The 72089-nt window shown below is 40.3% G+C and overlaps 1 protein-coding gene across 1 annotated transcript; it reads right to left on the reverse strand.

The window, feature by feature from the left end:
- Window positions 1-2742: 2742 nt before the first annotated feature.
- TFAP2D (transcription factor AP-2 delta) lies at window positions 2743-55243 on the reverse strand. The gene is made up of 8 exons (XM_036870136.1): window positions 54692-55243; window positions 53221-53718; window positions 49684-49744; window positions 39859-40024; window positions 39563-39681; window positions 24208-24349; window positions 18199-18312; window positions 2743-3130 (listed from the first exon to the last, which is right to left on the reverse strand). The coding sequence occupies exons 1-8, from the start codon at window positions 54728-54730 to the stop codon at window positions 2911-2913; spliced, it is 1359 nt and encodes a 452-aa protein (XP_036726031.1). The 5' UTR covers window positions 54731-55243; the 3' UTR covers window positions 2743-2910.
- Between the last annotated feature and the right edge of the window lie 16846 nt (window positions 55244-72089).

The following is a 72089-nucleotide window of genomic DNA, read 5'->3' on the forward strand; positions in this document are numbered from 1 at the left end:
TATTAATTTTGAGTAAGTATGAGAGGTTTGGACAAATTGTCTTGGCCAGTGATAGTTAATCTGGAAAGCTTTTTCATTGCTTTATTATTGACTGTAACACTGAAAATCAGATTTTGGTGACCTACCTTCCTTAACTATAAACTATGATACTGATAACAATTATAACTTTACTTTTGTTGAAATTCTGATACTCACCTAGTTGTTTTTATTGTTTTATATTAAATGCATCTAGTTGCAACTAATGTGATAGAGTGGAAATATTTCCCTATTCATTAAAATGTGTTATCCATAAATTACCATGGAAGAAGCCAGCCAGATTGAAGCAATGGGTATCAAAGAAAAAAAAAAAATCAAAAGTAAAAAGTCCTTTGGCCCATTTTGGACAAAGAACACACACACATTCATTTACTCATTTATTTAAAAAGTGTTGAGTACCTTATATACAAGGCAAAAGTAGGTATGTTAACAATGTCTATTAAATATGATAATAAATAATTACTCTAAACATGACCAGTCCATTAATTCACTTATGTCCTAATGGCTGGTTAAGTTAAATGATGGGTGCTGTCCATTTAAGGCTCTGAAGACACCCAAAATCCTGGTAAATAATATGCACTGTAGTTATACTTCTGTTTCCAAGGCTAATAAATAATAACACCCCATTGAGATGTTAAGAACCCCAACTAGTCACAACTGTGGGTTGAGAAGTAAGCTGGTACTATAAGCCAGATCTAATTTTTTCTCTGATTATGGGTGAACATTTGACATGGTATATAACTACATTAAGTACGTAGCAGATATGCATACGAAAATGCCATATTAAATACATATGTATTGCTAATAATAAAAGGAATAAAAGTCAATGTGGAAATTTCATTAAGGAAATATTAGTAGCCCACATTATGTGTATATAGCTTTCCTACTACTTATTAAACTGAAATATTCATCATTTTTGTTTCACGTGTATATTTTACAGTATGAGAATTTTCATGTAAATGGAAACAATTTATTTTGTGATGAAATTTGGAACTGCAGCAGAATCTCAGCTTTATTCTATTTTATTTCAAAAATATTTAAAGCCATGAATAATGGTAAAATTTAAAAAATGGAACTAGATAAACTCATGAAGTCACAATTCATTACTTTTAGATTTTCTTTATTTTAAATTCTTCTACTGTGTAACTATAAAACCCCTTTATTATAGAATTCCTTACTAGTGTCTTTTGTTAACTGAATTTAGTCTAGAAAATTTAGATATTCATTGATTATGTTCCTCTTTTCTGTATAAGATTGAAGATAAAAGTCGAATGATGTTAAGAATTATTGTTAGGTAAAAACATTTTTTGTGATCTCTTGATGAAAACTCTTAAGCAATTTTCTCTCAATTAAAAAAAAAAATTCCCCATGGGGTTATAATGTGGCAGAGACATTCTGAAAGTAATTGATATATGTTAACGAGAGGAGAATATTTTCATGCTAAACAATGTCAGGAGTCCACATATTTTTTAAATGATTTTTTTCATAGACGATGACCTACATCTTTATTTGCTTAGAACTTTGAAAACTGTTAACAGTAGAAAGGTTAGTACTATGTGGTACCAATCAGGTTTCTTGACACATTCAGGTTTTAATGGTCTGAACTTTCATTCAATTAGCCCTTGGCCTTGGCAGCCAGGAACCTCTTGTTTTCAGTATTTTAACTACAGGACAATAAAGCTTAAGAACAAACTATGAAAAAAGGAAGCATCTTAAAAGCAAAAGCCTTCTCTGATCATTCTGTTTTTGTTTTCTTTATTGAACACAGACCTGAATGCTTCTGTGCCTCTAAAGGTTTAAAACACAGCTATCGGGCAGGTAGCAGAATCACAAAAGTAGAAAAAGAATAACGGCTGTCATTTTAACCATACAATCATTGGCCGCTGACACTTTTGAGGGGCCTCCACTAGTTCCCTGGGCTCCTCTTCTGTCTCTGAGGGGCAGGGCTTCCTGGAAAGATCGCTGTTCCTATTCCCTTGCTTTTCCAGGCAAGACAATACCACAGCTTTCCGTCAGGACCCCAAGTGGCAAAGCTACCCTTTCCTATATCCAGCCTGCCCTGACCCACTATATGCAGTCTGTTTCCTTGAACTGTTAGGTTGGGGAAGTGAGGAGAATGGATAGGAGAGGTCATCTCTTTTCTCTTCAATATTCTGCTGAGTCTCTTCTTTAAAACATGGACCTAGGGTGGGGTGGGAATAGTCACACAAAGAGGGGACAGAGTTTTCTGGAATTTTTAAATACCACCAAGGCACTGGTAGTTAAGTGGGCTAGCGGTGACCAAAATTTTTAAATTGCTGTCAATTCACAGGACAAAGATTCATGACTGCCCTTTTCAGTTCCCAAAGCATTTATTGATGGATTGATTTTCAGATTGGTCTATTTAATGGAAAGAGGCACTGTTTTGTTATAGGGAATTAAGTCAAGAAAGACTGGTGCTGTATGCGCTGGTGGTGGAGTCCAGTTTGGTCATGCTTTCTGATCCCTAACTACAGAGTTGGGTAAGAAAGTGCATCAGTTAGATGTGAAAAAGCATGTGCTGCCTCTCCAAAGTCCAGAAGTGCTTAAAGACTGTGATGTATATAATTCAGAACAATAAAGTACGTGCACAAAAGGAGTTTATCATAACATAAAATTAAAAAGTGACAATTTCATCACACAGTTACACTGCTCTTTTCCTTTTTTTTTTTGTCTTTTTTTCTTTTTTGGTTTTGTCCTTTTTTGTTTCATTTTTCATTTCCATTTTTGTTTTTTATGGAGGGTTGGGGGAGGGCAGAGATTTGGTCCACTGAAGATTAATCACCCTCAATGATATATGTATTAGAAAAAATATCAGCAGCAAGACTCTCTGGAAATAGATTCTGTTTGATGTAGCTAGTCTGTCTTTTCTGTTTTGCCCTCTTTCACAGCAGCCTCTGAAGTTTTCCGCAGGGGGGCTTTCTCCGAGGTGCCATGTCCTTGGCCAGAATCCGCCGCTCCGCCATTTTTGTGAGTAGTGTGCTTTTCCAAGTAGTTCAGCATTTCACTGAGGACTGTTTGGAAAGTGCTTAGGGCTGCGCATATTGCTGGGGTCCCAAAGCCATGAGTGATCAAACTGGAAATGAGAAGCGGTAGGAAAAAGAGATGAGCAGTTTGCAGTATGATATGGGGCAACAAATCCCCCCATTTAATCCAGAACATTCCATTAAACAGGCATTTATTGTGATCCTAAACGGCGCCAAGCATTGTGGAAGGTAGATGCAAGTCAATGTATTTCTCTGAACAATAAGAAATTCAGGGACTATCTGGAAGAAAACGTCACTGATAGACTTGATAGGCACTAATTATTAGCAGGTCGGAGTGTTTCACACACGACTTGACTCTGAGTCTCATCTCGTTAAGAAAGCCAGAAAATACAACTTTCTATTGTGGGTATCATCTCGTTTTTAAGAATGGCACATATGCTTATATAAGCGTATATCACACAAGAAGAGATCAAAACTGGCTGAGTGTGCCTGATGTTTAGATGCTCCTCTAACTTCATTCTTCTCTTCTTCACGGTTATGGAGTTTTATCTGGGCACAAGGCCATCCCGCTGGAGACAACATTCCCAAGCTTCCCTTGCCGCTAAGTTTAGACACGGAACTAATCCTTCCACTATAGACCACAAGAGGAAGTGATGTTTGCAATTCCCACCTGCTTAAAAGGAAAGGGTGTGCCTTCTATTTCCTCTCAAAATAGCTATGGGGCTGTGCATCTAATGGAAGCCACTCTTTTTGGGGGGTTTCAGCAGCTAACTAATTCATTAATAATCATAACTAGTGAGCCAGCATAGGGAGCGTTGTAGCAACCTCAGCATCGGTAGCCCTTCCAACCACAACAAATATCATCTCCAGCTGAACAAATACATAAGTGTAGATTCCCTCTTCCTGTGAACAAAACCCACCCAGATGGTTCATTTGCGTCCATTGTTTCTGAAGTGACACTGCCAGGTTCTCCCCATAACTCATATCTTGTAAAATATAGAAAAACATGACTGACATATATCATGCATATATTATTATATCTATCTATCTATAAATAACATGGCATATATATTGTATATTCAATATATGAAGCCATTAATTGCTTACAAGCCCTAGGTTGTTACAGTTATTGTGATATTAGCAGTTTTAAAAATTAATTAATTAATTAATTTGTATTTATTTATTTTGGCTGCGTTGAGTCTTTGTTGCTGTGTGTGGGCTTTCTCTAGCTGTGGCGAGCGGGGGCTACTCTTTGTTGCAGTGCATGGGCTTCTCATTGTGGTGGCTTCTCTTGTTGTGGATCACAGGCTCTAGGCAAGCAGGCTTCAGCAGTTGTGGCACTTGGGTTCTAGGAGGAGTGGGCTCAGTAGTTGTGGCGCACAGGCTTAGTTGCTCCACGGCACGTGGGATCTTCCCGGACCAGGGATCAAACCCGTGTCCCCTGAATTGGCAGGCAGATTCTTGACCACTGTGCCACCAGGGAAGTCCCATTAGCAGTTTTAAAATCAGATAGTACCATCCTTCACAATCTGTTAACTAGCTAGTTATCCTTCTTAGGGTATGTAATTTTTAGGGGCAAAAATTACAAGATCTTAAAATATTGCAGATGAGGGATTTAGGATCTCAGGCAGCCACTGATATGCCTCAGTAGTGATAATAATAAAATTAGCACATGGAGTTGTTGCTCTGTTAATACACACATAAGACTCAGGATGATGCCAAACTTTTAGGAAGTGCTCCAATAAATGGTAGCTATTGTTGGCTGTGGGATGTTCATGGTGAGAGTAAATTTTTCTGCATGTCCTTTATACTTTATAGGTTGCCACCATCTTTCATCCAGACATTTTACAAAGCCTGCCCTATGCCTAAGTCATAATTAACATATGTTAAAAAGAAAAAAAGATTTCAATCTCCAATTATTTAGAAAACAAGACTGGTCAATGTTTTGCCAACTAGGTATACCAAAGTTTGTAATATAAGGCATCATCATAGTTCAAGCATATGCATATGCTGCATTGCTGAGCAAGAAACCTGACTTCAGCTCTATTTCTACAATGATATAAGTAGAGGGGAATCCAAATGTTTTAGGACTTAATCAGGGAGGAAGGACATAAATGGAATTAACTGAAGTGGTAGAAGAACTAATCATGGCGGCACCCGCAAAAAAGAACCAAATGAAGCCATCTATTAGTGTCTAGATGCTTGGCCCTGGCCACAAACTGTCTCTTTTCTCTTGCTTTATTGCCTCTTTTCTCTTGTTTTATTCCTGTTCAGGGCTCCTTGTACCATTAGATAATTTTTTTTCCTCTCTATTGCTATGTTCTCTCAGTTGTGACTCCCCTTTTCATCTAGGCTGAATATACAGAATTTAGTTCCACTTGGGTAAATATTAAGGTTAATAGCCAATATTTGAGTCCTGACCATATGCCAGGCCCTGGCATATGCTTTATTCTAAAATAAAGTTCTAAATGCTTTATTCTGTACCCCCTCACATAATCCTGGCAACAACTCTAAGAAGTACGTATTATTATTTCCATTTTACAGGTGAAGAAACTGATACCCAGAAATGTTAAATAATCTGCCTGAGAAATTCCGTATTGCCTCTGTGCTTATTTATGTTCCTCTCAGGCTGTGGGTGCGTTTTACACCTTCACCGTGAGAAATCACATTCTGTTGGCAGTTTTAGCTCAGCTTCTCTAACTTAACTTTGTTCTATGGGCAGACTTGTAGACCTGGAAGATCATTCTTACTCACTTTCCTGTCTAAGACCAGGGTTCTAAAAGGCCAGATACAAAGTAGATGGGTCTGTATAAATGTTTTACTTTTCCATGTTGAGAAGAGTGGTTGCCATAATGAAAAATTCTCAGCCTGGCATCCCTTCTTGACTGATGGCCTTCCTTACTTCTAAAATATGTACTTGGTCTTTAGTAAACTGCACTGTCACCTTTGCCCTGGATTGAGACCTCCTTGCACAGAGTCTTCACACTGCCTTCAACCTTGGACACTGTGTGATTTGTGGGAAGTTATGTAGCCTTGTAAGACGACAACAGTCTGATGAAAACATGTGCAAGTTTCTTTCTAGCACTAAGCTTCAATTCACTGGTATAATGCTTATGGCGCACTTCTTAAAACCAAGGACATGACAGAAAGTTATAGATGTTGAAAAACCACTTATCTCAACAGATAAGTCTAAAACTGTGAAATAGTCAACATAAGAAAAGTAAGGACTCGAAGTGTTATCATTCAGCATAAAAAACATTATGTAAATGTTGTTAATGTCCTTGATCTCACATTACCTGCACATCAAAATTATGCATGGAACACTACATAGGATGATGTTAAATGCAAGGTATAGCCTCTGTTCTAGCAGTTTTCAGTAAGGTTTATGAATCTAAATAATTAATCTAATATTATATGAGAACAACACAGAACAAAGTGTGAAATCACAGAATGATTAAAAGAATTTCTGGGAACGTCATGTTTTTCTTTTAGCCCCAGCCATTCCGGAAAAATAGGTATATATCTCATTCACAGTGACATACAAAAAGGAGAAAAGGGATAATGTAGAGTCTACAGAAAAATATGAGAAAAACAGAAAGAAGAGGCTGATTTTCAGTCCTAGACAGAAAATAAACTAAGGTCATCTATCTGTAAGGTAACACACTATAGTCAAATCTCTAAAATCTTTGATAAGGTCATTTTTTTGCCCTTAGAAAATATTATTTTTTAGCCACAGATTTAATCTTTAAGTTATATTTGGCATTTGCATCTATTTTCATCAGATTAATATCAGAGAGCATTTCACAAGTAAATATTACATGGGCTAAATAGCAGCCATGATGGTTTGAAGTAGGTTGTCAAAATATAGTCCTTCTACATTTAAATTCATCTAAAAGTTTGTCCTCAAGTAGACAAGTTAGAGAGACAATCAGCATTGTTCTAGGTGTATCATCTTCATTCCATGTTTAAAACATTTTGCTGAACAGTGGCAGACAATACAAATGTTGTATCAGATTTCTTAGTGTATTTGCATTTTCCAGCTCTCCTTCCTTCACCCTTTATAATCATATGTTCTATTATTTTATTTTTGAAAGGCTTATCTCTTCTCTATCCTCAAACCTATGATGGTCATTCCTGCTTGTGTACCTTTGTTTGTCCTCCCGCTTTTTTTTCAGCCAATCTAAAAACCACTCAACCTTCAAAGTTCCTTGGATGATATTGCAAAAAAAGGAGTTAGTTTCCTGTTCCCTTGATTAAGATATTGAAAAAGATGTGCTCCTGCCAAAGGATAGAAACTTGCCAAAGTGATGAGAAAACTTAAATAGAATTCTGAGGAGAAAGGAGTAACATTCCCCACCAAAAATGTAAAACTAGAGCCCAGAGAAGACAATGGGAAGAAAATAAGTGAGGGCAAGATCTCATCATCAAAGTGGGAGCCATATGCAGCCATATCACTTAGAGCATAAGTGATCATTGAAGTATCCTAGATTTTAATATAAGTGGCAAATAAGATGTTATATGTATCTCCAACAATCTGTGGCTTGAGTTCTTACCATAAACTGGTAATCAAAAGTTAGAGTCTTGAACTTCCCTGGTGGTGCAATGGTTAAGAATCCTCCTGCCAATGCGGGGGACACGGGTTTGATCCCTGGTCTGGGAAGATCCCACATGCCACAGAGCAACTAAGCCCATGCACCACAACTACTGAGCCTGCGCGCCCTAGAGCCCAAGTGCCACAACTACTGAGCCTGCGTGCTACAACTACTGAAGCCCGCGTGCTACAACTACTGAAGCCCGCGTGCCTGGAGCCCATGATCCACAACAAGAGAAGCCACCGCAGTGAGAAGCTGGCACACCGCATCAAAGAGCAGCCTCCACTCGCCGCAACTAGAGAAAAGCCCACGTGCAGCAACAAAGACCCAACACAGGCAAAAATAAAATATAAATAAATGAAATTAAATTTTTTTAAAAAGTTAGAGTCTAATCTTAAGAAAAGAAAAATATGAAGGGTTGTTACAAAATAAAACCAAACCACCAGGCAACAGCAACAACTAAAACAAACAGGACTGAGGTAGAGCAGTACTGTCGTCAACCTACACTCTACCTGACATTGTCTGCTGCCAGAATCTGGGCATTTATCACTTCCAGGAGGCAGCAGCCTTGAGGAAGAAGAGGTGGGACTCCCGTGTATGGAATAATTGAGTTAGCAAAGACTAAAGTTTCCTCAGTTTCATTCAGGAGTCTCTGTTGCCCAGGCCTATAGGATTTAGTTTGAAGTTCTGTTCCAAGAATGAGGAAGAGGAACAATGCAGAGAGAGGCCTGGGGGAGAGAGTGCTACGTTAGCAAGTGAAAGATTAAATGGTAATTAAGAAACTTCACTTTCTTTTCGAAGAGTTTAATGTTTAAAACTGGCAATGGTATTAATGGAACTGCAACTTTTTTTTCAAGTATAGGAAACTCCTATTTCAGGATAAAGAAAACATAGGCATGTGTTTCTGAGACACTTGAGTGGTTAGGTAACTTTTGAAAAATCATGGAAAATGGGGAGGAAGTAGTGAAATGGAACAGAGTAACGTGCCTTAATACTTAAAGCAGGAGAAAAGAGACAGATATTAGAAATTCTAGGTTATTAAATTATATTTAATTAGTCCTTAACGAATTTCTTAAAATGGGATATATTAAAAAATCAGGTATACCGACTTTAAGTTTACATACAATAATATTACCCCTTTTAGGTATATAGTTCATTGAATTTTGACAAACCCATACAGTTGTGTAATGACCACCATTACCCAAAACATTTTCTCGTGATCCCTTTCGGTCAATGCACTTTCCCCACCCCCAGATCTTGGGAATCAGTGTTCTAATTTCTATCTCTATAGTTTTTACTCTTTCCCCCGAATGTGGTATAAATTGAATCACGAAGTCTATAGATTTTTACGACTGTCTGTTTTCACTTTGCCTAATAATTTTGAGATTCATCCATGTTTTGGTGTTTATCAATAGATTATTTCTTTTTATTGCTGGTAGGTATTCCATTGAATGGGATTATTGCAATTTGTTCATGTAATGGGTTATTACTAATTTAAGGGCTAATTTTAAGAAATAGAAGTGATCGCTGAAGTGCTGCATGGCTTCAGAAGTAATTGAGTTAACAAGGGCTAAAGGTGCCTCAGTTTCCAGTGGAGTGCTGCAAGACTTTCCCACTAATCCCACTCTGCTCCACATCTTAATTGACAATGTGATTGACAGCGTCATGGATTTGTAACTTAATGGCTAGTGTTAAAACAGAGAGAAAAATTCCTGCACTGGTTAGCAGAACCAAAGTGCTGAAATACCTTCATGTGGTAAAAAGCTTAGTTGGTGGGCTAAATCAATGATGGGAAATTTAGGAAAGATTAAGGAAAACATATCTGTTTGCAGTATATTGAGAGAGGGAGAGAGTTGACTCAAGCAATTCTTAGGGAAAAGGCACACCAAATCAGTAAGTCTAAACCATAAAGGGAGGATCAAAATGTGAGCTTAGGATCATAGCTAGTCAGGCTTACAACTCCATTTACCTTGAACTATTCCCTCTCTGTCTAAGCAGATTCCAGCTCATTGATTTAATTTTCCTATTACTAACTTCACCCTGAGGAGCAGGAAGATTCTGACAGACACCTGTTGAGAAAATCCAGACTGTTGAAGTTTACGCACCTGATGTTCTAGAAAATGTAACTTATATTTAACAGTCATCTTCTTAATTTTATTCATGGTTTTAAAAACTCCTATTTTGCTAGACTTCCTTATTAACATTCTTTAGAGCATCTTTCTTCCACATAAACCATCTCTTCAAATTGGCTGTTTGCTGGATCCAGAGGTGAAGCTCTACTTTTGACTTTCCCCCTAAGTGTTAAAGTGTGTTCACATCTCAGCAACTGGAGAGATACCACAGGGTAGAACCACCCTTTCTAGGGAGACGGTGTTTGTTTGAGTGTGTGCGCACATGTACATGCTGTTGACTTACACTGTTTTTATTAACCTGAATACGTCCTATAGATATAGATTTTAACTTTTTAAAGGAAAATATATTGCAACAGTTCAAAATGTATTCTCTATCAGTGGGATTAAAAATGAAGAAATTGAGACAGAAATGAAAGAGGAAATAGAGGATGGTAGAAAAGAGATTGCTATTTGAAAAAGAATAAATTATAATCCTTTCTCCTTTTTCCCTGTGTAATTTTGCTAATAAGGTGTTATTAACAACCCATCTTTAACTCCAACAGTATTTATACTTACAAACTAGTTGACGTTAATGATGAGGAGTTATCAGGAGGCTTCCATATAATAGAAATTTCACAAACTCCCTGTGATCTCTGGCTAAATGAATTTTGTTTGCTTGTGGACAAGGCCTTACGTATTTATCTTTAGACTCTCCAAAGCTTCAGTGCTTACTTGGAATATAGGTTAATATAGGATTCTGAATGAACATATACCAGAGGAACAAGAGCTGCTTAACTTTCCTTAATCTAAGTAAATATGGTTTACATTTCACCAGCTTTGTTGTCTGCTGGAGACATGGTACAAAGCTGTTTCCATATTGCTCTAATTGTCCTTCAGAAATGTTTTATCATTACTTTAACTGATTTGTCTAAATGAATTTAAATTAAACCACTAAGGCAATTTTCTAAAACATAGCCTAAAGCAAATTCCTATGGAATCTTCCCCTGAATTCTTCCTATCTTGGCAAGAGTTGGGCCTGGCACATGAAAAGATGCTCAACATTGCTAATTATTAGAGCAATTCAAATCAAAACAACAATGAGACATCACCTCCCACCTGTCAGAATGGCTATCATCAAAAAGTCTGCAAATAACAAATGCTGGTGAGGATGTGGAGAAAATAAAACCCTTATACACTATCGATGGGAATGTAAATTGGTGGAAAACCCTATGGAGGGTTCTCAAAAAACTAAAAATAGAGCTATCAATACGATCCAGCAATTCCACTCCTGGGTATAGACCCAGAAAAAAAACGAAAGCACTAATGCAAAAAGATACATGTACCCCAATGTTCATAGCATCGTTATTTATAATTGCCAACATATGGAAGCAACCCAACTGCCCATCAGCAGATAAATGGACAAAGAAGATGGGGTATGTATTAGCCACACGCACAAAATTAAAGCCTGCCATTTGCAGCAATGTGGATGAACCTAGAGAATATCAAGCTTAGCGAGATAAGTCAGACAGAGAAAGACAAATACTGTATGAAGTCACTTATATGTGGAATCTAAAAAATAATACAAACGAATGACTATAGCAAAACAGAAACAGACTCACAGATATAGAAAACAAACTAGTGGTTACCAGAGGGTACAGGGAAGGGGGGAGGGGCAGGTTAGGGTTATAGGATTAAGAGATAAAACTACTTTGTATAAAATAGATAAGCAACAAGGATATACTGTATAGCACAGGGAATTACAGTCATTATCTTATAATAACATTTAATAAAGTATAATCTGTAAAAATACTGAATCACTGTGCTGTACACCTGAAACTAATACAATATTGTGTCAACTATACTTGAATTTTAAAAAAAAGAGTTGGGCCTGGGCTCAGACACATCCTTTCCACCTACTAAGGGAACACTGATTTAACAGGATTAAAAGGAAAATAAAAGGCTCATTCCTATTTGCCACTGAGGACTGCCTCACTCAGTTGTGTCTGACAACCAAGGACAGATTCTTCTAGCTTTCTTTTGGGATACAAAAAGCTGGAAGTAGTAGATACTTTTGTGCTACAAGCTAGAAGACTGAAAATCAAGAGAAAATACTCTACCATCAGCATTTAGATAATTAGAGCAAAAGCTGATTTTTTTTGGTCAAATTTCAACTTTCTATCTGGAAAAGTTTTTGGTGTGTGTAAAGGTTGAAATAGTTTGGGCTATTGTTCCTATTATTTTGTTATGTTGCATCATTCCAATGGGTGTTTGGTCTCATGTATCTTTGATTTTCCGAATAGCATAGAGATGCCACTGTCATCAACCTCAGTTCTGCTTTCCGGCCTCCGGGAGGCATGCAGGCAGCAAGATTTAAAGGGAAGACAAGCCTCCTTTTCCTTCTCTCCTGGATTATTCAGAGACTGCAGGTTTAGGTCCAACTGTAGCCTGGGGCTCAGTCTGTACTCCTCACTGCTCTTTTAGGTGGCAGATGGAAAAGTGCCTTCTTCCACTCATGAGAACAGCCACGAGGGCAGGAGGCTGGGAGACAGACCCTGGAGAACACGAGCAAAGGATTGTGGGGCTTCTCTGCAAAACCTTAGTTCTTTTCAGAACCATGAGGGGAAGATGCTTCGTCTCTCTGGAGTGGCACAACTCCTGAATATAGGTCATGGGAAGAGACCTCAGCCTGAGGAAAGCAGCTGGGGCTTATGCACCCAGAACTTGATGATGGCATCTATCCTTTGTAGCCAAACTGGTTGAGGAAGCAGAGAAAAAGGAAACTGACTGATTGTGCTTATTTTCTACATAGATTATATTATCCCCTAGCCCCCAGGGCTTTTTTTTTTTTTTTTTTTTGGCTGTGTTTTAGGTCTTCGTTTCTGTGCAAGGGCTTTCTCTAGTTGTGGCGAGCGGGGGCCACTCTTCATCGCGGTGCACGGGCCTCTCACTATCGCGGCCTCTCTTGTTGCGGAGCACAGGCTCCAGACGCGCAGGCTCAGTAATTGTGGCTCACGGGCCCAGCCGCTCCGCGGCATGTGGGATCTTCCCAGACCAGGGCTCGAACCCGTGTCCCCTGCATTGGCAGGCAGATTCTCAACCACTGCGCCACCAGGGAAGCCCCCCCACCAGGGCTTTTAAAATGGAGTTTTAACTGAGGTGCATAATTAAGGTATATGGTTCTCTGGTAGTGAGAAGCAACCCACTTGTTAGCAAGGCATTGTCAGCACCCACAAATGTTCTATGGTTTCTTTAGCTGGTGGTTCTCAACCCTAGATACATGCAAGAATCACCCAGGGAGTTTATTTTAAAAAATGCCAACGTGCGGGTCCCACCCCAGAGATCCTGATTTAATTGGTTCGGGATGGGTCCAAAACATCAGTATTTTAGAAACAGTACTGAATAGTTTAAATGTAGCTAGGGAGTTAGGCGTGTTCCCTTAGAGCCAAGAAATGACACCTAAATACCGGGTTGGCTCTCTTCCCTGGGTAAAAGAGGAAGATGAACTTTTCCAGCATTTCCCCCAAGAACTTCTGCAGAACCTTAGTTCCATGGAATGTTAATAGGTATTCTGAGAAAAAAACAGTTTCTGTGACCAAGTTTTGGAGACAGGAAGCTAAGCATTCCTTCCATTCAAAAACAGTTTTGGGAGCTTATAATATGCCAATTGCACTGGCGTACCTCTAGAGGAGTATGGTAGTCAGGGTTTCTTGAGCCAAAAAAACACTTGACCATGACACACTTTCAGCTCATGGGACTATGAAACTCACTTTGGAGAAGTGCATTTATGACTGTCCTGAACCTCTGCCAGGTTGGGAGACGTGATTGCCTACCCACCCCTCTAAGGTCACATTTCTCCTGTTTTTCTCAGCCACTTACTCTGAGGTCCCAAAGGGATTGAGTCCCTGTGATTCCATTTTACTTCCCTCCATCTCATTAGCAAAGGAAGCTAAGGGTATAATCATTGCACACACATTAGGAGAGACCAACGTCAATCACATCCAAGTCAATTTTTTGAAGGTAAAGACATTTTTTTGGATATCTCCACCCTATTTTTTACATATGGAAATAGAGCTTTTGGGGATAAATTAACCATGTCCTTATATTTCTCCCTATCAGACAATTCATATTTTCTTTGTAGAATAGGGGAAGAAAAATGCTAAGCCGAGGACTCGTGCTCTCTTAGATGAATTTTAGTTAACTGTTGACTTTTGGGGACATTTTTTTATTGAAGTAACCTTGGTTTATACCATTATGTAAGTTTCATGTGCACATTGTATTTCTACTTCTGTATACACTACAGTGTGCTCGCCACCAAACATATAGTTTCCGTCAACTGTTGACTTTTTTAAATGAACAAGCTGCTAAAACATAAGGAGAGGAAATGAGATCACATGGAAACACAGCATAAGTGATTGATTGAGCAGTAAATGGAGAATGGAGTAAAGAAGCTTAGAAGGAGCCTTCAAGATCATCCAGCTTAACTGTTGTCAATTTACAGATGAACCTGCAGAGGCCAGAATGGTAAATGTCTGCTCTAAATCCACACTTCCAGCTGGAAACCGAGAGGAGACTGAGCTAGACGCCCTGACATCCATTCTGAGTATTTCCCACGATTTCGTGCTGTCTCTCCCCCAACCCACAGATCAACAAAGATAGAAATTATTTAAATACAAATTTACCAAATTATTCACATGTAATTTTTAGGGGACAATGTTTGCAAATTTTGATTAGAAACAGCTGCCTCTGGTTTCTCTTGTTTGAATTACTAGTCTCCTTTGTGCTGAACCTAAAAATCCATTAAAATGTCATCAAATGACCTGCAGTAGATGTTTTTATGTTCATATCTCCTGCAGCATTTGGTTTGGGGCCACGCGCTTTGTGAAGTACAATAAATACTGGCAACTGATTTACACTTTAATTTCCCGCTTAACGTTAAATAAAGGTAAGTAATTTAATGTAGATTCATGCAAGAAGGGCATCATGGTTCCACTTATCTGCTAAGGAAGTGAAAACTGTTGCCTGTTTTATTTTATAGTCTACATTTTTTTCTATTGAAAGTTTTAGTTCAAGGGAAAGAGGTTTTTTTCTCTTATGTTAATACAGGCTGTCCTTTTTTATTTAAGTAGTGAATAAGACCACTTACAGGTTTGTTTTTCTTTGCAGTTGAGAATGTAAGTGCACTTTTGGAGTCTAGGTTAAAGTTTTAAAGTTCAATTTCAGCCTTACATAAAGGAGCTTAAGTTTGGAAAACATAGGATTTTTTTTCCTTCACAGTTCAGGCCTATTATTTCCAACATTCTTAAATAAAATGGTCTTCGAAGTCCCCTTGCACTGGCAGAACATCCTGAAGGAGTCAATAATTCTCTAAGCCTAGTCATGTAATTTATTTTATGATGTTTTCTTTTGGGATTAGAGATTTAATTGAAATTTCTTTATTTCTCTTCTGACACTAAAAATGCTTTCACAAGATTAATAAAATCATCCACTCCTGATTACCTTCCCCACCATTTTCCCATCCCGAGAAAATGAAAAAATAAAAACAAAAACCAAAAACTATACACATCTTAGGCTCCTTGGAGAAGACGTGCTCACATTTAAGTAGAGACACACATCCTATCTTCAGTGTGTTGCCAAGCACATAGCACTCAGAAGATTCTAGTTGAGTTGACTGGAATGCATGTCATACGTAGAACACAAAGAGAAGGGGGATGAATAGCCCAGGAAGAGAAAATTCAAAGAGACATGAGCGCTACCTCTAGAAACTGGGAGGGAAACAGGATTAAACTGACTCTACAGGGACCCCCAAGGAGTGGGACGTTAGGGAGACAGATCTTGCCTCAACGGAGGGAAGGCATTTCTAATAGAGTTGTCAGAGATAGAAGGGATGCCGAGGCACGAAAAGAGCAGCCTATCATTGGAAGTTATCGAGCCTGGGATGGGTGACAACTTGACAGGGATATTGGAAGGAAGATCCAAATGTTGGAGGAGAGTGGGAAACTTAAGGGGTCTTCCAACACTGAGAATCAATGATGAAAATTTAATCACCAGCAAACACAGACATCTGGGACAGCCTATGCATTTCTTATTTCCAAAGTGTTATGGGAGTTGTAGGAGGGTCTATTTCTAAGAAGATGTGATGTCAGTATACTTTGTGACTCAAATAGAAGAATTTAAGCACATTGAACATTTCACTTCCCCAGCCCATGGTCCAATTAAAACACCAAGGCCCTGGGAATGAACCAGAGGAGAATATATCCAAGACATAACAGAGTTAGTATCGTATTCTACATTTAGTAACATATATATTTTGGACACATACTATGTGCTAAGTGCTGTGGATAGACAGAGGAAATCCTACAAGGACCTACTGTATAACACAGGGAACTATACTCAATATTTTGCAATAATCTATAAGGGAAAAGAATCTGAAAAAAAAGATACATATGTATGTAAAACTGAATCACTGTGCTGTACACCTGAAACTGACACGGTATTGTAAATCAACTATACTTCAATAAAAAAATATTTACAGTAAAAAAAAAAAAGGAGGAAATCCTTTCCCAATTATCCCAGGTAATTACCTGCACTCTACTTAACACTCTTATAAACTCTCTGTGTTATATTTTAAGTCTTTGTATGTAACTGTCTTCCACTTCGGAAGTACTTAAAGATGGGACAATCCTTTAGCCATCTTTGCACCACCTGCCATTAGCACAGTAAAATACAAGAAACAGTAAAATATCAGGCTCCCAAGGTGGGTGTTGAGACAGAAAACATCCTCAATTTTCCAACAGGTTGTTTTCTCTGAACTGAGCATTAAAAATAGTCTAGCTTCCTCCCCTTATTTATGTTGTTCAACGTGCTTTTGCTTGACTTTAGATTCAAGGATATTATGAGAACATAAGACACAAAGAAGGGCAAAGTTATTAAGATTTCTTGAGATCTCAAAGAAGGGAATTCCTAACATTTCAGGAAATTAGGGCTCTGGTTTCATCTGAGCTAAGTCTGTTCTGTCCATGAAGCCCCACGCCACCTTGGTCTAATTGCCATCACCATTCTGGGGAACTGTGTCTGTGGGGACTTCCGCAGATTTCAATCAATCGTCTTCCCCTTTCCAGTAGACGCCGTGGTGTCTGCTCTGTTCTCTAAAGCAATATACACTTTGGATGGTACTCAGTAAATTATAAATAACGGATAAACCTGCCTCCTGTCATTTTCATAGAAACAAGCAGCTTTCCAGGCTGTGAGTCAATCACGAGAAGGGTCACTACTCTCCCCACAGTTTCCCAGAGCACCCTGATATGTCAGCTACCACAGAAAACTGGAAGTAGTTGTCTGGGCTTTACAAGGCCAGATCATTCCCTAGCTCTACCTAGACATATTCAATCTGCTGAAAGTAAGCCATGGTTCTCCAGGTACCAAATCAGCCACCCTGGAAGATGGAACTCAAGTGGTATGAACTGGGAAGGAGATTCTGACGAAATAAAATAGTAGCACAAGTTGATGCTACTAATTAGAGTTGTCTCTACGCTTATCCAGTCACACTCTCTCCTTACTTCTTTCCCAGCCAGCACTCAGCAAAAACAATGCAAAATCAGACTCTGCTAATGGACTGTTTTCAACGTCAGATGTGATATGTTTCCTTTCTAACACATTTTTCTCTTGAGCTGATGCTTCTATCAAATTAAAGTTACCACCGTCAGTAGGAAATTATGAAAGAGACACCTTCCATGCTAACACATTGTTACCCAGATTATTATCAGGATAATAGATGTAGAATCTCTTTAATTCGTTACAGTATAAGACAGAACTTTACATAATTCTCAATGTCACTTTAAAAATGAATTAGAAATGGTTTTCTTCCAAGGGAAAAGAAGCTAATAGTCTAGGAATATCCTAGGACTGTGGTTCTTAAAGCTGTCTAATTATCAGAATCAACTTCAGATTTTGTAAATTATACAGATGCCTGAGTCCAATCCTAGACTTGAACTATTGAATCAGATCTTTAAAAGTGTACTTCAGGCCTCAAGATTTTTTTCTTTTGGCAACGCCATGCAGCTTGCAGGATCTTAGTTCCCCAACCAGGGATTGAACCTGTGCCCTCGGCAGTGAAAGCACAGAATCCTAGCCACTGGACCACCAGGGAATTCCCTTTTGTCTTCTTTTTTTGGCTTTTTTTTTTTTTTTGGCCTCAAGACTTTTATAAAGCTCTAAGGGAAATTCCACTATGAAGCCAGGTTTATACATTTTCTGATCCAAAGTGCTTCATGCTTTAGTTATTTTTACAATTTGATCTTAGGTGCTTGGAATTTCAAAAAATTCAGGCAGTCACCATATAAATATATGTTTTATCTCTAAATGGAACTGTGATAGGACTACAAACATGTCTGGGTTAATAAAGACGGTTTTAACAATTTAAAAGAGAGTCTGAACAAACTGAAAAACCAGTCTTACCTGAAATGTGTTAAGTGTCTCTGGATGTCAAGGTCTAGAATTGGAGTGGGTCTGGAGGATCCCAGCGGTGATCTATCTTGGCTCAAGAGGTCTTGAAATTCTTTACAAATTTGTCTAAAATAAAAGATTCAAAATTAAAGTTGAACTCTTGAAACGGGGCTTTACTTTCATCCCATGATATTTTTCCAAAGGCTTGTTTTCTCTTTTAAAAGAGGACTAGATAAATATCATAAAGCAACCTCTGAAGTTCCATCTACAACATACAGATGAGGTTACAATGAGTTACAATAGCAACTATGCTCTCAAGTTGGTCATGCTCTCAAGTTGGTCATGCTCTCAAGATGATCATGAAACCTTTCAAGTGAGTAACAGTCCATGACATTGACAAAACCAATGTTCATTTTTAAGGTGAATATTCACAGATTAACCTCAGTATAAGGCAAAAATCTATACAACAGGATCACAATTAATAATTCCTTTTAAAAAAATTAAAATGTGATTCTGGGGGTGGGGTATCATGTCTGTAAACAAGTTTAAATCAAGCTATAGGCTTATTTCAGAGCCATGATTCAAGTAGACTTTGGGAAATCCCTTTCCCCAATATTTCATTATAATTCAGACTCTTGTGGACTTAAATTTGTATTTTTAATATTTGAAGTAGACAATCACCCAAATTTAGTCTACTAGCCTCATTTTGTCTCACAAAAATGATTACATTATGCTCCATGTAAGATAGTTTCTTGCAAAAAAGTAGCAGCAAGGGCATTTTTCTGCTGCTTTTCTTAATATAGATGATTATGATTTCTGATCATTGGTTTCAGTTTTAATTACCATATTACCATGATTGTTGGCTAACAGTAAAGCCCTTGTGATACATAGTCCAAAAGATATAATTCTGAAGAAGGAAACATATGAAGGAACTGTGTGTGTGTGTGTGTGTGTGTTTTAACAACAAAACACTAGATTAATGCGGAAACTGAAGAGTGAAGTAAAAGACTGCCGAGGAATTGCTCAAAAGAATCCATCAACTAAGTGAAACCACTCCATATTCAAGGCATAATACGATAGTGATTAGTTTTTTGTCTGGATTTACAATGGGCAGTCACAAAATGTTAATTATGTAGCCCTGACTATAATTACCTATGGAGCCAAAATCAAGGACAGAAGGGTCAAATTATTCCAAGTGAAAGTCACTCCACGGGCCCAGCCACTAAGTCCTCTCCAAAGCATTTGTGTCATTAAGCAAAAAACTACTACAAAGTGACAAAATGTCTTGAAGCCCAAATAATGTACCATTGAGTTAAAATCAGAGGAGCCTTGTTTATTATAAGGTACCCCATATTTATTGAATTCTTCTAGAGAGCATTTGAGACTTCTTTCTTTTTTTTTACAAGCAATTAGTCTCAGTTTTAATGCCAGTGTTCAAATATTGTCATTTCACAGAATTTGCCTTACTCGTTTTGAACACAGGTGAAAGTAAAAGAGGGTCATAGGGAAAGGAAAAGCCAAACAACAAACAAATAAACAGATAAGTCTTTACCTGCTCTAAATCAAACAGGATCCTCCATACCCCCCCTGCTAATGTTTGGTTGAGTCCCAGATGTAGCATCTAAACGCATGTTTTAACAGTGCATGTGTGTACTTCCACTGAGAATATTTGATCTGAACTTCTCACTTTTTCTGTTCTGAGTTAGACTCAGTTGGCTGACTTTCAGGTGTATTGCCTATTTCTAATTAACGAGTAGCAACTTATTAAATGTTGATGTTATTTGTTGGCATCAAATGATGACATTTGGTGGGGCATCATTATCTGTTGTGCTTTATGTTATTTAATAGAGTTAGATATATTGTTATCTTTGTTTTTAGAAAATGTCTTACTAAATTTTAAAATACAGGCTCTTGCTATCATTTTTCAGACTAGCAATGTGAATTACTACGTGGTAGGGCATCAGTATGATGCATTATTACAAAGGAATATTGGAGTTGCTTAAAGACTGGTCTCTTAATTTTCTATCAGATTAAAATGTATTAAAAATTTAAATGGAGGTTAAGATATTGCTTTAGTTCGTGTGTTATATGGGAATTTCTCGGATAATTGAATAAACTAATTTATAAGTTGGCAAATCAACTTCTTTACTGTTTAAACAACAGAGCAAGTTACAATAAACTTAAAGTTGAGGAAGAAATGAGGAAAAGGCAAGTGTGGAAAAATTTAACTTATGCTAAGCAATTCAACTACTCCACACATGAAGCTGTATCAGGAGAAGTTTCAGAATTTTCAACCTTGATATTTGATTCTTCTGCTTAACTCAGTGACTTCGGACAGCCTCCAGACTTAAAAACAGATGACAATTTTGTAGATTTCCTTTAGGCAATTATCATCATCACATTATGACAGTTACAGAGTTATTATTTTTATGCTTAGTTTCATTCTTATTTAAATTTTTATTTATGAAGCTACAGTAAGAAATACCCTTATTTCTCCAAACAGAATGTCACATTATGAATTATGTAACACAAGATGATCTTCGATGAATCATAAATTCTAACTTTATCACTTACGTCATTGTCCTTAAGGATATAATTTTTTAGCTGATGTCTGAATTTAAAGTTCTGTTTCTCCTTTTGACTATTAATGTTATGGTAAAAATTAAAACTCACTAACTATTCCGCTTTACCCTAATGCAGATCAAGTGTTAATCATATTTAGTTCTAAATTCAGTGAAGAGGTTTAAGTGTGTTTTTCATAAATCAAATAAATGTTTTGTCCAGTACATTTTTAGATTTCAAAAACTGTCTAACTCAGTTTCTGTTCCTCCCCTTAAATAATTATCTTATTGCACGAAAATATTTGGTTAATCAACAAAGCACTGGGAATAAAGAGGAATTAGGAGGGTAGCGGCACTTAATCAATGAGCCTTTCTTACAATTGTATACTCAGCAATATAATTAAATACAACAGAATCTGTTATTCATAGAGGTAAAAAAGAAATATGTAAGCCATTGTGCAAATGCGGATCAGCAATTGGATCTCTCATCTAAAGAATTTTGAATTTTGTATATATTTTTTGATACAATTGTCACAGTCTTGTGAACAAAGGTGAACTGATCAGAATGTAATGAATATCCATGTAGATTACTTAATTTCAACACTGAGCATTTTAATCGAAAATAGCCAATGCTTTACCATTGGAAAATTTAGAAACTACTCAGAACACATGTTGGATCCATTAATATGTTGCAGAAAGGCATTTATTCCCACACACCTCTTAATTTATCTACTTATATTGATGACTACTTGTATTGAGTATGTTTGCTATGACTGCATAGTCTCCGATTCTTCAATTCTTGTTTCACATGATCTAATAAGAAGATGGAATGGATATAAATAACCACAAAAACAAAACGTTTAGTCTGTCTCCTAATTTCTAGATGTTTATAGCCTATTTACTCTTACATAAAATAAGGTAATTGGAATTAGTGAATTCAATTCTTGCTTGGCATTTAATGGTCTGCAAATGTCCAGCTATGGGCAGGGGGATCAAAGAGAATTACATGTTCTTGAAATATTTTATGAAATCAAAGTTCAAAATATCACCTAAAATAATATACATTACTTAGATCCCATGTAAAAGGGAAATACTACTCCCTAGTTGAATCCACTACTATAAAATAGATGTCTCCATATAACTTTGACAAATATGAAAGTACTTCTCTTACTTCTCCCAAGTTCTTCTAACATTTACTTCTGTGAAAACAAAATCTCAACATCAGTTTGAATGCACTGACTTCCAAACCCTTAAACAGAGTGATGGGAATTCCCAAGAAAATGGGAACTTATGTTTGGAAATTTAATGGTGGCCTTGCTGTGGGTGGTGGGAGTGAACAGTTCGAAAACCTGGAGGAAGGAAGACAAGAAGGATTTCTCTGGATCAGGGGATGAAAGTCTTAGAAAATGCATGATAAAACCACAACCGAGTAATTTTGAGGTAGAAAACATGAAGGTGTTTTCTCTTGGATAATTCGTATTTGGGGATAATAGTATCATTCAGAGGTATCACATGGGTATGCATGTTGGGAAATTTGTAAAATCCTACCAGCTAGAATGATATGCTTTGGGAACACCTAGGAGATACTACCTAACTTCTAGCACTGTATATTTCTCCTGATCTGTAACAACTTGTTATAGTCTCCTGAGATTACATTAAGGATACAAACTAACGAACTACATGTACTTTCAGTTCCTTCTGGAAAAACTGAAATACAGTGGATGAAGACCCCTCTGGGTCAAAGACTGTTTGGAAGAGGGAAAAAGTAGAAGCAAAGCAGAAGTGAAGACCACCCCCACCCCGCCCCCCACCCCCCCAGGGAGATAAACTGCACAAAAAATCTAGGTTTAGGTCTTTCCACTAGCAAGTGTTCAGCAGCTTCCCTAGCACAAAGCTCCTCTCAAAATTTAAAATCCAAGTGTTATATCCCTTATAATGTTCTTTCTCTAACTCTTGGCCTTACTTCTATCTTTCTGCTATTCCTTTCCCCTTTATCTCCTTGTTTTGTCTTTTCTCTTCTTTTGCCACCACCTTTCATTTCCCTTCTGTTTGGGGCAAGATGAGAGAATGTATCTAGTACTCTCAGAAGAGCAATGAATAAATATATCTGAAACCCAAACAGTAACAGCCACAAGCAGCACAAACCCCAAATAAGGGACTTTACGTTTCTTGGGCAAGCCTGTTGGGTGGTAGGTATCCCATACAAAACCTTAAATTTGTAAGAAGATCTATGTTACTTTAGATGTAGTAGAAGGAGAAATATTTATTTTTGGTTTTGTGCATTCTGAGACATTTACATTTTAGCCAACATATCGTAAAGTCATTTAAAAAAATCAGTTTCTAAGAAGCAATGTTTCTAACACTATCTACCACATACTTTCTCTTTAAAAGTTTTCCCCAAATAAGAAACTAACTTATAAACGATAATTTAACCACCTGGGACTATTAGTTCTAAAATCTGAATATAGAGTTAGGAAATTAAATAAGATTATTCATGGTTTATCTGTAGCAATAACTTGTTTTAGTAAAGAGAAGAGAGCAAGAATTAGCTACCACTTGAAAGATTTTCATCTAAAGTTTTTTTTTTTGTCCATGTAGCGCAGCATGCAGGATCTTAGTTCCCCGACCAGGGATCGAACCCGCAACCCCTGCAGTGGAAGCATGGAGTCCCAACATGCACTGGACCGCCAGGGAAGTCCTCTTCTAAAAATTTGAATGTGATTTGAGTAGTACTTAAGGTTCTGCTGGGTTTTCACACAGTAAATGGTAGTTCTTTCATTAATTATCAAAGAACTTTCAAGTTTGAGGGAGTTTGAAGTTATCTTATGAAAGCTTCCCCTTTTCCACATCATTTCCCTCATTATTTTAATTCACATTTTAATTGAACTTTTTACAATTTTCAGAAGCTTTCTCACACATTCTATCTTTTCTTTTTGACACTATCACTACAGGGGCTGGGGCAGTACAGGGATTATTTGCTTAATTATATACAAGAAAAAATGGGGGCACTGAAGCCAATCCTTGATCCCAGAGGTCTCTCTGTTACCTCTCATGCATCTGGGTCGTCAATTTTTCACATTCTCCGAGCACTTATAGTGTTTTAAGATCTTTCTCCTCATTTATTAAGGCACAGTGATTGGCTTACACCGAATTGCATAGCAACCAACCAGCATATTTGCCTGGAATCTACATCTCCTAAACATGTTAGGCATTCCTACTATTCTGAAGAGGTTTTCTAAGAACTTTTGTCAGTGTCAGTGGTAGCGCCATCACTATACAGTTTGCAAATCTTGCTATGGGTGCAATGTTGGGGAAGTCCTTGTTTAATACATCTAGCTGCTGGTGTGTGAGACCCCCCTTAGAGACCAGGTGCTTTCTAGACTGTTTCCCTCATTCAAAGAAAATGAAAAAAAAAAAAAAACAGGATGAACGCACACAGAGTCTTCCCCATTCTGCTTACTTGGTCGCTAGGATCATCTTTTTTCTTGCTGTCTGTTCTTTCTGTTCCATATGTTGTCTGGCAAGATGTTCTCCTACTGCTTTGGCTGGAAACTCTGTTTCACAAGTGTAGCCAAAATCTCGAGCCAAGTGTAACGCCTCCCCTGTTGGCAGACAATAAAAGTCAGTTTCTCACTAATTTCGTTGGCAGACAATAAAAGTCAGTTTCTCACTAATGTCCAAATTCAACAAGAGGAACACCTTCTCTTTCCTCAAGCCTCATTCCTGGTTGTGGTCATGTGGATCATTTTTCCTATTCATTCTAAATAATCCAAGGGAAAGGAGCTTTGGGGTTGGGGGTGGGGTTAAGAAACATGGAGAAACAGAAGCTACTTACCCGGCAGGGGTATGTGGGAAATTGAGGGGGAAAATCAGAAGCACAGTCTAGGAGTTTTGATTCCCCTGGAGGCTCTGACCATTAGACCAGCTGGACGTCTGAGGTCTTACACATGAATGCCTTGGGGGAAAAGCTCTAGGGGCATGTCATTTTGTTGCTGCCCAACCTACAACTTATTCTCAATGTATCCGAAATATTCAGATATCTTTTCCACGAGACCTATCAAAACACTGGCAAAAGGTCCACATAATTTTTCAAAGAAGTTGGAACACTTTGGAAAGGTAAATAATTGAATTATATCAATTTCATAACATTATGTTGCTAAAGAGATTATACTGCCTAATTATAGTACTAGCGTTATCAGGCTTTATGGTGAGCCTCAGTACCTTTTAGTACTATGTATAGTACTTCTTCAGTACCTTATAAAACTACAGTGCTTCTTAAGTACAGTATAATGATAAATAACTTTTGTTCTTTCACAAAATCTGAAAGAAATGGGGTAAAAATGACTTATTGGCAAGGTAAGATTTGGCCATGGACTCCAGTTTGGAAAACAACCATATTTTTAAAGCTCAATCAAGCCAATACTTACTTGACCATTAAAACTTTAAAAAAGCAAGCTCGCACTACATATGTATTGAGCACCTACTTCATTCAAGGCAAAGTGCTAGGGAGGAGTAAAGGCGGATATAAAAGGGCACCAAAGATTGTCCCTGTTTCTAGGAAGATGACAATCATATCAATGATAATAGTCACAACAACAACAAATCCAGAAACACCTTAGTAGCACTTTATAAGTTATATTGCATCTACATAAGCATTATCTATAGTCTGCACATGTTCATTGACATTATATTGATATTATATATAAGACAAGCTATTGTATTACAAGTATCAAATAAATGTTAGAGATAAAATGTTTGACACAAGTTCAAAAGAGGAGAAGGTGGTACTCATGGAGAGGTGATCCAACAGCTACATAGTCAATCAAATTTTGCCATGAAGAAATTAAAAAATTGTCAGGTTTGATGACCAAACCTCATGACACTTGTTTGGTGACTGGCCAAAGTAATGGATTTGATCCTGCTTTATGTTCATAGAATAACAAAGTAGTCAATGAATTAATATTAGTAAGAAGTAAAAATGATTAATATTACTATAGAAAAGGAGGAAAAGTTTATAGGTATACACAATAGGCTAGTTAATATCAATGAAACATTCCTTAGTAAAGATACTATTTTTTCTCTAAAAAAAAAAGAAATATTAATCTTTCAGATTGGGAAACTCATATTTATAAAAATGACCAAAAAATTACCTACAATGGAAAACAGGAAAACATTTTAGGACAGTATAGAGCTGAAAAAATATAATCCTAAGAGTGTTTTTCCCTTAAATTTTTCTTGGATATATGTTTTTCCCTTAGGATTTTTAGTTGTAAAAAATGTAAATAATGACGTTCAGTATTTGTTTGTGAGTTTTTCTTTTTCCCTAAAAGCTTCTATCTCATAATGTTTCCCTTATATGTATTAAGGAGAAGAAGGAACAAGACTAAGGGCTCTTTAATGATGGTTTATTTATGTGATTTATGCCCACAGAGCTAATAGGTGGGGTTCTCACCCTTGTTTGTTTGACAGGAAGGCACATTTAGGCTATGGAAATCTCCACTGTGACTATGCAGATATTAGTTAATACCCTGATTTGAAGTTTCAGTGTGTACAAATATTAACCACACATTAAAATTAGACTCGAGTTTATACAAGTGTGTTTAATTTTTATTTATGTTACCATGAGACACGAACATTGTAATTAATCCTTTTCATGCATTCCCTGAGTCTTTAACAACGTTTTTTCACTCACAAAATGTGAGAAGCCCTGTTCTAAGCCTTGGAAGAGTCCAATTTAATATAAAAATATGACAATGTGGTAAACGTATTAGATCAGATAATGTTTTGTGAACTATGCAATCATGATTTTCCCCTCAGTCTGTTTCAAAGCAGCAGCAGGTCTTTAGTTAAGATTTTTATATTCCTGTGTTAGAAAACATCGTTTTTCCTCCATTTTAAACAGAAAGATGACAAAACTGGATGAAAAGGGTCTCTATATTGACTAGTCTAGGTAGTGCTAATTATTGGGGGGGGGGTCACATTTTTGGATAAACTGCAATGTACAAGCAATATTTTTTTTTTTTTTTTATACATTTATTTATTTATTTATGGCTGTGTTGGGTCTTCGTTTCTGTGCGAGGGCTGTCTCCAGTTGCAGCAAGCGGGGACCACTCTTTACCGCGGTGCGCGGGCCTCTCACCATCACGGCCTCTCTTGTTGCGGAGCACAGGCTCCAGACGCGCAGGCTCAGTAATTGTGGCTCACGGGCCCAGCCGCTCCGTGGCATGTGGGATCCTCCCAGACCAGGGCTCGAACCCATGTCCCCTGCATTGGCAGGCAGATTCTCAACCACTGCGCCACCAGGGAAGCCCAAGCAATATTTTTAAAGTGCTTATTAGCAGCAGTTTATCACCCTAACCAAAGAGGAAAGGAAATGTGTGCTTATTTGGCAGAAGAAAAGGCACGAAGATTTTTTTTAAAGAGACATTGTAATGCCATGTAGGATGGTTACTTTTGCTAAGAAAATGACAGAAGGGAGATAATTCAATAGATTTCAAATTTGAGGTAAAAAGTCTTAAAGCTTGACCCATCAAAGAATGGCTACAGCACCTGACCAGAAGATAAACTCATGTGACCTTAGGACTCAGAAGAATTTTGCACCTAACCCAATAGCACTGTTCATAATGTCATCCTTGTACAGCAAATCGAGTTATGTAAACTGATATATCTTCATATTGCAATATTGACACAGAAATAGATATTTAAATAAAAACTTAAGAGATTATTTTACATATATACAATATATACAAGTCTCTCTCTATATATACAATATATACAAGTCTCTATATATAGAGACTATTTTATATATATATATATTTAAGAGACTATTTTATATGTGTATATATATATATATACACACACATATGCATATATGTGTGTATATATAGATATATATTTTTCCCCTTTACTGTTTGTGCAATAGTAGGAGAAGTGAAACAGTGCAAACAGGAGGATGGCAGCATGCCTCTTAAATTTTGTGTTAAAACCTGATTCTTGAGGATCTGGCCCATTTTATGCAAACCTCTCACCGCGTGGTAGTTTTAAAAACAGTTTGAATGGAACAGCTGCTATTTACATTTACACTGACAGCCAGATCCTTCCTTCCCTTAGCTCTGTTTACTGCTTTCTCCTGCTTGCGACGTAACATTGTTACTGGATGTATAGCGATGCTACATCAAAAGAAGTGGCAAGTGAAGACACTCTGATGTGTAGTTAAAATGTGCAGACCATGCCACAAAAGCTTTGTGTGTGAGGACCCAAGAATGAATTAATTAATGGATCCATGAATTAAAAGACACATGATATTCAGGAACAATGACAAATCTACAGTTCAATCCTGTACCACAGATATCTTAGAGTCAACAGGTTTAAGGAAAATAGAAATTTTTGGAGCAGAAAAGCATGTGAATAAGACTCTAGGGGATTTGACTGATTTGTGAAAATAAAGAACTACGAGCTTCTCTGTCTCTGTGGGGGGACGAAGTACCCACGTGAACAAGTAGGTGCAATAACCTGGGGCGACAGAGTGATCCCTGAAGGGCTAGATCCCATATAGCAAACATGGCGGCTGTTGTCTCATTTCTGTGCACGATAATGTGGGATGCCCTGTGGTCGCTGTTTTCCAGAGAGTATTTAAGCTCTTCCTTTATTTCAATGCACTGTGCCACCTGACAAACCAGTACCGCCCCACCCCTGCTTTTTCACACCACTGAAGCAACACAGTAACTTTGGCAAATACGTCCATTGTATTTCATGTCATTCCAAAAATTACTGTTTTAGAAGTAGGATACATGGGGGATAGTTTGAGAGCTTGGACAGAATATTCTAAGTGCAAGGCTTTAGGCTCTCTATGCCAAGTGGTGACACCCCCCCTTCCAAAAAAGGGGAAACCACTAAGCAGTTTTCAATAGTAACAGCAGCAGTTAATGACTCATGTTGAGAACCTCTCTCAAAAAACCAACACAAGCAAAGTTACAGAATACGGGAAGAGCATAAAAAGAGAATTTGCTCTTTTTCAGGGCATTCATTTTTCACACTCAAAAGCAAAAAGTAAAAAACTAAGGGTAAGTATTAGGGAACACTTTTATGGCAATTATTGTTGAAGCCCAGAAATGGAAAGTTAATGGAAAAAATGTTTTCTGAGGAAAGTGGATTGATCATTTTACTGAGATTCTGGGTTCCCACATTATTTTACCTGAAGCAGGTCTAAATGCATTTTTAAAATAGAAATGAACACACCTAATTTCAACATTTTATCTGGTCATTAAGGATTTTTTCTCCTTTTAGAATTGTATTTTAGAAGAAAATGTACTTTAGACAACTGTAAATCAATATCTAAAACTAATTTGTACTAAAGGATACTTCTACATTGTTATTCACTAGACAATTCTCACCAACTGTCACTAAATTCATTGCCTTAGAAAGAATTTAGGTTTAACTTCTTATTGTTATACCCAATATTATTAAATGAAAGCAACAATTCATATGGGTTAAATTCCAGTCACATATCTGTGATTTCAATTTTAATTACATGTATGGAAAATAGCACATTCAAATCTATCTCTGGGATTATTCTGAGAAGCACCTATTAGATAGAAAATTTGAGAATATTTTCAAATCTGGATAAGATATTTAAAAAGTTATAAAAAAATATCAAGCTTCAGTAAACCCTAGAGCTGAAGGACAGGTTTAATGTATCTGTTACAGGCTTCCAGAACGATTCTAAAAGGAGTGCACTCTGTAACACTATATATCATATAATCTACACTATAGGTAAGTGCCTTATAATGTGGTAGTTTCCCTATTTAACGAGGATTTTGTTTAAATACCAACACTTTGTTCTTCAAAGTGGTAGTTTTGTTCCCCATTCCATACTCTGTGCTTAGTACAGCACCCGATTCATAATAGGTACTTAGTAAACATCTGTTAAATAGAAAAGCTTTCAAATATTTTATTGGTTAATTATAACAATAATCTTGCAAGGCACCCCTTCCAAAGAATATAAGTGAAAAACTAGAGCAAAAGAGAATTGCTAGAAAGAATGAAATATATAAAAAACCCATTGAGTATATCATTGTATCAGTGGAGCCATTTAATAAAATAGATTATGCTTGAAGACAGTGTTTTTCAATCCTTGCTATTCCCATAACCTGGGAGTTTGTTTAATATGTGTGTATACATGCATGTGTGCATACACACACACACACTCACACACACACACACACCAGGGTTTCACCCCCCATCATTCAATATCTGGAGCCAGAGCATCTGCATTTTTTGAAAGCTCTTGACCTCATCTCAAGCCAGGGTTGTCCTAAGGTGAAGGGAAAGCATTATGTGGGGTTGAAATATACACTTTCCTCCAAAACAAGGATTCTGTGGCTTATATCAATAAAAAAGAAAACAGTTACTATGGAGTTAATATTAAACTGTAAAGACCTCTGTGTATCTGGGTTCTTGCATATTGAGTTCTGCCTTATTTGGCTGATATAATACACACTCTAGAAACAAAAATGGCTATGTGGTGGGGTAAAGGAGAGACATTGTTAGGGGAACAAAGTCATCAGTCAATTAAAAAAGTATATTTGTTTCAGGAGATTTAGTGTAAGATGAAACTTGCTTTTCATAACAGTAGGGGAAAATGGATTATCAATAAAAGGTGTTGGGACAACTGGTTGGCCATCTGGGAAAAAAAACAAGTAAAATTAGATCTATATCATACATCCAACAACAACAAAAAGTCCAGATGGATCAAAGATTTAAACATAAAATATAGATCCACAAAGTAATTAGAAGGTAACATGGGAGAAATATTTTATAATCTTGGGATAAAAAAGGACTTTCAAAATATTATAATAAAAATGAAAGGCCATGGAATAAAATATATGAGAAATATGATTATATCAATATAAAAAAGTTCTGCATGACATAGATCTGAACAAATAAGCAACCAAACAAAAAACTCATAATAGCAAACAGACAAACCAGAGCCAGGGGTGGAGAGGCTTTGCAACTCATATCAGAGGCACACAGCCCATTTTCCTTATATACAATGAGCACTTACAAATGAATGAGAAAAATGTAAAAAATTACCCTATTGGTACAAAGTAAGTGAACAGACAAAAAAGCTCATAAAATTCTCCTAAGAATATACTCAACCTCCTTCATAATAGAGGTAGTCTATTTTTTTTTCCACTCAAATTAGCAGAGATAAAAAAATTGATAGCACCCTGCTTGGGCTAGAGTATAGGGAAGTACTAGCATATCAATGCTTCTTACCCCCATCACTGATAGAATTATAAATTTACAACCACTATAAAGAGCAATCTTCCAATAATCTTTTAAAATTACAAATGCAAATATCTTTTGACCCTGCAACACATTCTTAGGAATTTATTGAATAGATATACTTGCATATCTGAAGAATTATTTATGTAAGTGTGAGGTTGCTCATTGTAGCACTATTAGTAATAGCCAAAGATTAAAAACACCTATATGATATTTAGTAGGTCACTGGTTAAATAAATTATGATGCACTCAAAAAACGGAATACTGTGCATGTTTAAAAGAATGAACAACTTGTAAAAACTGAAAATAAAAAGAACATTAAGATAATGTGTGAAAAAATGTGTAGAACAGTGTGTATAGAATGCTATAATTTTAAAAATAAAAACCAAAACTATGCATACACATATATATCCTTGGAAGGAAATAGAGAAACCAGTAACATTTGTTTCTTCCAGGAGGGGATCTAAATGGGGAATAGAGTGAAAAGGAGACATTTCACTATATACCTTTTGTAACTTTTGAATTTTTACCATCTAACAAATTACCTACTTAAAATTATATTAATTAAAAAGCAAAACTACTCTCTGACTCAGTTCTTAGAAAGATTTCATCTAAACTCAAATATTTGTTGTAAATTAAAACCTAAGCGATTCCAAAACTTTCATTATTATTCAGTAGGAGTTAGACATCATTAGGAATTACAGTCTACAATTTTATTAGAATACCTATGAATTTTGACAAATGTAAACAATAGAAAAAAGCAGAAACTGAGTTTTGAAAAGCACATTAGTTGGCATGAACTTTGAAAGAGAGAATAGTAGAAAAAAGAAAAAACCTAGGAAAGTAATGCAGAGACGTGCTTCTAAGGAAGCTTCGTGATTTGCAAGAGTGAGTAGTATGCTGGATCAAAGGGGCAAAGGCAGGACTGAGCCAAACAGGCTTGGATACATTTGTGTTTTTGTGCCAGAATAGGAGTAGGAATCGAAGCACACCACAAGCACACAGTCAGACACACGGGCATATGTGTAATAGTCTATTTCCTCTACCCCCTACATGTAAACACCTTTCTCCCTGAAAATGAATGAAACCATAAGATGCAGGTCAGGGGAGTACTATTAGGAAGGAAGCAAATGATTTAAGAAGATTCCTCTGAGATGATGTCTATTTATCCATAATATTGTAGGATACTGAGATCAATTATTGAAAATTCTGATAGATATTAGTTCTCAGATATTAGACAACAATATCAAATTGTTACCTAATGATCAATTATCAAAGCAGGGTCTCTCGATAGAAACTATTCCATGACTTAGAATAAGAAATTTACAGATAATACCTATAAGTCTGAAAAAAAAAAAGCCATTTTCCAAGAAAGACCTTAAAATGACTGACTAACATAGACTGCACTAGCATTTACTTATTGAGTCCAATTACACTGGCAGCTCTGAAATGCAAAGCTGTGCCCGAGAAGACATTGTCAATGCTAGAGTGTTTGTGTGCAAAAGGGGACACCAGGGTCCCCTAGTGATTAGGCTCTTCCAGGTCATCGTGTGACTAAAGTGAGCACCAGTTAGAACTATTATAACAAGGGGTCAATGTATGACCCTTTTAATATCACATACAGCTTTAGAAGAAAGCTGGAAACCTTTATCCCAGAGGAGGGACTGAGGTGGAAATGTGATGTCTGGAATGGCTGGTGAAGGAGTTATGTTGGGATGATGGTCCTTTCAGACCTACAGCCATGCTGTGCATCCTTGGAGATTAGCCCTAAGCTCCACACACCCAGAGAGACCCACTCTGGTACCTGTGTGAAGACAAGGGGAATAGCACCTTTGTCCTAAATTCCGTGAGAAGAGCAAATAATGCTGAGTGTGCCCTGTGCGAGTATTATCACTGATACTTGGCAAAAGGATTTTGGTGTTTGAATCCTACAAGCCTCAAGTAGTGAACAATACCTCTTCCTAAATTAAAAAGCCATGGACTAATCGTATGAAGAAAACTTGCTCCCTAATATCTCGTTTATAGGAAAGTGTTCATTGTCAAGTTGATCGTTCTTTTCCCTGGTTTCTTGGAAATGCAATCATATAGGCTCAGGATTAAAGACAAAGGTGAAATAGCACCAAGTGATTGCATTCCTGTCTCCTACCTTAGGTTGATTTGGCTGAAGTGGAAGGAAAAGGTTTTGTAGGATAGTCTCCTAACTAACTAACTAACTAGATTGGCACCCTTTTGAAAGTACAAGAGACACTATTGATAATTATTCCAGAAAAACAGAAAGAACCAAGATTTAATGTCATCCTAACTTTGGGGGATTAAGTGGCAGCAAATGGTGCATCAGGATGTTAAAAATAGCTTGTACTATTGGATGCAAAAAAGCCCAACAAGCTTGCCCAGGATTCCTAGCAGCACGGATGTCCAATCCATGGTGAAAAACAGGCTCAGGAACTGATAACTTCTTTCTATTCCTTAGTTATATCGTTATAACGGTTGTAACTCTAACTATAAATATATAGCCAAATTCAGAAGTAGTTCAGCAATGCAACTGTTCAGAATCCACGCCACTAACATAAATCCGAGTGGAAAACACATGGTGATGCCGCAAACCAGAAGACCTGGGTTCTCCTCCCTGCTGCTCCCATGATCCTGTGCAAAATGGTTAATCTCACTGTGCCTTAGTTTTCTCATCTGAGAATAAAGATAACTAAAAGTTATTGACACCAACTTTTTGCCGGGCACCCTGTGAACTGCTTTACAAACATTCTGATTTCACTCCGACAACAACCTTATGAGGAGGGTACTATTATTAACACCCCTTTATAGGTAAGGACACATAATCAGAGAGGTTGTGAGTCTTTCCCTATAGCACACAGCTAGTAAGTGGTAGAAGTGGGTTCAAACAAGGTTATTTGGCTCCAGAAGCACACTCTTTAACCATGTGTGCTATGTCCCACTGCCTTAGACTACTCAATCTTCCGTTTCCCTCCAGGGTTAAAGTTTTATGATCCTGAGTAAATTCTGCTATTAAGTAACACTATTGTTTAGGGAGAAAGAGACAAGAGAACAGGTTCTAATTTTTATTAAGTGCCTCTCTGCCCCACGGTGTCAAGTGTTTAATGTAGCGAATGTATTTAATTCTACAAAAGACACACAAGGCAGATGTGGCAGAAATGGGAGCTGGACCATCCAAGATTTGTCCTTTCTTTTATACTATAGAGTTGTTGCTGAGAAGATTCTGCCCAGCTAGACACTACATTTTCTGGTATATCTAATGCCTCTGGAATTAGGCATAGCCATGGGACTAGTTGTCATGGAATGTAGATGGTAGCAACGTGGGCCAATTCCTGGCCAAGTGGGTTGGAAGCTGTGTCCTTTCACCATCGCGTCTTTCTTTATTGTGAGCTGAATGCATAGGGCTCCCAGGACCTAGAGGAGGGCATGGCTAGAGGCGGAAGCACTCTGGTCCCTGAATGAGACTAAGAGGAAGGAAGGGCCCGGGGGAGGAACACCCACGTCATCTGTGAAGAGTGAGAAATAAGCTTCTATTGTGTTAAGCCACTGAAAATTTGGAAATTAACTGTTATAACAGCTAGCATTACCCTAAACATCACAGATAGTGTGATCCTTATCTGTAAATTAGGAAAATGAAGCTCAGTCAGGTTAAGCAACCTGCCCAAAGTCAGCCAAATGTCAGAAGTGTTATTACTGGGGGCAGAGGTGGAGGTACTAGGCCAAGGGATGAGGTGAGATGTGCAGGACAGGGGCTGGGAGCTTACTTTAAAAAGAAAGGAAAGAAAGAAGGAAGGAAGGAAGGAAGGAAAGAAAGAAAGAAAGAAAGAAAGAAAGAAAGAAAGAAAGAAAGAAAGAAAGAAAGAAAGAAAGGAAGGAAGGAAGGAAGGAAGGAAGGAAGGAAGGAAGGAAGGAAGGAAGGAAGGAAGAAGGGAGGGTGGGAGGGAGGCAAGAAAGGAGGGAAGGAAGGAAGGAGGGAGGGAAAACTAAAGAAGGAGGCAAAAGGGACAAAAGGTTTAGATTTGAAAAGAGTGAATAGATATCACACACAATATTTGTAAATGGTCCCCTTTCTTTTGCTGATGCATATTTATACCCTTCACTGTCCCATACTGTTTTTTAAATATATATATAAACAGAATTTGATATCTGGTCATGACAAACTGAAAGCCAAGGCATTTATGTTTAAGGACTTAACTATGCTTTTGGAACTCCTGGTGTTGCCTGAGAATGCTATATGAGCTTTTGCAAATTGAGCAGAACTGTCCCAGGAAAGCACCCCACTCAAGTGAACAAAACTTCCCTCCAGCAACGCTCTGTAACTTTGGCCATCTTGGAAAACCTCAAGTGAGGTGGGAGTGATAGACAGGAATGACTCCTCATTCCTGCCATAATTGACTCCTTATACTTGTTTTAACAACCACCAACGCTGCAAAGATTGTTCTGGAATAAAATATAGAGGAAGCAGCTAATTGGTGATTCATAAATAATAAATATATAGCAAGAGTATTAGAACTAGAACAATAATATTGGCCAAACTCTTTGAATGTTTTCCAGATATAGAATTTCTCCCACTCTGGAAGAGTCTGGGATTATCCCAAGATCTCAGGAAGATCAACGAATCAGGTTAAGCAATTCTAATCTACTAAATTTTCCAGAAAATGACAACTCTCTAATGTTATAGATACCAGAGTGGACAAAGGAGAAGTCATGGCAATGTGATTAACAAGGGAAAATAAAAAGAACTCCAGGCTTATGATAAAGTGGGTACAAGAAGTTGTACCAACCATTAGTTATATATTTAAACCCCATTAAATGAAGACATATGGGTCAAAAAGGAATATGATCTAGTATTACATTCAGTGGACTCTGAATTCAAATACTCATATCTCATTGTAGGTCAAATATATCTGTGCTATGTGAACCAAAAAAAAAATCCCCACTCTAAGTATGTGCCTTACTAAAATGTTCACTTTTCAAACAACTTTATCTGGTGAAAAAAGTTAGTCAGTCTTGAGTTCTTCATCCCACTGGTTATTAGGTGCAACGCTATTTGTAACAGAAATGTTGTGAATAATTTAAATATTATAAATTTGCATGAAATAGCCCTCTCATAAATTCTTAAAATAGTCCCTAAAATAATGACTCTAATATGTTGATTTGACAACGATGCTAGAATGGCACTATTAGTAGAGTGACTCCATTTAAAAGAAATACAGGAGGAAATGATTACAAAATAATTAAAAACAAAATGATTGAAAACCCAAGGCAAACGTGGAAACCTAGGAATATCATGATGAAACCACTGTTAGGTTAGTGACAAGGGTAGTTTTTGAAAACCGTACCTTCATTTGCTAATTTCAATCCCTGTTATAAGGTACCTTACTGTTCACTGATTGAATCTTGACAAAGGGTAAATCATGTCTGCATGGAGAGTCTAGCAGCGTCCCCATACACTACTCTTTCTTTGGGATTTTTATCAAAATAGCATCAATGGCAAGGCTGTATTCCAAGCATCCCCAGAAAGGGGCAGAGACAAGTACTAAAAAGTCGCAGAAGGGTGACCTTAAGGAGCTGTATTTCTAAGTGTGGTCAATGAGGAATAAAGCCAATCAGAAGTATCTTGTTCTCAAGTGCTGTACCAAAATGGGGAAGGACTGAATCATTGCTGGACTGAACCCCAGCAATGTCTTGGGCCATCAGGAAGATAAAAATTTTCTAAATGATGAAAAAAATTAGTATTCTTTCCTACAGAACCTTAGGTTTATAAGAAAGCTGATGGACCATTTTTGACAATTAGAAATCTCATTTTAGAATTTCTGGAAAAAATTAATCTAAAACGTCACTGGCTCCCACAAAAATGTTTGATTGAGGGGCAAAAATATTACCAAAGACATGGTCAATTCAAGGTCTATGAATACCAACCAGTAACCATGGTAAAGTTTTAATTTACCAGCTAAAATGGTATAAGCAAAACAAACTTGAAATAACTGAATCAAATCCATGTTAGCACAAAGAGGACGAAGGTCACAAAATATTAGGTTCTCCTCTTGTCCTAAGACCACTTGTAGTTTTTTAAACCGTGGGTCATGACCCATGACTCAACAGTGAGTCTTGAAATAAATTTAGTGGACTTACATTCAGCATTTAAAAGTAGTGGGTTTACAATCAGCATTTTAAAAGAATACAAAAATATGGAATAGAATAAAAATACCATAGAACATAGTACATAGTAGTGAAACTTAAGCGTGTGAGAGAGAGAGAGAATGCACACATCTGAGGGTCATAATGTAACATGCGGGGAGTTGAGGAATACAAAAGGTCCCTTTGCCCCTAAATCTCATTTCCTCAGTTCTATCAGAATGCCTGGAATTCGACCATAAAATATTTATTTCTCTACACCATGAATATTTGGGGGATTTCAAAAGCATCCAGTTAAAGTGGGATGTATCTGAGAAGGATAAAATCTTAAGTTCCATCAGCCAAGGCTGAAGTGACATGACACGTCTGTGACCAGAGGTGAACACAAGCCAAGCACCTTTGTGATAGGAGAGTTTTGCTGGAAGAGTAGATGGCAAGACCACGAGATTGTCCTGGGATTTCACGTTTTAACCTGTATCCTTTCTCTTAGCATCCGTCAATGATTCCCACACAGGGTGCTCTGGTGTTTTGGGCTAACATAAAAATCAATAAGAAGAATTTTGAATATACCCTTTTAGGGTTCTTCAGGTTTTACTGGACGGACATTCACAGACACCTTGGATAAAGGTCTCTCTTAGGGCCTTTACTTTTCACACCAGTTACATGAAAAGTATCTCAAGGAACATTTAAGTCAATGATCCCTAAACCTCATTATACATCAGGGGGTGTTTTTAAAAATGTAGATACCTGTGCCATACCCCCGGAGATTGCATTTCAAGTGGTTTGGGAATGGGGCCCAGGACCATGATTTTACTGTGGAATTGGGTTTGAGAACCAATCATGTTCTATGATTCATATGATTCTTGAATCCACTCTTATATTTTGAACATATCTTGTTCTTTTGTTAGATAGCTATAATTTTCATGATGTTTTCACTTAAATTAAGCAGGAATCTGTCTCTCTTTAGGATCAATCCATTAGTCATTTTTTTCTACTTTGCTCTTCTTTTAGTACGCCCAACCCCCATGGATGGATTATGGGTCAACTCCCTTTACCATATGCCAGCTCTTAGTATTAGCACACACAGGCAAACAGCACAAGACATATAACATAGTAACAGTTAACACTTATTAAGTGTTCATGACCAATAATATTATTGTGGTTGTTATCATTATTACAATTAGGGAGTAAAGCAAAGATAACTGTTAATAGCAAAATCAGGGACTTCCCTGGTGGCCCAGTGGGTAAGACTCCATGCTCCCAATGCAGAGGGCCCGGGTTTGATCCTTGGTCAGGGAACTAGGTCCCACATACATGCTGCAACTAAAGATCCCATGTGTCACAACTAAGACCTGGTGCAGCCTAAATAAATAAAGTTTAAAAAAAAAAAAAAACCAAAATCACCAAAGCAATTTTGCCAAGACCAAGGTCAAGAACACACTACTTCACAGAGTTGTTCAGTAAATAGTGTGTGTTGATAATCTGGAAAAAGGCAAGATGTTTGTTTGTATGTTTCACTTACCTTTTACTTCCTACAGTGTCTTATGGTCAAGTGGGAAACCAATGCAAGAAAAGTGTCATAGGTGTGTTCAGGTAAGGCTTGGCAAAAAGGCTTCTTCGTTCATATTTAAAACAATAGCATTCTAGGTTATGGAAGAACTCTCCTTTGAATTCAAAAGCTCCTCCACAAAGTTTAAAAGGTCTCCAATAATACCTCTTCTTAGAAGATTGAATGAGAATATGTAAAGTTTAGTTCTTACAGAAGAACCACATGGGAAAAGGTAAATTGGAAAAAAAAAAAACAAACTTCTGGGAGTATGCTTCCACGTCTGCGTCTACCCCACTGGCTAACCTTAACCTTTCTGTGAGTCAGCTTACCCACACATAAAGCCGTGGAACTTCACTGTACTTTAAGAGATGTCTATCGGATTAATACAATGTGCTCTCAGGCTTGGTGCCATGCCTTGACTCCTGTGAACTCTCTATAAAGGATTATTATTATCCTGTAGATCATGTTGCACTGAATAACAATGAGTTAAACCAGATTTATCTGAACGCTAAAATAAACAATAATAAAAATGACAATTGCAGAGTTTTGTTGTTGCTGCTATGTGGGGAATACTAGTCTAAGTACCTAAATCTTCTATTGTTATCTTCTTTCCTATTACTGCCAAGATGAGTAAATCGGATGATAGTTTATGAATCAATACCTAAGCCTTATATTAAGTCTAATTTAATCATCATTATCATGATTAGTTGGGAAATTCACGTGTAACTATCTTAACAGTATAGACAAAAATGAAACAGCATAATCAAACAAACCTGAATTTCAAAGAATTGCTAACCTTCCATCATTACCTTGCGGAGCTAAAAAGTCATACCTTCAACTAAGGAAGTCAGGAGGGTGACGTTGGCTGCTTTCCGTCTTCCGGCTGGCAAGTTCAGGCCAAGCCTATCCAGTTTCTCCCTCAGGCAGCGACCCCCATTCTTGGATTTTGCTCTGTCCGAAAACAAACAAAAGCTAGGTTTTGAAAGTTGACATTCGGAGTAAAATGATGAGAAGACTTGACCACATGGGGTATTCAACATGGGACAGGAAACGTAAGGGCTGAGGGTTGAGGAGCGTGGTACCAGTACAGTTAGAAGACCACAGTGCCAGAAAACACCTTTTTCTTACCTTCTCAAAATGCCTCCCAAGAGTGAAGCGTTGAGGCATTCAGGTGGTGAGAGGCGTCTCTTCACCTCAGCAATGGTCACCTTGTATTTGGAAGTAGAACTGAGAAGGGACAAACGACCGGGGACAGAGCAAAACAAGTCTGTGGGGTTGACCACACAGGTGCCACCTTTGGAGGGAAAAGTATATTATATATTAGTGACTGTGTGAGCAGATAACAACATAAAACACATGAGATAAACTTACTGTCACAGCACTACATAGGATTTGGAAACACATGGCACAATTTTCCTGTACATATATCACCTGGATCATCTCAGAAAGCTGCTCTGAAGATGTCCTTTCAAATAACACTCAAGGTTTGTCTTTCAAATATCACACAGAAAATATTGTGAGGGTATAAAAATTAAAATATTTTAGCCAAAATTAGCATCCTATGGAGTGTTGGCTGGCCCACCAAAGTTAATTTTGACATCATCCACATCAAGAAACACTTCAATTAGGTAAATACCTCAAACTCTACCAGTTAACCCACAAAGGGTAGGTATTATATATCCATGGCTCTGTGTGTGTGTGTTTTTGTATGTGCACGCATATACACAATGGATAGATTTTTTTTTTAATCCGTGACTTACTATATAGACAAAAGTTTTGAAGCTCTTTTCTAAAATGTTTGAGAAGTGCCATCTCTCTCCCCTCGTCCATCTAACAACTATAGGCACCAGAGTCGTTCAATCCCCAGGTACCACTAAAAATCATGTGCCCATTGCCAGAAACTCCCAACCCATGTGAGTGGATAATTGGTTAAATTTCTCTACATATGTCAGCCATCAGGATCAGCACACACAATCAAACACAGCACCAGACTTAGAACATAGTAACAGTAACACATTAAATGTTAATGGCCAATAATATTATTGTATTTGTTATTATCATTATTACTAGTAGAGAACAAAGCAAAGTTAACTGCTGTTAGCAAAATCACTAAAGCAATTTCGCCCTGCTGGGGCTCCTGGAGCAGAAGCCTTCTGTCTCCAAGGTCCAGAAAGCCCCCTGGAGCTTTTCTTTACTCCAGGAATAACAGAGAACATCCCCTAACCTCAGGCAGCTGAAGTAGACTTGAGGACCCAAAGCGATCATCAGTGGGGAGAGTTTCCTACTGCCGGATCCTCCCTTAACGCAAAAATCCTGAGCCAGTGTCCACGCTGCTAATACAGTGGCTGTACAGCCTCAGGATCCAAGGCTCCTCCCTGTGCACTGAACAATCTGAGGGCAGAGCTTTGGAGGTTCAGTGGCAAGTTCAAATTCAAAGGTTGCTTTTCTGAGCATACATTGTATTTCTTCAGTTATGGGTAATCTTAAGACCCATCTCCAGAAAACGGTCAAGTTCTATGAGGGAAATGAGAAAAAAGTAGGTGGAGGAAGAAAAATGGGCAGGAGAGTGTTGTCCAATATTTTTACTCAAAGGGTGGTTCTCAACTGGCAGCACTGGCATCTCCTTGGCAGCTTGTTAGAAATGCAGAATCTCAGGCCCAACCGCAGACCTTCTGAGTCAGAATCTGCATTTGAACGAGTCCCTCGGGTGATTCATGTGCTCATTACATTTTGAGAAGCACTGGTCTAGGACTCACCACCTGCCTTCCCTTCCTTGACTAAGCAGTTCAGATGGAATGTTATGTCGATCAGGTCTGTGGCATTCAGATTCAGGTGTGTTTTCTAGGCACAAGGGCTAAGGAATCTGGGAGGATGTTTAAAAGAGCAAAGGGGCCCTGGACCTGGGTGCAGAGAACAGGCTAACTTTGCCCCACTCTTAAAGTGTTTCTACCCCTGTGCTTTCTGGAATTCCTCCTGCTGTCCTACAGTTATCCAAGATTCCCCTGAAAGTGCTAGGACCCAGGTCTTTCTCCCTAAGCATTCCGAGGCTGGAGATCACCCTGAATGCCCCCTACCCCAAAACACAGGACAGGATCCAAGCAGCCAGCTCTCTACAGGCTGGAAGACAAGTCCTGTACACTTGGCTGAACTCCCAATGCGAGTGTCTGGAAACCTGCCCTCAGTTTGAAGCCCGAAAGGTCATAGTCTCAATGATTGAATTGAAATCTTCTTCTTGGCAGTTAAACTTGTGGCCAACACAGTGAAAAAACATACAAATGCCTGCCTCAGGAGCTGGAAAAACAAATTCAACTGTGCTTCCCCACCTCACATTCTCAGAGAGAATTTTAAAACAAATAATAATAATAATAATAATAATAATAATAATAATAATAATTTCTGCAGATTTCTGGTCTAGAAACTACCACTATACTTTCACTGATACTCTCACTTTCTACCTCTAGACGCAAAATGTATTTTAAAAGTAAACTCAAGTGACCTGTCAAAAGTTGAGATGAACAGGAAAGTAAGCTAGATATCAGTGAATCTGGGTTTTATTATCATGTTGTAAGAATCATAACCCTGTTAGCTTTAGGACTTAGGCAATAGTGAGGTCATCCGAAGCAAAAATATTAAGAAAATAAGGGAGTTCCCTGGTGGTCCAGTGGTTAGGACTCTGAGCATCCACTGCTGGGGGCCCGGCTTCAACTCCTGGTCAGGGAACTAAGTTCCCACAAGCCACACGCATGGGTCAAAAAAAAAAGAAAGGAAATAAATAATAATGTTTTTACTCAAAATTCACACATTTTCTCCTGAAAATGGGCTTTCAACCACGGTCACTATGAATCAGCAGCAAATTTATATTCTTACATAAATCTTCCTCTCTTGCATGCTAGCCAGTACACAATGGAGAACACAAGAATCTCACCCAACCGGTCTCAAGTTTATTATGAGTGTATGTGTTGTTTTCCAGGAAAGGAAAGGGCACAATTTTAGAACTTTCCTATCTTTGTTAATCTGCGGTAGGTTAAAAATCAAATTTAGGGAGTTGCAGCAGATTATAATTTTTGTAAAAGAAGGAGTTATATTGGGGTTTCTCCAACTGGAAAACTGCCCGCTTTGGGCAAAGTGAACCCCCTGTGCTGAAAGCCAGCTGCTCTCAGGGAAGTCACTGAGTCTGCCAGCTAGCCAAGGGCTCTCTGGGCCCTGGGTCTTCTCTCCTGCATCCAGGTTAGCCTTCTGGCTTATGCTCAAATAAGCATTTATTAGGTAAGTCACACAGGCTGCATATTAAGAATATGCTTTATGCACACACAAATTGCCTGGAGGATTTATTTTGTATTCAGGATTAGCCGTCAACTCTAGAGTCTTTTATTTTTTATGATGTCACAGCATCTTTAAAGGGAATTTCTGTTACTTTGATACTTGGCATTGCTGCAGCCTTGGGGAACTCTCTTGTCCTGGTTAAAGATTTGGCAACTTGTAGAGTTTACAGCAGCATGTGGGGAACCTGATATCTTTCTTCCCAGTGGTTTATTTTGTAAGGAGAAAGAAAAGAGTAATAGGTCAACATAACCAGAGTTTTGCATTTGGAATGAAGGTGGGACATCTCTAAGGGGCTCCAGACTACAGATGGCAATGATGAGATTTCAAAGAAGGAAAGTCAATGAAAGGGTCACCTACGTCAAGCCATTTAGAGTGTTCTTCCCCAGTGTCACTAGTTGAAGTTCCTCTTGGTGCCTGTGTTGCATGTCAGCTCTTATTGAAATCATGCAATATTCCTTCTAGACCCAGCACTCCAGTTAGGGGTGTCTCTGATGCCATAGCTAGGGTCCTCATGCCGAACTTCTCTAGAGTACATCCCTTTTCCATTCGTAGTGCACAGACGCAATACTTCCATGGGATTTACTATTTTAAAAATCGACATTTGGAGATAGAGTTTCCTACTTCCAGTGATGCTGCAAACTCAGATGGGTAGCTATAGTAACAGCATAAGAAATCATCTACTCAAGGTCACTTGTTAGGACGTGGCTATCATAAAAGGGATAACTTTGCCACAATTACAGTGAAAAGTCAACCAAAGCCTGTGTGGGGAACAAAACCAGCACAAAATACAGAGATGCAGATCCTCCAGCGGCCAGACTTTGTCAGATCCCGTGAGGCCAAAAAAGCACGGGGATGGGGCTGCACCCTCCTTGGCGTGCTGGGGACGATGCGGGGGAGAGAAAGAGGTAAAAGGTTGGCCAACTAGTGACCCATGCGACCTTAGGCGAGTAATTCTGGGCCTCAGTCTGCCCATCTCAAAAATGGGGACGCTCACACCTGCTCCATTTATTTCCCTTATTTATTGTGAGGAGGTACAACGGAAAACGGACGCACACGTGCTCGGTAACCCGAGTTAAGGCCACTCAACCTTACCATTGTGTCGAGCAACTGCCGCGGCGCTGGGCGCAAGCTGCGGAGCGCGACGAGACCCGCCCACTTTTTGCGCAGCTACGGAATAGGAAAGCCAGGCGCCTATACCTGGATCCGCTTTTCCTCTTCTCCTTCCAGGCAATTAGGGCAGAGGAAAGAGTCCGGGCCCTCTCCCAGGAACTGCGGCTCCCCTGGAACCCCTAAAGCTGCCTCTAAGCTACTCTTCCCCTCTGGGTGCCTTCCTGCCTCGGAGCAGAGCTGAGGACGGCTAGAGGCCCCGCGCGCTCCGCAGGTGCGATCAATACTTCCCGGCGGGCTTCCGGGCGCGGGCCCGTGCGCGCAGCCTCTCCAAAGCCGCAGCGCCGCCCCACTCGCCGCCGCCTCGGTGTTGACATAATTAGACCAAGTCTGGAGAGCAAAATAAATGTTCTGTTCGCCTTACAGCCAAACAGATGTTTACAATTCAAATGAAAGAAATACAAATGGCAGGGATTTTTTTTTTTCTCCCCTTCTTCATCTCCAGTCATCGCTCGTTTTTTTGACACATTAAAAAATGTGTAAGTGATTACAGGGGTTTCCTGTCCCTGTTTGTTCTGCGGCTGCATTTCTGAGAGGTGCGCGTTTAAATGGGGTGGGGTAGGAGCATTCTCGGCTGCTTTCTCTCTAGCCTCTCGCCCTTCTCAGTCCCAATTACCACCACCACCCCGCCTCGCCCCACGTAATCCCCTCCCTCCACGCAAAGCAGATGTTAATTGTAATCAAACAGTAAAGGGATAAGGGGCCTAACTGCAATCAAATAGGCCTCGGATGCCGTATCCGCAGAGAGTTGCACTGTTTGGGGGAAGGATATGTCGTTACAGGTATTACTGGGTTACCAAGTCTGAATGCGCTTATCCAGGTTGAGATTCCACGCAGAACAAAAGAAAGGGAGGTCTGCACGGAGAGACCTACTGGTTTAAGGTAGTGGTGGGTGTGTAACGTGTGTGCAGAGAGTTATCTGGCTTTTGGTGATGTTCAAAGCAATAAAGAAATTAGAGAGACAGCAGTAGGCTATGGAAAAGTAGCTCCCCCTCCCCCTAAAATAGATTTCCAACAAACCATGCCTCTAGATCCTTTGGTACATGCATTTTATACTTCATATAAAGGAGACTGAATTCTGCATCTGCAGTATCTGTGTTTGGGGACTAAGACGGCAGGCGAAGCCCCAGGTGTATTTCTGACAATATTTTCACAGTGGATGAGCCACAGAGATGAGTTTTGGTGATTTGAGTAAAAAGAGATTCCAGGGGCTCTGACAAAAGAAGAGGAACAGGGCTTCTCACCCCTCCCCCCCCCCCTTTAATCTTACTCCTTCCAGGAGCTGCTGAAAGAGTCAAAGTCTCTCTCTAACTCCAGTTCCAAAGCCCAGGGCCCTCGCGAAACCCGAAAAAACAAAGGAAATCTCATGCTTCTGCTCAAGCCGCCTGTGGGCAGCCGTGAAGGCTGCAGACGGGAAGAGTGGTCGGGTCCATCCACCCGGTTAATGGAAGACTGGGCGACTGATGGTAAGCCCCCTTTCACGGAAGCATTCTTTTTTTTTTTTTTGAAATTAAATCAGATCTGACAGTGTTTGCACCGCAGCGTAAATGCCTCCGCTGGCGTGCCAGTCACCTCTAAGCGATCTGACGCACTCCAGCTCTCTTAAAACGTGCAGAGTTCAGATCATATTAATTCCCCCAAAATGTTTTGATTCAAAGTAGTTTGTATTTTGTGTAGCCACGGGCAATCCAGTAAGCGCTCCTGCCTGCCCGTGGCCGGGTCCGCTCCCTCTCCGCGTGGCCCAGAGGCTATGGCGGTATTTAAGCTTCTGAAATTAGCCTGGGGCTGCAAGGCAGAGTGATCACAAAGCGAAACAAGGGCGCTTCCCCTCTTCACTTTTTTCTTTTTTTTCTTCCTTTCTTTTTTTTTTTTTTTGAGTTTGCCATCCCGATTTCACAAAAAAAGACCAGGGCCAAAATGTCACTTTCCACCCAAATATGAAAAAGCTGGGTCTTCTCATCTCATCTCCAGCCTCTTCTGAAAGCCATGGGCCAACTGAACCCCTACTCCTGCATTTCCAACCTGGATCCTCTCATTATTAGTTTCATCATCATCATCGTCGTCATCAACATTGTTCTCCTACTGTTAAATTCTCAGAGCGAGAAATGAAAGGGACGAGCATCTGACAAAGGGGAAGGGGCCATAAGGGAGCCTCAGAAGATTCAAGGGGGAAAGAAGAGTGGGTTTTCCTTTCTTTTTCTTCTTCTTCTCCTTTTTTTTTTTTTTAATGATTAAAAACACAGACGACTCCTGTAAATAGAAGCCTCATTTCTTCAAGAGATGCCTTTTGAAACCCAGTATCTGAATATTCAACGAAGGCAAAGCTCCACTCTGTACGTACAACATTAATATGATCTCTGCAGAATTTGCTACTCAGAAATATTAACATATCAAAGCCAGTGCCGGAGGCGAGAGAAGCTATCGATACGCGAGCACAGGGTAAAGTAAAGATTATTGGTTCTGATGGTTGGAGTGGCGGAGCTGCGGGCAAAATCGCGCACACCATTAACCGAGAGTGAGCGCTCGGGGAGCTGCACCTCCGACGCGGTGGCAAATATTTTATCTAGGTGGTAATTACCTCGCCGCTGCCCCTCTTCCGCGTTCTTTGGCTATAGGGCTTCATTATAGGCAAAAACAGTGTAACTGCCACTTACCAGAGTGAGTCAGGGAAATGGTATTTTGTTCTTTGCAAACAGAAGTGGCCAAATTTAAAGAACTGAGACACACACCTCCCCCCGACAAGCACACATACCACACTGCAAACAGGACAGCCTCTCCCTGGTGAATTCGTGTAGGGCATTTAGGGCACTGTCTTTTTTTCTAAAAGAGCATCCAGGGGTCTTGAGAAGTGAAATCTATTTTTTTCCTCCCACAGTAAATTCTGGAAATCATTAGAAATGTAAGTTCATCCGAGAGCTCAGCAGGAGAGGAAAAATGGCAAAAAGTTTTGCTTTTCAAGAAATCATGTTTCATATGGTGAGTCACCTGTAAAGCATGGATTAGAAGAGAAACAGACTTTTCCATCTGAGCTATTGCACAATATGGCGACATAGCAGAGCGCTTGAGTTAAAGCCCTCCCGATTTTTGATGAACAAAGGTGACTCGAGCTCTTGATGTTAGAATCCTGTGTGCTACCAGTGACAATAGAGAGAAGGGACTTCCTTAGCGTTTCTTCAAAAACGGGGAGTCCTGAGATGAAGGAGCTGGGCAGGCGGCAGGACAAACATCACCTTTTAATGCAAGACTTCCTTGCTATCCATTTGCAAATTGTCATGAACATTGATCCTTTCAGAGTAAACGGACACACAGAGACACACACCCAGGTCTCCGAGGCTCAACTAAATTAATTGGCCTTTCTCTAAGACACGTGGAAATGGAATAAACTCAGCAGCTAAATTCTGAATTCCTTTGCATGGAGGGGGGAAGGATTAGGCTTTAGTCAAACAATACAGACGTAAACCCCAAGTTACCTCCCCTCTCTCCTTGGAGCCACGCTGTTCTTCTAAAAGATCAATGTTTGGTTTAAAATAAATTTGGCTCCTATTTTTAGGTGAATGACACCGAATTCTACAAGAGCAATCAAACGTCACCTAAGAAAGACCATTTCCATGGCCCTGAGAGGATAGGAACGCAGTTCCCATCGTGTAGTGACTGGAGAGCGTTGGCCTTTCTTGGGCGGGTGGTGAGGGCTATCCCCTAAATCTCTTTCCGAAAATTCAACTGATTGCACAGCCGCCTCCCTTCCAGCTCTCCGCCTCTGCCTCAAATAATTCTCACCCCCTGCCAGCTATTGTACGATCGGAGGTAATTGCCAAGCCTTTGAGAAGGTGATGTTGGAGCAAGTGCGGAACTGAACGCAGAAACGCAGTAGCGCGAGCCGGGCTCTGGGAGTAGGCGGCTCCGGCCTCTAATTAGTGGCGCTGTCCTTCAGCACCACGGACATCTCCGCGCGCCCTGAGTGCTTGGCCTCACCTTTAGTGTGACCACCCCAACGGACCCAGATCAGCACGTCACCTGGTCCCTCTTTCATTGTGTATTTTAATCCCTCTCTCCAATAATATGTATATTTTATTTCAATTTTCACTAGTCTGGGCCTATTTCATGTCATTTCAAAATGGCTGAGTATTGGCCTGGCTGACAAGCTTAATATGGCTCATTTAAAAAAATATCTGTGGAACAACACTAGCAGTTTAAAAAATAATAATTTTCAAATCGCCATAGGGTGAAACAACAGATTTAAATAGCCATTTCCCATTTAATGGAAGTTCCAAATATCCACTCTGACAATAGTCAGTCTCCCAAAGGAAAACACTCTGCTTTCTTCCCACCTCAATTTAAATGGAGTTTCACATTGGACACTGGGTTGTAAAACCTGCAGTTTAAACATGAAATAATCCATTGCTTCCTATAGATGCCTTTCTTTCTTTGGAAAAGCACTGGAGTCTTTTAACAAGCTTTGAAAGGTATGGAGAGGGACAGAAGGACATTTATTTGGTGCCATCAGAAGTGACTCAGTTTTTAGTGGTTCGGTTACTAGAGACAACTGCGGCCCTGGAGCTGGAATTAGTCCTAGTGAATAGGCCACATCTTATTAATTCGTATGAAGTTGGGATAACAGCTGGTCCGCCTTGCCTTGTGTGCTCCTCGGGTTACTCAGCTTGCTAGGAAAATAAGCTTCAGAGGCTCTGGGTACAGTGAAGTGGGGAAGCCAGCAAAATTGGCACTGCCTTGAGGCCCTTAGAATGTCATAGTTCAAAACCTTTTGTCAAAATGGAATATTTGAGATGCAGCCCCCCATCAGTGTCTGAGCCAAAATCAACAGCTCTCCACTCTTGCCTTCCCCCCACCTTCCAATTCCATGGGTAACTCTGGATTCAGATGTTTCCCTCAACAGATGGGAACAAGAAAGCTTTATCCGGTACAGTTAACACCACCTCCTCCCCTCACCCTCCCTTAAAGAAAGAAATGTTCTGGACACTTAGAAAAATGAGGGCAGCTACAGTATTGGTGTTTCATTAGCCTTCCCTGAAGCCCAATGAATTTAACCTTTCAAAGCCTCAAGCTAACACCATCACCTCAAACACCCAGGCTGTGGCTGGCACATTTAGGGCTAAAAGAGACCAGAAATTCTGCTCGAGGATGTGGTGATGGGGAAAGGGAGTGTGAGAAGGATTTTTCCCCCTTTTTTTTTTTTTTGCCTCTAACTTTGGTTCTGTCACTGCTCCATTGAGGAAGAGCAAATCTCTTCTATCACGGTCTTTTGGACACAGGCTGGTTCAAGCCTCAGTGGAGGAAGGGAAGCTTTTTAATGTGGTATGCCTGTGTGGGACAAGAGTAATTGACCAAGAGTCATTGTTTTCTTTATCATCAGATGGGGCTCTGATGTTTAAAAGCATCACTGGACTTTCAAGACAAAGTAACAGATGAGAGAAGAATGTTTAGTTTTAATATGTTGTTACTTACCTCTTCTTATCACTCCACCTTGGCCATTGAGAACGAGCCCACACTGGGCTTCCACAGAGCCCTTGATAAAACAAAAAGAAAGAAAATCACTCATATAGATACTAATAGATACATTAGTTAAGTCTTTCAACCTGTCCCACCCCGAACCCCATCTCCCCATAACCCCATAGTAGACATTTAAATGCAACCATTGAGCTGAAGCAAGTTTGGTAGCACACACAATTTTAAGGGGGAAAAGTGCCAGAAAAACCACAATCTAAAAGTTGTATAAATTTTAAGGTATGCATTTTACAGCACCATACAATATTACACTTCAAAGCACAGGAGTGCCTTTTATCTTGGCATAAGAGAATGAGAAACCCTTTGAGTCCCCATCAAGGCACATAGCATATATATAGACAGTTTCCACGGCACTTTCTGCGCGGAGCAAATTACACCAGAAGTGTCAAGTCTGGCACTGTGGGTTTCTTGGGACCTCATAGGAGCTATTTCAAGTGCAGGATGCAAGATATCTTAGGAGGGTTCTCTTTTACCCCAGATGTAGCAGCATCCTATCATGCTACCCAAAGCGTGTCTTATGGAGGAAACACCTTCAGGGTCACTCACTGTAGATCTTCAGCCTCCTAATGGATTGAGGGATCATTTGAGCTGGGAAGGAGGAAAAGGTCTGCTGATTTTTGATTAAGAAAAAGAAAAATTTCTCTCTCTCTGTCTTCTTTCTTTTTCCTGAGTCGAAATGTGTTAAAGGCTCATTTTCCTTTACAAACAAACGAGGTATTGGACTTGAAAGAGGCCTTGAAGGGTGTTAACCTACCCAACAGCCCGTGAAGAGTTAAGTAAATGCGGAGAGAGTCGGTGCATAATAAAAACCCACTTTACAAAACAACCTTTACAGCCCTGGCTCCCTTTCGCTTCCCCATTTTCACCATATTGAGGCAGGCCTGTAAGACCCCCCTTTTCAACCTACTCACGAGTTCTTTCTTATTTTAACTGTTCTGCCTTAAAGTGATTATCAAATCAATATGAAAAAAAAAAAAGTTGGAGACTGAGCATAAATTAAAGCGGTGATGGGAAAAGGTGTGACAGTTTCCTTTGTTGGCCATAGCAAATCTTTTTAGGGGACTCAAAGATGGAACTGAAGCCACAAGACTGTTTGCATCTGTTAGGCAGACTTAGACCGCCCTCCAAACCATTGGACTTTCACTTAAAATTCTGTGCAGGGAAAAGTATATTTACATTTGTTGCATTTGAAATGAGGCATATGCTGATGAATGTTTTAAAAAGGAAGAAATAAAAGGAGAGAGACGGGTTTCTCCCACACACCCCCTCCCCATTTCTCTTTTTAAAAGTAGCTATGACTCTTTTTCTTTTTCTTTTTCATTCTGACAACTAAGTCCAGGAGGAGTGGAAGAAAATAACTTGCCAGACTTACAACTTGCTTCTATATCTATATCAAAAATGTATATACACACTTCTGTAGACAGAGATACATAAATATATCATATACCATTCTCCTCTATTTCTTCTAGTGTCTTGGAGTGTTTCTCTCATGATGAATTTTCCCTCAGTATGAGCAAAAAATGGCAAAAAGGAGGTTAAGAATGTTAAAAGACATAGGACGAAAGTAAAGTTTTCAAAATATCTGAAATGGAAAAGGTAGAGGCCGGAAGTTCTCCAAGGAAGTGAATCACTTTCCCTCCCGGTCTCTGGCGCACCGTTAAGATGTTTATTTTCTTAGAGGAAATGAATCTTTGTCTCTTCACTTAACAAACTTTTCCCCCTCATAAGTAAAACATGTTGTTTGGTCGGATGACATTGCATAAATGACCAGTTGAATGGCACTAAGTCGAAAATTGGATAAACTACGGTGTTCTTTTGCACGGGATTCGCTCTTTGTCTCGTGCTTGCAAATGTTCTAATCCCCTCTTTTGAAAAATGCCCGGCTTTGTGCCTAGCACAGAAAAAAAATTTGTACAGATACAAAAAAATCAGCGGCAGACGTGGCTATTAAAAGGAGTAAATAGGTTTTAGTTGAGCTAAGCATTGAATGGCAGATTTTTTTCCTCTTGAGACATAAGGAGATCCTTGTGAAAAATGTAAAAATGCCCTGAGCGTATAAAATCATTTTGTGAATGTAAATGTAGAAAGTCAAGGTTTATGGAGCCAAATCTTTTTTCTCGTACACCGATTTTGTGGCTTGGGCTCTTTGTTGGGACTGTAAGGGCTTTCACTTTAATTTTAAAATAATCCCTTGCTCAGAGGTAAGTGAGGGGGAAAGATTTTCTGTGCGCAACGGGGGATCTCTTATGTCTCCAACTTGTGCTCTTCCAGTATCTCTCCTTTCATTTTGGGGACCTTGGAGAAAGTGGCCAGCTTCGTGTGGACTCGCAGGCAGAGCTGTACTTTCAGCCAAAAGAATCCACAAATTCGTGTCTTCTGGGTTCTGTTTGGGACATGTGTGGACTTATTTGTTTGAAATGTGGCTGTGACAGTATGTCTGCATAATCATATATTCTATTGTTGGCAAACAATGTGCAAAAATACATTAGGAGAGAAAGTGGGAGAGATCATTTGATTGAGTCATGGCCTTCACCATATCTGAATCCCTTCCTTCCTTCCTTCTTTCCTTCCTTCCTTCCTTCCTTCCTCTCTTTCTCCCTTTATTACTTTCTCCCTCCCTACCTTTTCTCCTTTCTTCCTCCCTTCCTATTCATTTTCTCTCCCCCCCTCTCTTCCCTTGTTTCCTTTCCTTCTTTTTAAGGAGTTGCATCTTTTGTAAAAATTAATGGCCTGGAGAGTAAAAACAAAGTTGTGAATCGTTCAGCCAGATGACGGGATTGGGTGCTCCTCAGGCAGCGGGAATCAGGCTCAAGCCCACACCCCGGCCAAGTGCGTTGTGCAGAGCCTTTCTTTGGGGTAAATTTTTGAGGCTTACATTTGCGATTCTTCACTCTCCACAACAATCTAGGATATTTGGTGAAATTTTCGCTGGCGCTCAGGGTCCCCCAAATGTTCTGAGAACAAACCAGCCCCCCCAATTCATAGTAAGCGCCCCACAAGCTCAGTCTGGGACAAATGCCTGGAACACGCGGGTAGACGCAGCAAAGCGCCGAGACTGAGGGTGCGATGGGTCATCAACTTATCGAGTCTTACTCTGAGTCCAGTTGGCTCAACCCCAGCCTACGTGATCTCCCCCATCCCGTGCCTCCGGGACAGAAACGTGGATTCACAAAAGACCTCAGCGCAGACCGCCGGGAAAGTGGGGAGGGTGGGGGGGCCCGCAGCTAGCTGGACTCCCGAGCGTCCAGGTGAAATGCCTGCTCCAATGAGAGGGACAGAGTGGCACGCGCCTCCTTTAATTGTTTTGATAACTTTCCCTAAGTGGTGTGTGCGTGTGCGTGTGCGTGTGCGTGTGTGTGTGTGTGAGAGAGAGAGAGAGGTGGTGGCGCGGGGAGACGGCGTACAGTCGGATTATTAGCGGCGCGGGAGGGGGAGGGAGAGGAGGGGAGGGCGCAGATCCGCCGCATGCTTATTTACCTGCAAGTCGTCGGCTCCCGCGGCGGCCAGCCCCAGGCTGGGCCCGGGCAGGAGTCTTTGATCTGGGTGCATTCCATACTGAGAGCCATGGCTCATGAGAGACAGGTCGTGGCGGCGGTAGGCGTCGAGGCAGCCCAGCTCCCGCCTCTGTTCATCCAGGCAGGACGACTTGAGCGCCCGCGCATTGTGCAGGTTAATAAAGTCGGTGGGCTCCCCGTGGTGGATCTGCTGGTAGTACTGCTGCGAGTGGTGGAGCGAGTTCAGAGAGTAGGCGTCGGGAGTGACGGCCGGGTGGCTGTGCTGAAACTCGTAATGGAAGGACTGGTGGTGGAGCGGGGTGTACTGGTGGTTAGTGGAGAAGTAGGGGGACGCAAACTCGGTGCCGGTGGTGGAGTAAGTTAGAGGGGAGGAGGAGGAATAGGCGACAGTGGAATTGGCTACGGACTCCAGACAGCCAAGCTGCATCAAACGGTAGCTGTTTGATCCGTCGTGACGTATCTGGAAGGAAGAGGGGGAAAAGGGAGAGCAGAAAAACTTGAGGTTTGTCATTTTGCAACCGAGGGCGCGGCTCTCTCGGAGCCGGGAGCTTTCTCTGGCTCTCCGAGGGGCGCGGGCGCGCAGGGCTCGTGCCGAGCCGCAGCCGGGCTGCGCGCCTTCGCCAGGGAGCCTGGGCGAGCAGGCGGACTGGGGGTGGGCGGCCTCGTCCTCACAGTCGAGAGCTCGGAAAAAACATCCCCCACCCTATATAGGTGCGGGTGACACACACACACGCGCGCGCACACACACACACACACACACACGCACACAGCCCCTGCCCAACTTGCGCAGGGAGCCGGGCCCCGGGAGCCAGGTTTGCCACTGACTCCGGGGCGGCGGGGAGCAGACCGAGGGCGTCCAGACGCGCAGCGCCTCGACACTCCAGCCCGCTGCCAACGACTAGATGCCGCGGCTGTCCACGCTGGGATGTTCTGCCAGAGCTGCCCAAAATCTTTATCTACATATTTTTAAAAAATCCAGTCTGTGCAAATCGCCCAACTTGCTCATTTTCTTAACCATCTGGGGCAGGGAATCCGACCCCCCCCCTTTCTGCTTTAGTCTCCTAGAATAAGCCCATTCCAAAAGGGGTGCGTGTTCCCCACCCCATCAATCTCTTTGCGTTTCCGAGTATCTTTTTTCCCATCTCTATCTCTTTCTCCTCACCCCCTCCTCCCTTTCTTTATTATTAGGATTATGTTTTTCCCCCTCATTATGCCAAATGTTTCTTAACGTGGCAGAGAGTTGCCCTTCCTGGCGACAGATGTCATAACGAACTTTCTCCCTTTTCCTTCCTTAACTTCCCCCGAAAGCCAGATTATAATTAAACGTAACGGTCCGATATAAATTAGAGACAGGGGAAGCTGCCACCGCCGCCGCCACGCCGCCGCCGCCACACACACGCGCGCTCAAAAAAAAAAAAAAAAAGTAATAATACCTCGGCATCGTGGACTAGTCCCGGAAAGGTAGTTGACATGTTGGGTTTCTCCGAAAGCTTACGATGCAGTTTCCCCCTCCAAAAAAAGAATCGGGAAAAAAAAATCCAAACTTCTTGTATTTTCCAATTTTTTTTAAAGGAAAAAAAATGTTCTATAGATAGAGATCTAAATTGTAATGGCTTTGCCCGGATCAGATAGCTCCTTGCCTCGTACCCACTTAAAAACCTGTAGGAACAAAATTTTCCCTCTGCACAAAAGCAGCTCCCTGGAACAGATTTTGTACTTGCTGAGTATTTCTTTGGCTGATGTCGTAGGTCCCTTGGTAATATAGAAGTTTTGAAAATTAAGCATCAGCACTGAGAACTGGGAGGACAATGGGCAGAAGAGATTTATCCCAGGAGACAAGGAATAAATATTGTATCTTCGCCTAATAAGGAGCTGGAGTTTCTTTCAACATTTTTATCCATTTTTTCCAACCTTTATCATGCTTTTCTATACCGACTGAGGTGGGGACTCATCTCTGCAGAGAGCATTTGCACACATTTTATTGTGAAGATAAAGATCTAGCCCCGATGTGTGTATATTAGAGATAGAAATATATATTAATGAAAGCTTCCTTTTACACAAGTAAGTGTTCATGCCTATTGGTTCCACTCTCTGGATGCTGAAAGCTGCTTTTTCCAACGAGCACCCAAATCAGTTTCACCCAGACTTGGGGTATCTGCCTTTTGCCCAAGTGGGAACAATACTCCTCTTTCCATATTTCCATGAATTTGGGTTCTTTTCCCTTTTTTGAAAGGCAACACCTGGCAGTAGCTTACACTTTCAGCAGCTTTAAAACAAATAGCCATGATGGACAGTCCCAAGTTTCCATCATAAAGAAATAGTGTAACTGGCACTATATTTAAGAAAAATATAAGAGACTAAAGACTTGTGACAAGATTCTACATTTAGGTGAAACGTTGTCTTCCACTCCTCAACCCAACCCATTTTCCCCCTCTTTTTGTGTTTTCCTACTTCCTTTTCGAAAAGACTGCAGAATGGGGGGGCGGGGGGGGTGTTGTATGGACCATTTAGCAGGGGCACCAGGTATTTGAATACCATTACCCCCCCAAACCCTTAAGTGTTTGAAAGTAATATTTTACAAAGAGAGGGCATGGAGGAGGCAGTGCACACTTATCTCTGTCTCCTCGGTGGATTTCTCGACTTCCAAACAGTATTTGAGCTTTACTTCATTCAAAATTCATCTTCCCGTATCAAGTGGTCTAGCGCCTAGAGCGGGTAGCAGTGGCTACAGGCCCGCAATACTGAGGCTCTGCTGAGTCTGCTCACCAACCCTGCCTATCTCCTAAGAACCGGCTGGCCCCAGACTCATCTCAGAGATAGAAGGGGTAATTTCGTCTTAATTGCCATTTCATTTGGTTAGCTTTTAAGTGTTTAAGCTGAGAAGGTGTCTTAATAATAAGCCGCAGGCAAACAGGCAGGCATGTGGCTTTTTTTTTCTTCTTCTTCTTTTTTTTTAGGTCGGGGTTTGGGAGGGTTTATTAGGATCTGCTCATGCAGGCTAACTGGGGCTGTCACTCAGCGCTCTTTGCTTTATATAAATGGACAAAGGCACACGACAAGAATTGAAATGCACTGTCTGAAATGGAGATCCGTGATGCTTCAGTCCTGCGCAAAGATCAGCTGCCAACACTTGCTCCCCTTTTAAGGGTGCGCAAGTGCCCCCCTCCCAACTTCTTGAAATTCCATATTTTGGTCTAATGAAGTCAGCCCAACGAAGATGAAAAGGAAGAATGACCAACTTGATCTTTTAAGTAGGAGGGGTAGGATAAAGGCCATTGCCACTGAGAGGCTGCCTCCCAAAATGCTTGCAGTGGAATCTTTTGTTTGGCAGGACTGAGAGAGGCCTCTATATTCTACCCACAGACAAAATACGCGTCCGTGGCAGCCGGGGCCTGCCCCCAAGACCTTACCCCAGGAACGCCCGCCCCTGCGGAGGTACAAACCTCCCCCCAGAAGAATGTGCAGGGCCCGCAGGTTATCTGGGGGATAATGGCCAGACGCGCTTTTCCTGGTGGCTCTTGTTGGTTTCCCAGTAAATCCCAGCTCAAATGGGAAAGGACGGCCCCTTCTCAGACAAGCCGCAAACCCCTCCCCCAACTCCCCTACTGTCAGATAACATCTTCATTGAAGGCGAAGGGACCTTCTTTCCCCGGCTTAGGTCCAGGCAGCAGACGCAAAACCCTCTCCCTCGGGAATGACCAGGAGGCTCAGGACGTCTTGGCCGCCTGCTCTGACTGCTGTCCCAGCGCGTTCGGCCTCTGCGTTTGTCCCTGTCGGAGCGAAGGTCCACACGCAGCCCCCGCACTTCCGGTACTCCCGGTAATGAGCTCTGGCCTGGAGCTGAGTACATCCACAGAATGACCTCCATTTGTCCCGGCCGTCTGAATCCTTCTGGACATCACCGAAGAACTGGCAGACGTACCTCTCCCTTCCATTCCCTAACCCCACCCGGTTTTCCCGAGTGACTTCTAGGTACCAAGACAAAAGGCGTCCAGGCTTCATTTACTGTGCTTCTTGACTGCCCCCCCCACCCCCCGTGGTATTAGAGGAAACTAAAGATCACGCTGGATGAGAAAAAAACTTGTATTTAAAGGAGATGAAACGGGGAGGGTGAAGAGCATCTCCTTTAGCTTAGGCGTCTACTTTGCCAGGGCCTATGGCTTCTTTGGAAAGCTCTCCTCCCATCCCAGTGCCCCAGCTTCCCACACCAGCGTCTAAACTGTAGGGAAACCCCATTTGGCCAACTGCTCCCTCTCCCCTCATCCCAAGTTAAAAAAAAAAAAAGGAAAAGAAAAAAAGCTGTTTGTCCGTGAAAGAGAAGTTGGGGAAATCATCAGCGCCATATGCACATACTGGTCAGCAGCTCCCTTCCATCTGCTCTGGGGTTGCTCGGCGCGCCCCTTTTCTAAAGAAACTCATTGAGGCAGGTGTGCGCTGTGCTTGGTGTCTGTGTGTGTGTGATGAGTGCACGCGCGGGATTTGCTTCTGTCAGACAGTCCCCCCCCCCATCTTCCCTTCCCATCCAATTAATAGTCTTGAGCAATTAATAAGTGCCATCCTGCTTGACCCAAAGGCTGGGCTTTTCAGCAAAGCTAATTCCCCTTTCTCTGCTTTGGCCCTTTCTGGGAGAGCGAGTGGCCACACATTCTCCAGCGGGCGGCGTAATTGAATTAACTGGCCACGGTGAGTTGGCGACACGGTGACAATCGCCTGGGGCTCCCTCCCTGGGGAAACCGGTACTGAGCATCCCAGCCTGAGCCCGAGGCCAGGGCCCGCTCCCGCGCACTCCAGATAGCTCATAAAAGCACAGAGCAACCCTGCCAGCCCGGCACCCTCGAAGCTGGAGAGGGTCTCTCTTAGCACCCAGCGCTTCTGCTCTGCCTTCTGAGTCCACGCTCCACTCCAGGAGGGCTTGTTCCACCTCAGTCACTTTAGGAATCAGCAGAGAAATCTTTATGTCTAACGCGTTTGTTTTGGTTAGGATCCAGAGCTAGAGAAGAGAGTTTCTGGATGGTTTCCTACAGTTCAGACTCTGGTGTAGAGAGCTCAGGTCCCTTCCTGGGCTTCTAGGCTGGTACCATACTGGTCACCCCAGTTTTCATCCAATCCCAAGCACCTCCATGGAAAGGATCTGCCACTCAGTGCGTGTTTGAGTTTTGCGGACAAGTAGCAACAAGCAAGTGCCTATCCCTAGTTTCATTAAACATGTGTTTCTCCTCCTCCTCCTTCTTCTTATTCCTACTTGGGATTTCTTTTGCTCCTCCAAATGGATTTTATATGGACTTTGTTCTCCTGTTGCTTGAACAGACTTTTTCTACGAAATTGCTTGCATAATTCTAAGTGAAGTAGAGTGGCTAAGGACTGTAATTATTTGGGCATTTTCAACCAAAAATACTTCCTTGGATATATACATACATCAACCAGAGTATCTTCTTTCCTCCCTCTGTTTTTCCTCATTTCTTTTCTTTCTTCCTTCCTCTTTAGAGGAAGGTAGAGATGAGATTGAATCCATTAAACTTATGCCTTAAGAGAGCATGTGTGTACATTGTCTAAGAATGAAATTTAGTGTGTTCTGCTCCAGTGGGGCACACAGTTCCAGAGCCCAGACATGAGCTGGCACAATAGGAGACAATTTTCATGATCACGAAGACCCTGGCTTCGGAAGGGTACTTGTACAGGAGGACAGTGGAACGCTGAAAACTCCACTATGTTCTTTCCACAAAGTGACCAAGAGGTGTAGATCTGTTCATCAGTACTTCTCTTAACTCTTCCAAGCCTCCAAGCCCCTTTCACTCCTTATTCATTCTGGATGTACATAAAGAGCAGAGGTGACTTTAGAGATTCAAAAAAAAAAAAAAAAAAAAGGCGAACAACTGCTGTGTCCTATCTTAGTGGTGTTTATTCTGGTTCTATCTGCCCTCACTTCTTTGTGAATCTCCTGCCTTCTGAGCACTTCCACCCTGGATAGTCTTCTAAGACAAACTCAGCCTGGGGTTTCCAAGAGAGCCAACCACACAGGGAGCCCTCGGGGCCCTCTCTCAAGGAGCCCCAGTTTCACAGTGACTCAAGCTTTTAATGACTTGGCAACATCTTCTTTTTCAAGGACCTACTCTCCTTGGTGTGATTCTCCTAGCATCTACCATTAGTAACCGTGGGAGGGTGGCTGGGTGGTGTCAATCCTTCAGGTGGTGGGAAGGGAAACATGTTGGGTCCACCAGGCAGTATCCTAATCCCTGGTTCATTCAGTTTTCCTGATTAGGTGGACAGAGAAGAGTGTTCCAAATCAGGCAAATTCTGGGCAGGAGGCAGAAATCGAAAACTTGACCCAGTTACAGGACCAGGATATTAAGGGAGAAAAGTCATGGCAACGTGGGTATGTAGGTGCTGGGGGTCAGACTCTGCCTCCCCGCCCCCAGCCCAAAATGAATAACTTGCCTTTCTTACTTCAGTTAGCCTCAGCTGGTGCCAACTCTGGGTGTCTTCCTAAAGGTCCCTCCCCTTTCCTTTCCAGTTAGGATTTGCTAACTCTTCTTCCTCTTGGTATTCCCCACCCGCATCCCCATTCTTCCTTCAACAACAGAAGGGTCGCTTTTTGAAAAACGTTACCTTAATTGCAAACGAGAAATGGCAGACCATTCTCAAAAAGAGCTGTGGGATATTTAGGGGAAATTAACATTTCTGATAGACTCCCCAGTCATTTCAGTTTAAGGGTTGTCATTGATTTTTTTAAAACTCCGTTTTCTTTTTCTTTCTTTCTTGTTTTTTTTTCCCCCTTGGTAAAACCTCCTCCGGCAGGACCCTACCGCCCCGCCCTCTGGGCTGATTGTCAAAAGCCTAATGCGGATCTGTATTCCGCCTTAGCCTTGCAGCCCACAGGCAACACGGATTCCGTAATCGTACAGAGAAAATGCATTTGCAAGCAATTAAAAAGCCTCGCGAACGTATTAGTCGAAAATTAAACAGAAGAACTCTCTCGTCTGAAGTCTTCCCTTTGATAACAGTGAAACTTGGAGCGGAGGCCCTCATCCGAGAGGGCGGACTCCTCGTCCTTCTGCGGCAGCTGCCTAGTTGGACCGGGGCGCCCACCCTCTCCCCGCAGCGCAGCCGGGGCGCCCGCAGCGCCTGCCTTGTCGTCCCCGCGTGGTCTGGGGGCGCTCACCCCCAGGCAGCGGGGCGAGCCCGGGAGGGCGCGGCGCCTGGAGGCCTCTGGGCTGGCTGTGCTCTTTGTGACAGGAAGCTGAGGCCTAGCGCTCCCAAGGGAAACTTGCCTCTTTTAGCCAAGAGATGCATGAGTTCGGAAAGGACCGCGCTGCGTGCTCTACCCTCCCTCGGTGGTTTAACCTTGCAGCGCACTAGGGGTTTGGGGAAGTCGGCCGGCCGCCGTTTCAGTAAATGGAGCCTTCGTTTACGAAGCACTTTTACAAGTGTTGACTCCTCTGATGTCGAGAACACTCCCTCTCGCCACTACTTTCTTTTTATAGAGCAAAGAATAACAGTAAAGTGACAGCAACAGCTAACACTGAGCACTTAAACGTGTCAGCTCCGTTCGGAGCTCTTTACGAGCATGGTGTCATTGTATCCTTACAGCATCCCTATGAGTAAAGTATTCTGGGGTAGGTAGAGTGTGTATTAGTGTCAGTATGAGGTAGGTATGAGTGCAAATGGGGACCCTGAAGCCCTGGACCCTCCCTCGCCCAGCAGGTGGGCAAGGGTTGAAAGTGAGGGTCAAAGAGGTTTCAGTGATAGCCTAGGTCACACGAGCTTTTAACTCAGTGATTTTGGGCATCAAATCCAGATTCTTTTTCCCCCTACTACATCTTCTGGCTTCTACTGCATCTAAACTTTTCCAGGTTTTAATTTCCTCCTTTTATCCCACATCTCCATTCCTTTCTAGATGCCTAACAGAACGTACCCACATTGTACCCACATTGAGGCCCGGCCCAGGTTTCTTTTGCAGCAAGGGAGGGTCATCTTGACGCCTCTGGCCGCAAATCCAGGCTCCCTGATCTGACCCCTCCGTTTCCTGGTGACGGACTGTGTGCGGGTCTTCCAGAGTCTGCCCGCCCTACCCAGGCAGGTGGGGTTCTGGCTCTGCCCCCGGTAGGCAGCGGCATAGGCCGGCAGGCTCCGCATGGATGCCCTGAGGCTTCGGCGGCGCGCACCCGGAGCCAGGCCACAGGGGCGGCCGGCGGTACCCGCCAGGCTCCTCTCATACGCGCTTCCCAGTCCCGCGGCGGCTGTGGCTCTGTGGATCCACTGCTGGCCTCCGGGACCCCCTCGTAACCGAGATGGCTAATTGTGCGGCGGTAGGACTGTTGGATTTGGAACCACAGAACCTGAGCTTCAATCCCGGATTCTACCTGGGCAAGTTACTTAATTTTCTCACTTGTAAAATGGAAAAAAAAAAAAAAGTTACTAGCACTTAGCTCCTCTGGCTGTTGTGAGGCTTAAGTGGAAAAATTGCCCATCTATCTATCTATCTATCTATCTATCTATCTATCTATCTATCTATCTATCTATCTATCTATCATCTATCTATCTATCTATCATCTATCTATCATCTATCTATCTGTCTATCTGTCATCTCTTTGATTAGTCTGGACTGAGGGGAGCATTTAATAAATGTTGGGTATTATTATTTGGAAGGAGGGGGATTGTTAAGAAGGCCCCAGAAGAGAGCCTTTATTAGTAGGACATCCTTGCTTCCCTAGGGTCCATTTTTGCAGGCCTTGGACAGATGGCACCAAAGACAACCCGGCTGAGAGGGACTTCGGAGGTCACAGGATCCTACCCTTTGCTGACATATGATGTATAAAGTCACACAACTAAGCAAGTGACAAGGCCAGAGCCAGAGCTAGAACTCAGACGCTTGCATCCACTCAGTCCAAAGCCTCTCATTCAGGATCCAAGGAATGGACCACTCGCTACCTGTCCCCGCCACCGCTTCTTTTATGGCTAATTTGTATTTCCTCCTGACTTAATTAACATTTTGGTCTTTAAATTTTTTTGAATTTTATTTCTTTTCTTTCTTCTCACTTTCTCTCTCCCCCCTCTTCATCCTCCCCTTCCTCCTCCTCTCCCCCCACTTTTGCCCCAGGGTCCCCATATGCCTTCCTGGGATTCTGCTGTTTTAGCTCCCTCCCTTCTAATCTTCAAAGGCTTCTGTCTCACCTTTGGCTCAATATCCTGGGCATCTTCTCAGTGACATGGTTGGGGGAGGGGGAGTGTGTGTGCTTCTCCATCTGCAATACTTTGAGTCCTGGTCACCCTAGCACATATCACATCACCTACCTTCTAACCAACCCCTGTGGGTCCTCCTGGTTGCTGACCCCAAGCCCCTGCCTCTGCTTCTTCTCCCTCCTAGTAGCCTTGGGGAGCTTTGAGGCTACCAGGCAACCAAGGCCTCCTCTTTTTTTTTTTAAACTAAAGGAGCTTTGTCTTCCTCTTCTGTCAATTACCCCAGCAGCCTCTCAGAGGTCCCATTTATTTTTCCATTGACCTTTTCTTCCTTATGTACTGGAACAATGCCTTATTATTTTATTTATCTTAATCTCTGGTGCAATCGCCCTTTTGTTCTTCAACTTGGCTGTGCTAGTGTTTGCCTTTACATTTTCTCGACTTCATTATGTAATCTTGCCGAATCTCCACGCTCTGTGCATGCTGTTTAAACCTCACGTCTGTCTTTAACTTACCCTTGAATAGTTTTGTTTTGAAACTCCTGGTCCACCCATATTTACCGTATTCCTTTTTTACCACCTAACTCTCTGCTGCCTGGAATACCCAGGGATATTATCCAGAAATTTGTACCAGTTCTGCTTTATTGCACATCTTACCCAACAAGACGTTCCGTTAAAAAATTTTTTTTTTCTACTTTGGCCCTGCCATTTTTGGTGGCCTGTGGTGATGCCTCTTCCTCCAAAGTCATTTCTGGTTATAGGGTTCATGTGGTCCTTAGACAATTACTAAGATAAATTTCTCTCTTTTGATTTCCCTTTGAGCAAGTAGAGGTTGATGAAGAATGCATAGATCATGCCACTGATTAGCTCTGTGACTTCAGAAAAGTTACTTAACCATTTAGTTCTCTCTCACAACCAGGTTATATTAAATGCGGGTACATGTATACGAAACAACTTTGTAACTGATAGTGTGCTTTAAAATGATTGGTTATGATTTATTTCTGCAAATAACCTTCTTGCTGGTAGGTCAAGTTGCCTCATTAGGTTTGTATCAACCCTAATCGTGATGAGGAGTACTGTTCCTCTTCCATGACCCATCCTTTCCAACACTAAATTCTGGTTTGTCTGTCTTCACAGAAATGTCTACATTGCTACTAATTTCCATGTCAGAAGACTGTGTTCTAGAAGTCTAGAATCAGAAGGGGACACTTCTCCATTCTGGATTCACAGAAAGCCTTGAGGGAACCTATAGACACACTTTAAATCTTCTCTGTCTCTTAATGTTTTCTGCAAAGGATGGAGATTGCCATCCCAGAAACAGCCTATCGCCATTCCTGCCCTTTGGTAATCCTCTCTCCATCAATTTCCTTTCCTTCTCTCAACCACTCACTCCTTTTCTCTCTCTCTGTCTTCAGGTAGAGAGTCTTAACTGAAGGAAGAAATTAGCGCAGAAAAGAAGACAACCCACTTGGAGCTTTTTCCCCTGAGGGGTATCCTGCTAACCTGGCTGGGAGTAGATCATGTCATGGAATGTCCATTTTAAGAAGTTCAGTGAAGTGGGACAGTATGGGTTAATGTTTTGTGATCTTCAGATGTGAAAATGACACCTCTCAAGCCTTCCTTTTTGGAGGAATTAGAGATTAAACCTAGCATTGAGATTTCTCTCTGGTACAAGACCCTGGAAGCACGTATAGACTGTGATGTATTAAATATGTGCCATATATTAGAAATATCTGTAATGAATGCAGACATTCTGATAAATAATACAGTGTAAGGTTCTTTGTATGATTGAACACTATCTACTTCTCATATATTTATGTGCCAGCAGTTAAAGAGAACAGGTTTCTTTCCCTAGTTAAATACGTTGAAACAGCATTAGTCTTTTAGGAGCGTGTTCCAATTTGAATGCTAAGATTTAGATGGTGACGAAACTAAGCACATGTAGTTTCTCTGCTTTGGTACATTCAGTTTTGACTTAGAGGAAGAAGCTCTTTCATTAATTATCTGGACGCTGGTGGTAGAGGAGGTGTAGTAATGCAGAATGTTAGAGAGACATCATTTTAATGGACTTTTCATTGACGAGGTCAAGTGTATCTCAGATACAGCTGGCAGCAAAATTCAAAATTCTTGAGATGAAGAAATTGTATACCTTGACCATATGCTTGTTTACCATTGTTGTATAGATTATGGTGACCAAAATAACCCAAGCTTTAAAGAAGTCTAGGATTTCAAATTATTCATGCTAACACTTTTTTCTCCCTTTACAAAATTAGCAAACCAAAGATAACTCCAAAATCTGTGTTTTTTCCAGAGAACATGGACCCTAACTCATACTTGCACAGATAAATAAGACTACTGGCTTAGCAGGAAATAAGTGTAGAAAGGTAATCTTATCTCTTCCCAAGATGGTATATCTAACATGAGACAGAGGCTGTGTTATGACTCTTACTTGGTTGGAAAGAATGTCAGTAGGGTGACTTGAAATGACAGAGTTAGGGTTTTATGACACCATAAAATCTATTTTTAAGAAGTGATTCATTGACTGGGCATTAAGAAATGCTAAAAAGCAGAAAGATGTTTCACCCATTTTATTTAACTGCTCATGCAACTCCACACCAATGCAGAAAATTGGGCCATCTTCACACCTGATTACAGAACTCTTTACCATGAAGTCAGTACATTACATTATAGGGGAAAAAAACATAATGAAAAAGAAAGACCAAAGAAAATCCAGAGCTCCTTTACTAGCAGTGAAATTTGCAAAATCTTTTTGATTCTACTGGGAAATATCTCCAGTCAGTGTGACTCCAGCAAATAGACACAATCAATTTCAGATTGTCTGAAATAATTGTGCTGTCTTATGCAGTAATAACTAGCCACATGTGGCTATTGTGCACTGTTATGGACTGAATTGTGTCCCCAAAATTCATATATTGAAGACTTAACCCCCGACGTGACTATATTTGAAGATGGCACCTTTAAGGAGGTAATTCAGGTTGGGACTTCCCTGGTGGTCCAGTGGTTAAGACTCCAAGTTTCTGCTGCAGGGGGCCTGGGGTTCAATCTCTGGTCAGGGAACTAGATCCCACATGCCACAACTAAGACCCAGCACAGCCAAGTAAATAAATAAATATTTTTAAAAAAAGGTTAAATGAGGTCATAAGAATGGAGCCCTAATCCAATATGACTCATGTCCTTATAAGAAGAGGGAGAGACACCAGAAATGTGTACCTGCAAAGAAAGAAAAGGCCGTGTAAGGACATGATAAGAACTCAGCCATCTGTATGCCAAGGAGAGAGGCTCCTGGATAAACCAAACCTGCTGACACCTTGACCTTGGACTTCCAGCCTCCAGAACTGTAAGAAAATTAATTTCTGTTCTTTAAGCCACTCAGTCACTGACATTTTGTTGTGGCAGACTTGAGAGACTAACACAGGCACTCTGAGAAAAAACAAAACAAAACAAAAAAACAAAATGACCCCCCACCCCCGCCCAATGTCCAAGAGTTGGACTAGTATTATCATTTAGGCCCTGGTGTTGCTACAGGCTGGCCTGACACTCACAGTCAGATCTTGGTGTTTGGTTGAACACAAACCATCTCACAGAACATCAACATCAGACAGGGCCACTCTGTGACCATGACGGATCAAGATGGAAACAAGACTACTCTATAAACATGTCCAAACACAGAACACAAAAGTACTCGACATACACCTCTCTTGGTTAATATTGGTGACTGATGCTTCTTCACCAATACAGCTTTATCTTTGGTTTTTCCTCTCTATAAAAAGTTTATTGATATACCCAATCATAAAGTTCTCCCTCTTTCTGAGAGCACTTAATCTAGTGTGAACCTCTGATCCCTTGGACCATCCCTGAAATCACCCAACCAAGACCCAAATCCTATAAGTTCTTTCTAACACACTTTATTGGGTGTTCCGTGATTCCTCGTGATGTGTGTCCTCCCTTACTACAACATGTTATAAACCCAGTTTCTTCAACTACAGACATGTGTTTGGTGGTTTTTGACTAGAAGGCACTGGCAATTTGAAATGAAGCTAGTCCAAGTTGAGATGTGCTGTAAGTGTAAAATACACACCTGATTTTCAAATACTTAGTATGAAAAAGATAATGTAAAATATCTCAATTTTTGTACTAATTATAAAGATAATATTTTGGATATATTGATAAATATATTATTAACAGTAATTTTACTTGTTTCTTTTTCTTTTTAAAATGTAGCTACTAAATATTTAAAATTACTTATGTGGCTTGCATTTTATTTCTTTTGAAGAGCGTTGGTTTATAATGTCCCAAGAAATGTCAATCATTGACAATTCTGACCATGGGCAGCTTACTGTTTTTTTTTTTTTTTCTTTTAAAGGAGCTTATTAGTCAAATTACAACATGCTTCAATGTGGTAACAAACAACTCCAAAATCTCTGTGGTTTAACACAACAAAAGTTTATTTCTCTCAAGCACACAATCCATTGGGTGTTTGGAGACCTCACCAGGGCTGCTATCCTCCATTTCCATAGCCTCAGGGATCTAGTGAGATCTTTATCTCTGCATTATCACAAGGTGAAGGTTGGGGAGGGCTCTGCAGGTTCTGGCACAAGTAAATTATCCTTTGTTCCAGAAATACATTGGCCAGATCTAGTCACGTGGCTCTGGTTAACTATAGGGCAGGGAGAGTGTAATCTTCCTATTTGCCCAGAAGAAGGGGAGAATTGAAAATGAGAAACAATAGTAATTAATATCTGCCGTAAGGGGAGAAATGTAAATAGAAATACAAGTTCTAGGTCTTAGTTTAACACAAACTTGTGACATATTTGATATATACTTAAAATATTTTATTTAGGAGACCTAGACTCAGAGGACATCAGCAATGATGTTGAACACACAGTCAGAAAAATCCTTAAATTTTCCAGCTCACATTTCTATGATAACATTTTAATGTTTCAAGGTCCTTAAATGAACACAACATGTGGTTACCAATAGCTCACAGTTCCTTACATCTTTTTTCTTATACCTAGATGAGCCTTATATATATATTTTTTCTAGATGAACCTTAAAGCAAAGTTCAAACTTTGTTTGAAAGCAGTATATAATTGAATTAAATTAAAAAGGAGAAGCTTTTCAAGATCATTGATATTTTTAATTTCATGGATTAGCCTCTGTGTCTGTATCTATCTATATTTATATCTACTCTATTTCCCTGTCTCTCTCTCTATATACTTACAGATATATACACACACACTCATATATATACACATATATTCACACACACACTCCACTCGCATGTATTACTTTATTCAACAAGTTTTCATAACATTAAAAACAAATGTGATCCTGGAGATTTCATTAGTTAGAATCTTCCCATCTGCAGGAGGGATTCCTAAAATGCAGGCGAACTTGCCTTTCTTATCTTCAAAGGTCTCCTCCCAGCATTAGAAAAGTTGTTTGTAGTAAGCCCAGGGGAGGGAGGAGGGTCTAACAAGCTTTCTCCTCCCCTTTTGTGGCTGAACTGAGCAGGCTTCTAGTATGACTAATTTTACCAATATAGATCAGTAGGTTAATTTCTAGAGGAAGCAAGCCTATGGCTGTGTGGAACATGGGCGGGGGGAGTCAGCACTCGATCTCACTCTCCCGCCCCTTCCTCCTCTTCTCTCTCCTGGGTCTGCCACTGCCCTCCTACACTGCTAGCCCCCAGCACACAGCCTAAGAGAAAGGAGCTGTCCGTTCAGTACCAGGGCCACGTGCAACCTGCCCGCCAAAACACAAAGAACTGAAATATTAATTAAAAAAAGCCAATCTGCTCAATCCTCCGCCCGCAGGCAGGCTCTAACGGAAAACCGCATATGCTTTCCCTTTCTCCTCAATAAATCTTCATCTGGGCATTAAAATACCTAAAAGGATTAGTCATTAAATGCTTGTACATTTGGCTTAATTCACAAGAAACTGTGTGTCACAGGGTTACATCAGAACTGCAGTTTAATCTAATTTGCAGTATTTGCGTAAATGCTTTATTTCTTCTGCTGATTGTTACAGAGGATAATATTAATATCCCAAGTGTCCAGAGGGAGAAGGTTAACACACCAGCACGGAAATGAGCTGGATGCTGACTGATGTATAAAAATATCAAAGCTTCTTTTAAGGTAAAACACAAAAAAGAATAAATGGGAGTGTGGCTTTTCCTCCTCAAGCTGCATTTATTATTATTATTTATTATTTGATCCTCAGGTAATAAGGAAAAGGCGTTTTTTGAAAAGGAGTTTTGCACTTCAGTTGGGTATGCTGTCCTACAACAACGCATTCAAAAGCTGTCTGTATGGAAACAGTGAAACAACTCTTCAAAGGATTTAATTGCAGAATCATTCTTATTATTTTCTGAGGAGTTTCTGTTGTAACAACAACTTCCAGTCCAGTTATGTGAGTCACCCCTTCCTCCCACCCCCCGCCAAGCATTTCTCCTTCCACTGAACTACTGGAGCATGTATCGTCTGTTTTATGCATCTACATCTGGCCCTGATAATTTACTTTTTGGTGCTCTTACTTATTTTTGTACAAGGTTTTTATAATTTTTCTGGACAGTAAGTCCACAGGCAAAAAGGGATAAAGCTCTATCACTAGCTAGAAGAAAATAGTCTTATTTATTAAATGCATTTATTGATTACCTACTCTGTGTGAGCACTCTGATGATTTTTACTTATGATATATTTTCCAAACGTTTTTTATTTTATTATTTTTTAAATTTAATTTAATTTTTTATTTTTTTGACATCTTTATTGGAGTATAATTGCTTTACAAATCATTGTGTTAGTTTCTGCTGTATAACAAAGTGAATCAGCTATACGTATACATATGTCTCCATATCCCCTCCCTCTTGCATCTACCTCCCACCCTCCCTCTAGCTGGTCACAAAGCACAGAACTGATCTCCCAGTGCGATGCAGCTGCTTCCCACTAGCTATCTATTTTACATTTGGTAGTGTATATACGTCGATGCTACTCTCTCACTTTGTCCCAGCTTACCCTTCCACCTCCCCGTGTCTTCAAGTCCATTCTGCATGTCTGCGTCTTTATTCCTGTCCTGCCCCTAGGTTCATCAGAAGCATTTTTTCTTTTATAAATTCCATATATATGTGTTAGCATACGATATTTGTTTTTCTCTGACTTACTTCACTCTGTATGACAGACTCTATGTCCATCCACCTCACTACAGATAACTCAATTTTGTTTCTTTTTATGGCTGAGTAATATTCCATTGTATATATGTCCCACATCTTCTTTATCCATCCGTCTGTCGATGGACACTTAGGTTGCTTCCATGTCCTGGTTGTTGTAAATAGTGCTGCAATGAACGTTGTGGTACATGACTCTTTTTGAATTATGGTTTTCTCAGGGTATATGCCCAGTAGTAGGATTCTGGGGTCATATGGTAGTTCTATTTTTAGTTTTTTAAGGAACCTCCATACTGTTCTCCATAGTGACTGTATCAATTTACATTCCCACCAACAGTGCAAGAGGGTTCCCTTTTCTCCACACCCTCTCCAGCATTCATTGCCAAACTTATTTTTTGATTACATATTTTGGACATATCTTAAATTAATGAAAGAAGCCCTTCATTGGGGTTAATGCTTGCTTTCTTTTGCCAGAATGCTCATGGAATACAAGCTAACGTATTTATTAAAATATGCATTTAATAATTAAATTTTACATTAATGTTTAGTGGAATTAGTTTTTAAGAATATAATGAGATTTGAATACAAAGTTAACACTTGATTGCCCAGACTTTGTCTATTGGCAATAAGTAGTCTCAGACTGGTAAAGAGTCCATTTCAATCCAGGTTTTTTCTTTGTCCATGATGTGCTAGATGACGTAAACAGGTATGTTTCCTCTACCAACTTGGAAGGTTAGCAGTAAATACTCTATTGACATATTGTACAGGGGGTGAAAAAAGATGATAAATGGACAATTTGAGACATTCCTTGGAAAAGAAGAAGTTTTTAGGTGATTCAAAACAACAGCATTTACAATTAAGCCAATGTGCATTACTATTCATGATAGATGAGTGAATATCTGTATATTGTGCTAAAAAGACCACTTACAGAGAGTTGTTTCTATTGGTTTAGTCACCAATTTTTACATGTATAGCAAATCTCTTGATCTCTGATATGTCAAGCTGGTATATTGAGCATTTTTAAGATTTCTTCATGCTCTGACCTTCTATGAGTCTAACTGAACATCTTCAACTCCTGAAATTTTCATTCCACGTCCCATCATGACATTCTTATCTAAGTTAAAAATTGTCTTCTTTGAGTCACTCTTTTTTGTTTGTTTTTAATAAAGAGATAACTAAATGGAGATTTTAATAAAGAGATAACTAAATGGAGATTTTAATTAATTAACTAAATGGAGATTTTAATTAATGGAGATTTTATTGAATCACCAGAATTATTTCAGCTTTCACTTATTTTCTTTGACAATTTACTGTTTGTTTGTTATTTTTTTACTCCTTTAGCTTGTATTATTGCTGAATAATTAATTGTTTGTCAAAACATAAATGATAATTATTGGTTTCCTAATAGTCAATCAGGGTCATGACTTGATGTTTTTATCATCAAAGTTTTGTTTTACTTTGAAGAAATTAGTTATACAAAATTAAACTGATTCTGATATTCATTGCTATTTTTGACTCTATTTAGATGCAAGTTTAACATGTTACTTCTCAATAATTTAATTAGATTCAAATAAAAAACAATTACATAATTAGCAAGGGCCCATTATATTTATATCCAATACTTTATTAAATAGTGAGGAAGGCATTAAGAAGTGTATACAAATAATTTTTAGTGTTTGGGGAATTTACAATCTAGTTGGGGAAACAGTATTCATATAAAAAAGTTAATTAAGAGTACAAAACCATATATAATGAAAGGCAAATGTGGTAACAACATGTGACATCATGAAGTGGGACAGAGAATGGTGTAGGTTAGTTTTCTGGGACTTGATGAAGAGGGACATTCTTAAACAACATGGTCACAGCATAGGTTTTGATTCATGGCATTAAAAATCAAGTTACAGAATCATAATAATTTATTCACATTTTGAACCTCTAACTCTTCTTTGACAGATAAAAATTTTCTCCCAGTTTTATATTAGAACATGGCTATCATTTTGTCCTTCAGATAAAGCCTTTTTCCCCCAAGAAACTCTCATGTTTTCTTTGCTCTGAGGAAGGAAATGATACTCACATTCAAAGCATAAACCTGAACTTCCCATGGGACCGCTTGGATGATACCTGGATAAGAGAATTACATTAGGGCAGAAGTGCAGGTCATATCGTATCAAACCAAAAGCATGAGGCGAGAGTCAAGTTTAGTGAATTTTGTTTGTAGCTTATCATTTTTAGGCCAGCTCTACAATTTGCCTTCCCTAAATAAGGATAATATACTTGTCAATGAATATTAAATTGAGTTTCTTTTAAAGCAATGAACTAGCAGAGATGTCACAGACTCAGACATTAGACTTGATCTGGAACAAATTGCGATGAATAATTCCTAATTAAAATAATGACAAAAGGGCTTCCCTGGTGGCGCAGTGGTTAAGAACCCGCCTGCCAATGCAGGGGACACGGGTTTGAGCCCTGGTT

This window comes from Balaenoptera musculus, chromosome 11 (genome assembly GCF_009873245.2).
Source record: "Balaenoptera musculus isolate JJ_BM4_2016_0621 chromosome 11, mBalMus1.pri.v3, whole genome shotgun sequence".
Lineage (NCBI taxonomy): Eukaryota > Metazoa > Chordata > Mammalia > Artiodactyla > Balaenopteridae > Balaenoptera > Balaenoptera musculus.

Excerpts from the sequence above, each read along its gene's own strand:
- TFAP2D (XM_036870136.1), bottom strand. The coding sequence starts at position 54,730 with ATGTCAACTACCTTTCCGGGACTAGTCCACGATGCCGAG. Across the intron at positions 40,025-49,683 it reads AGGTGGAGTGATAAGAAGAG|GTGGCACCTGTGTGGTCAAC; the intron begins GTAAGTAACAAC and ends TTCCCTCCAAAG. Across the intron at positions 24,350-39,562 it reads CCTGACTTCCTTAGTTGAAG|GGGAGGCGTTACACTTGGCT; the intron begins GTATGACTTTTT and ends GTCTGCCAACAG.